Source organism: Dermacentor albipictus, chromosome 2, assembly GCF_038994185.2.
Source record: "Dermacentor albipictus isolate Rhodes 1998 colony chromosome 2, USDA_Dalb.pri_finalv2, whole genome shotgun sequence".
NCBI classification, from domain to species: domain Eukaryota; kingdom Metazoa; phylum Arthropoda; class Arachnida; order Ixodida; family Ixodidae; genus Dermacentor; species Dermacentor albipictus.
The window spans coordinates 78,405,877-78,477,965 of record NC_091822.1 but is presented as its reverse complement, the minus strand read 5'-3'; the positions used below and the strand labels follow the sequence as shown (position 1 = coordinate 78,477,965).

Sequence of the window (72,089 nt, the reverse complement as noted above, 5' to 3'; positions counted from 1 at the left end):
ATGATCGTTTCCAAATTCCATACACAAGTTAGCCCAGGAAAATGCCCCTGCCGACCCCACGAATGTGAGGTCCGGAGTCGAATCCTGGGACATGGAGTTCGCAATCCTGGTGGGGAAGTTGGAATCGGTGATTAACATCAGGCCAAGATCCGCCACCGTCTTTCCACGGTTCTCGCCATTGCGCGTAGTGGGAGGGTAACTCCACGCCTGATGCTGGACGTTAAAATCTCAGGCCACAACAATGGCCGTCTTGCGCTGGAGTTTGAGGTAAGATGTGTTGGAGTTTGATGTGAGTTTTCTGGGTAGTACCAGCTTGGGTAGTGCTGAACTCTGGCTATGGAGAAGCACGTTTCTAGCCCGAGCTTTTCGTCGATTTGCGCTTTTTACTGCCATGTTGCGAGTGCGAAATAGCTTGTCACTTCTCACAGACCATGCTGCGAGCTCGCCGCAGCCTATAGTTAAACGAAAACGGACTCTCCGTGTGCCGTGGGACGTAATGCTGGAAGGAGAAGGAAACGGCGACATATCTCAGCCTCGAAAAAGCGTCACCGTCGTTACTTCAGCGTCGTGGGCTGTCATGAACAAGAAGGCCTGAATCCCAACATCAGATTCTACCGTTTTGTTTCAAGGCCTCAGGCAGCGGGGCGTCGGGCACGTTGGATAGCTGCAGTTCGTCGCACTGGGTAAGCAAACTTCGCACCATGCTGACTGCTTTGTCTGTCTTGAAGCTTGCTTGATTATCTGCGTTTTAAAATTTGGTCTTTTGCACCTACAGTCCCGACAGCAGATCGACATAGCAGCAGGCAAGGCTGGTGATTCACGATTCGAGGCATGGCCACAGCGACATTAACAATGGTGTCTAGGTGTCTGCAAACTAGCACAAATGGTCGGGTTGATTCGGTGACAATTCACTACCCCACTACGAGAAGCACAAGTTAGAGAGCTAAATTTGCTGATCTTTGACCTCAAGCCAGCCCGTTGAGGCAGCGCAGCAATCTAGTATTGATCGCAGCACATCGATGTTCGAGCGCTGTCATTAAAAGCTACATGAAGCGAGCAGCGCACGAGCTCGCGCTGCAGCGCGATTCGCACGTACGCTACTGCGAGCTCATATGCATTGCATCAGTTATTTATCAGTTGCTAAAGGGACAGATGACCGCTACTGCAGTGCAGGCATAACTACTTGTCTAGCGGCATGCAGCCAACAAAGATTGCAGGAGGCCCGCCGTCTCGCGCCATGTCGAAAGACCGTTGCCATCGCGGCGCATACGATCGTGCGCTCGAGCAGTTCGTACATCGCGTCCTGCTGAAAGACTGCTGCCGTCGAGGCGCGTACCTTCGTGCGCTCGAGCAGTTCCGTACATATGATGTTGATTATCTCTGATGTGAATTCATTTATAGCAAGCATTTCCTCGTGTTTGTGCGCCTGAATTTGACAGCGTATAAACCTTACCTGAAGTTGAACTTCGTACGCGACTCGCTTCACTTGCGATTAACACTGCGCTAAAACTTCGCCGTTTATTTCTTGAATGGCGTACACTTATTCGGTGTTGCATAATTTATTGCCTTTACGCAGTGTGCCACCCCTGAAAAAATCTTCGGCGCCCGACATTAGCTGCAAACCGCGGTACAACAAAACCGAAAGTGGCGCGTCCACATTGTAAACGTGCTTTCCGAAGCAGACGACCGAGCTTGGTACTACCCAGTTCAGGATAGAGGGCGCTTTTTAGCACCATTTTCGCAGCGCCTCCTGGGCAATGCAAGAGCCCCATGGGGGTCCTGGCACTACCTGCCATAGAAACCGCGTTAGCCAACAAAGAAGTGAAGCGATGCTGGCCCGCTCTTGGGGAACTGTACACATTGAGTACGAATACGCTGTTCCTGAACTCGCCACTCGGGATAACGTCGACAAAAAATGTACTCAATTTTGCACCTCCCCATGTTTAGCTCGTGTTCGATAAAAGCCTTTTTGTTAGAGACCATGGTGGAGACCCCCCTACCCACCGGCTCTTTCTTTACCAACAATTGGTAGCCCGACGGAGAAACACAATCCACCAATACCTCTTGTAATAGGATCATCTGCGGTCTCGAATCTCTCCATCTGAGGAACGCGATCTGAGAGAAGCCCCAACAGTTCCATTCCGAGATCGTAAAGTTCAATACACTGTTACTCGCAGCCATCATTGGAGATATCAGCCATTTCAGCCTATGAACTACCATGGGGCTCCCTCGAAGAAGCAGCCGTACTCTTAACCAGCGGTTTCACGCCCTTCTTGGCTCAGTCTGCCTACCTCTGCCTCATGTTTGGAAGTCTTTCCATTAAGAGAGGCATCGCCTCTGCCATTTCCCTAAGAGTCTCCTTAGCCAAGGATTCCTTAATGACGGATTCCTGCCAAGGAATCCGTCATTTGCACTCGAAAATGGAGGTCATCGTTCTGATTTGCTCAGTAGTTGCCTTTCTCTTTACCGGCGTAAACTCCGAATGCCCATCCGTTGGAAGCTCAGCTGTTAGCGACTGCCCTAAAATCTCGGCGAGCCTGTTCGGTCGTGATGAAGCGGTAACCATCGACGCCATAGCTCCCATCACTTGTGCTATCATAGTCCTGAACTATTCAACGATGCCTCCAAGAGTAGCGTTCTCCTTTCGGATTCGACTAACTAGCTCAAAGCTATTATCTGAAGCAGCACCCCCTTTACCTGTGGCTGTGCCACTTGCTTCTCCTTGGTGGCCCACCTCCCTTGGTCAACCCCTTTCGTTGCGACGCGAACCGCAGGAATCCTGGAGGAGCATCTTGCTATAAAGGCTGATCTCACCCTGGAGCGGAATCAGCCGTCCATGTATAGGGAGCGCCCACACTGGTTCACGCTGGTACTCCCTGGCTTCTTCTTCCGCGTCATGGCCTTGCTGAAAATCCGGTTTGAATATTGCTTTTGCTTCTCCTTTCTTCTGTGACGCACCGCATATAGGATCTGGAAACACTGCTTGCAATTCCTGTCTGCTGTGACATGTGCGCCACCGCACAGCTTGCACGTAGGCTTCCAGTCATGCTCTTCCGATGGGGACTGTTCTCCGCATCCCCTGAATATACCGTCATCTGGTGTAAGGCACACATTAGCGCGATGTCCTTCCTTGCCGCAAGCGTAGAAAACAGCTGTCTGTTTTCTGAAAAGCGTGCAGTGGAACATCCTCGCGCCGAAATTACGTAATTTGGAACATTGAGGCTGTCAAAAATGATCACAACCGTTTTCGAGTTCTTGATTCACCTTGCTTGAAAGGCTGTTGGGTTCCTGTCATGCACAATAAGCGCATGGTCTCACTGGATCGAAGTCGAGGTTCACCCCTCGAATGGCCCTCTTGCACGTGTCATCCGGGGCGGCGATATATGCGTTGACTTCGTACTTCACACTGCCCATGGCAATACTGGATATCCTGGCATACGCTCTGGCGTACTCCGCCGGGGTGCTCACCACCACAATGCTCTGCATGATGTTAGGACAGACTACGTCCTCGACGATGTCTCACTCGCCCTTCCTCGCCGACCTGGACAGGGCGAAGGCGAATTTGATTTGGCTAACACACCTCATGTCGAGGCTATTGTGTGGACGGACTATCACCCGCAGATGATTTTTTCAAAGTTGTAACAGTCTTGAAGCAGCTATGACTAGCTTTTTCACTTTCCTGAGTGACCGGCGAGGCTGTGACAACGTCCCCTCGCTGGGCATCGCGCTCGGCGCCTTACCCTTGCAGTCTGGTACTGTTTTGACTTTCCGTCGATTAACAGCCGTGGTCCAATCAGTAGGTTCAAGTTCCTCAGCAGAGACATCCTCTCCATCTACCGAAACTGGCATAAACATGTCACGCGCGGTTGGACGAAGGCGAAATACTGGAACGCGCCGTGCCTCTCCGCAGCTGTCGCGAACGCCTGCGCTCAGTAGTTGGTGCGAGCACCCAGGCTTAGCTCGGCGGCTGCTCGACGCTGACAGAAAAGTCTTCCAAAAATGATGAAAAAAGGGCGCCCAGCTCGGAAAAGGGGATCCTCGTGTTCACTGTGACTAGGCGGATACGGCGATGATAAAATTTCAGTGAGTAGTATCCAAAAACTGCTGCAGCCGATAATAGCACGTCTGCATGCCTCGGGAACCAAGCCCTTCCACAAGAGATAAAAAGCCCCGATGTGTCGTGTCGGGAGGAATTATAGGCAAATGTTACGAAGGGTACAGCGGCGCCCCGTGGTCATGGTGGGCGAAAACATACATAGCAAGTATGTCTGATAGTTCTATCAGGAGGCTCTGTGAGGCCATTGGTCTGAGAGTGGTGCGCCTTTGTTAACTTTAGTTCTGTGGCACACACGTACAAAAGCTGTTGGACAACCTTTGATATGAAATAGCGGCACCAATCTGCGAGGAGTCCTGCAGGAGCGCCGTCGTTAATTATGTCTCCGAGGTGAAAGTTGGCGACGTCGGTTGCACAGCTGGTTGTGAGAGGGCAAATAATCGTTAACCGGGTCGTGTAGTCGATAGCGGCTGCTACCCACTCACTTCCGCAGGCAAATACCGGGAAAGGGCTAAGAAGATCAAGGCCAACCCTAAAGTATGGGCTGATGGTATCCAGCTTGAAGTACCGCTGGTTTCTTGTGGCTAAGGCACTGCTCACAAGAAGCGACGTAATGACAGACGGAACGGTAAACACCGGGCCAAAGAAGCGATGCCAAACATGGTCGTACGTCCTAGACACTCCGATGTGTCTCGCGGTAGGAACAATGTCTAGCTAGGCGAGGGCAGTTGGATGCATATGCGTGGGAGTAACCAAGAGCAGTTCAGGACCATGATGGTGCATGTTGTAGCGGTAAAAGGCGCCATCCTTCAGCACAGACATAAGCACAGAGGCGGAAGGTGTCTCACAGGTTAGTCAGAGAATGAGCTATCTCAGGTAGGGGTCACAGCGTCACTCATCTCCGACGTTCTGAAACGCAGTAAGTGACATCAGGCAGGTAAACTCGCTGCTTTCTACTGGACGGTGCTACAAGCAGTTAGCACCTTCATTCAATCGGCCACTCTTGTGCACAACTGTGTATGAGTACACTAGGAGTCTTAGAGTGCACCGACCGAGACGTCGAGGAAGACCCTTTAAAATGATAGCCAGCATAAGGGATGACGGTGGGTGATAATTGTGAATTGCCAGCCGTACAAGCAGAGGCGAAATTTGCCCACTGCCCATACGAAAGCTTGGCACTCGCGTTCAGTAACCGAGTAATTGCTCACCGCTTGGGACAGAAGACGGCTGGCGCGCGCAATAACACGATCGCAGCCTTGCTGGCGCTGAGCCAAAGCAGCCCGGACTCCATAACGACCGACGTCGGTTCGAACTTCCGTTCGAGCGGTAACGTCAAAATGGGCATGAACTGTTGGTAAAGTGAGCCGCACGATAAGCTCAGCAAACGCAGGAGCTTATTCCGGATCTCAGACGTAAACTGCGTCTTTGTTGAGAAGTTCTGTAAAAAGTGCTACTTTAGCGAAATTGCGTAAGAACTAGTGGAAGTATGAGCAGAGGCCCACAAAGCTTCAATTTTCCTTGGCACAAGTAAGCACGGGGAAATTATTGACGGCACGAATTTTGTCAGGATCGGGGCGGACGCTGGAAGGATCGAAGACGTGTCCGACCACAGTAAGTTGCCAGTGGCCGTAGTGACATTTAGATTAAGTGAGCTCAAGCCCAGTCATGCGAAAAACTGAAAGACTCGTCGAAAGATCCTTGACGTGCGTGGCAGAAGTTGGTAAAAAGTCGGTAACGTCATCGAGGAAGCACAGGCAGATTGAATACCTAAGGCCGTGATGGAGAGCGTCCATCGTATGTTCAAATGTAGATGGGGAATTGCATAAACCGGACGGCAACACTTTAAACTGATAGAAGCCATAAGGTGTAAATAAAGCGGTCTTCCCACTCTACACGTCGTCAACTGCACTCTGCCTGCAACCGAAGCGAAGATCTGTATAACAAAAATATCTTTCACGAAGTAAACAATCGAGGGCGTCATCTACCCGCGGCAATGGATAAACGACTCTTTTGTTACTTTATTGTATAGCGATAGTCGACACAAGCACCAGATGTCAGTCTTTTCTCCCAGGCACAACCGGATGAGCCCAAGGGCCGCGAGATGGCTCAATCTTGGGCAAGCATCTTGTCGACTTGCTTCCGTAAGACTTTTGTGCCCAGTAGGGCTGACGCGGTAGGGCCGTCGGTGAATCGGGCTGATGTCGCCATCGTGGATCTGATTTTTCCCATGAAACGTTTGATCCAATGGCCAGTCTTCGCGATCGAAAATGTCCCAGTACGAGGCGAGAAAGCAATGAAGTGCGTCCGCATTGTGGCTCGGAAAGTCAGGACTGAACGTTGTCGTGAAAATTTCAGTTACTCGCGTTATAAGGCCCGAATTTGCAAAGGTAGGCGAAACAGTAAGAGCAGAGAAGTCAGAAATAAGGTGGTCGGAAGCCGGAGCCTTCATTCATCCATATAACTTTATTTAGTGCCCTGTGATTTCATGAGGTGGCCCTGGACCCCGCCTAGCTTTCGGCGAAGAGTTGTTGGCTCTTGGCGGCTTCCTGGGCTCGCTAGACGGCCCAGGGTTGTTGCTGTAGGTCTGAGTTGAGCAACGCATACTTGAGTGCAAGAAATATTCCCTGGGGTAGCACTTGAGGGCACAGCCGATATTCACCACAGGAACAAAAGTGGCATTGTATTTTACTCGGATGACCGTGTTGGGAAATGCGATGTTCTGCGAGAGGAGGACGTAGGCTTTGGGCGACACAACGCAATTGCCATCGGCGACAGGTGGATCGGGTGAAACGGCAATATAGGTGAAGGCCCAGTGAGATAGGCGAACGTAATCGGTGGAACATATTCAACTCAGCGTTGGATCAGGAGGGTCACGGTATACGGCAGGGTGAATTGAAAAACGCCCGTAGTACATTCGATACAGCTGGATGTGCCGACAGAAAATCACAGCCTAAAATTATATTGTGTGGGCACTACTCTGGGACAAAACAAAGCAGACGAGTAGTGCTCAGCTACAGCAACACAAGCGGCAGACATCGCAGTGACGGCTGGACTTTCTCCATCGGCAATGTGGACGACACCGAGCGGGGCAGTAGTTAGCACTTTCCTTAGGTGCGTAGATAGCTTCGAGTTAATAACCGATATGTGTGCTTCTGTGTCAGTCAGTGATGTCATAGGTATACCGTCCACGTCCACGTTGGTGCGGTTCTGATGGCCAGGCGGCGAAGCAGATCAATTTAGGGTCAGCTCGTCATGGCAGGCTCACCTCTCGGATCTGCGCCCATTAGTTTGCGGAAGACCGGCGGGAGTAAAAAGAAGACGAAGAGCGACGAGGTAAAAGCGAGCGCGAAAGAAGCGGGCATGGCGAAAGGGAATGGCTTGGCCGTGCGGGCGGACATTTTGGAGCAGTGTCTTCTTCTAAATGTGTCAACTGGCGTGGGCTACCAGGCAGGTGCCGAATACTTTGAAAGCTCGCCTAAGGCTGCGAGCCACAAGAACCGCCACAATGGCGAGAAATATGTCCAACACCTCCACGGTGAAATCAGGTAGGCCTGTCATCAGATGTGCGGCATTCCTCCGGGTTCCAGTAACGCGTTCGAGCGCACAAATTTCGTGTTTGATCGCGTACACAGGGTGAGTGGTAGTCGGGTCAGTCGACTGAGTGAAGTGACTGGAGTCCAACCCAAATCTTGCCTTACAACGGTCTGTATAAGGTGTCTGGTTGCATTTAAATTATCTGGTACGTGAACCGGGGGAGGAACTCGAGAGGCAGCTTCAATTCAGACGGCACAGGTGGGAGACGGAGATCCTCGCAGGTGGATGTGGCAGCCGGGTTACCAAGGCGAGAAATGTGGTGGTCAGTGCGATGGCTTTTGGCTTTGAAGCAGTGGCATACAAAAATGCCGTCTGGCACTGTCGAAGAGTTTTTGAAGACGAGGAGTGCAAATGCTTCCTCCGCGATTTCTGTCAGGGTATGCGTGACCTTTCCCACTTGTGGCATCTCGTCAACCCGGCGACAAAGCTCAAGCCCGTCCTCATTAAATGTCAAATAGGGCTCAGTGAACGCCGGAACTCGGCACGCAAGGTGTTTCTTGACAGCACGCCAGCGGCCAAGACGCTTGTCAAATTAAACAGTGGGTTTTTCTTTGCATAATTCCCAAGTGGTGAGTTCATCTTCAAGTGTCTGAAAGCAGACGCGTGCCGCTCCCACGAAGTGAAAGATCAGGTTAGCGTCCATGACGGTGTGGTCCCAGTGATTGCTCACGCTCGTGCGTTCGTATAGTTGAAGACAACCTTGAACGACGGTGTCATCCGTTCCGGAAAAGGTGCCATGGTCGCGCGGTTGTGCAAGGATGATGATGGTTGTGGGCGGTGACGCTCCCGAAGCATTCTCGCACTGAGCTGGCATTGCAGATGCAGCCAAGGAGCGCCCACTTCGTGTACGCCTGGTTGGTGTACGCCTGGTTTCCACAGAAGGCTCTTAACAGAAAGCTGGTCGCTAGCGCTAAGTAAGGTTGCGAGACACAGTGACCATCGCCTACCGCAGAAGTAGTTCGGCGCGCTTACTGTGTGAGGAGGAATGCCGAAAAATTAACAAAATCAAAGGGTCAGAAAACTATGCTTCTACAGCGACGCTGCATAGGGCTAGCAAAATTGTGTCCGTTTGTCGCCTGTCCGCCAAAAACTCATGCGGCGCAACCCCATGCGCAAGCGCGAAAGAAAAATAGAAATAGAGGCGCGCGGTTGGCTGCGCCAGTAGTGACAGTGTTGCTCTCCATCACTGCCGAGCTGTCGAGTTCCGAAATGGATAGGCCACACGACATACGTAGTCCTGAGGAGCAAACAGATTTAGATCAGTAGCGCCGGGAGTAGAACCGGGAATGAAATCTTCCACGCCGTGCCGATGTTGCAGCCCGGGCACAAGAACAGGCTTCTGCAGCCGAGCGCAAGCAGCCGCTGTGTACCGAGCATCCGGCAGCCTACCAAGCCGTAGTTTAATGAACCGTCTCTATTAGCCCAGTGTTAAACACTGGGGCCGGACGTTTCAGCTTAGCTGGTTAACAATCTCTACGGTGCTTGGGCTGTGCTTTCCGTTTATTTTTACTTTGTGATACACCTTCTTACTGGGTAGTGCTGAGCGATGGCTTCTACAAATCACAGCAAAAAAGCCCTGAGAGATACATGGCGTTTTACAAAGACAATACATGAACTTTGCAGTGCACGTGACCGTTAAGAGACTGCCACTACATCCGTATAAGGTGGGCTCCCGCAGCGGTGCAGTTACCGTGTACTCCCCGCACACGGGGTTGCGCTTCCCGTTTTGAGGATAACTTTATATTTTTCTGTGTGTGCGCCCGTAGCCGGTTCTACAAAGTTTACGCTGTGGTTGACTGTATCCCAATGCAGATTGAGGCTCGCTTTGTTAGCATTCGCTAAAATTAGGATGAAGTTGTATGCGGCCCATTTGTCTGTGAATAATAGTCCCCGGTTTAAAGTTAGCTGCAATAAAGGGGCCTAGCGTCGCCGTGTCGTCGGTCGATCTTGAAAAATCGTAGCTCTCCTGTGTTCGCGCAGACCATGCTGAAGGCCCATGGTCCACGACCTGCAACAACACCATAATTTTGGCGGCTCGATGGAAATTTCTCGTCCATCAACAGGCAGCCTCCATTGTACTTTTGCGTGCCGCGAAGAAGGCAGTGGTCAGTTTTCACTATCTTGCCGGTGAGCTCGTTCCTCACGATCACACGAGCGTAGTTCCTCCGGTCAGCGATGGTGGGCTCCGAGAGAGGAAACAAGTTGCCGGTCATCTCTTTCACAGCAACATGTCTGCGCTTTCGCTCAAGCAGTGCGTGAACCAAATCACTTGCCGCGTGGAGAAGATAACGTTCAGACGGCTGAGGTGCTCTGTGATGGCGTTGCAGCTTCCTTCTCCTCTCTGCCGTTGCAGTGCAGTGGTACCATGTAACTGCGACAAGCGCTTTCGGCAGCTGCTGCACCGGTAGGCAGCACAGCGTCCATTCCGGGTCCACCTATGTAATGTAACCACTTCGCCTTCGTAGCTTGGTCGGTCCGTGTTGAACCCCAGGTTCATGCAGGTGCTCCATTACAGGTGGACCTGGCCCAGCAGTGGGTAGCGGTAGCCACGCAGCTATTGAAGACGGAGCGAGCACAAGCGATCGCACGAACTCTTAAGTCGCAGCCCTGGTTAGTCCAATCTGTGCTCGGAAAGGATAATTTGCCCTCGCTGTCTACTCAAAAGAAGGTGTTTGTCATACATCCAGCGCACTGGTGTTTTGAGAAGGCGAAAATGAGCTTGTAGCTCAACGTCGGCCACGTGATGAACGGTTCCAGGCAGTCATATTGACGTTTGCTGCCGCTGGATAAGATAGCACAGGCTGCTGCTGTCGCCGACCACGTTACCGAGTTCAACGGCGGTGGTAGGCGAAAACACCGGTGTGCTTATATTTTGGTGCTCGTTAAAGAACCCCAGGTGGTCGAAATTTTTGGAGTCCTCCACTACGGCGTGCCTCATAGTCCGAAAGTGGTTTTGGCACGTAAAACCTCATATTTTAACTTTTTCTATGATTCCGGTGTCATATTTAGGTGGTAAAGCAGTGGCCTTAATTTCATCATTGAAGGGCCTACTGTGAACAGCCATGCAGCCGCGCTGCGTTGTTCCGCTAATGGACAGGGAATGGTCGTATCATTATCTTGGCTGAGTTTATCAAGATAGCACCGCAGCGCCCCTGCCTACTGCTCACCGTATGCTCACTTCGTGCGCGCGATCCGCTAGAACGTTCCCACTTGCAAACGTTCGCCTCATTCGCTATTCGCGGCAAAAAGTGCAAAATTTAATACCTCGCTCTGTATCCGTTTGTCATCAGAAATTTATAACATTCAAAGCTAAAAACAGATATTTCAAGAAATGAAATGCTTATTTCATTTGTTGTATTTCAATGTATTCGTTTGAGGGAAAGTTTAAGTGCAAGAATGCGTCGCGCCTCTGCCGTGTTCGCTATAGACGGAGAATAAAACAATAACGCCCGAAAGAGGAGGCACGCCCTTGACGTGCCCGAGAATCGCGTGGCAAACGGCTCACGGCTAATGTGCAGATAGACAGTGGGACAATCGCGGTATAATTAAACTGAGTTAATACGTCGATAATAATACGCGTTGGTGGTGTGCTTCGTTGTGCAGCCTTCTGTGCTTGAAACGCGAAGGAGGGGGCATGCATGTTATCATACGCGTATTTTTGTCAACGTTTGTTTGTCTGCTGTTATTGCGCGTTCCTTGCTATCTCCGTTCGCTGACTGCCATTAAGCAAACTGTGGTAAAACTCGCGCGAACGAGAAGCTCGGCGCATCCTGCATAGCACTCTATGTAAGCAATATGTGTTAGCTGTTCGGGTGAAACACTTGGTGTTGTCTGTTCTGAGTTTCCTATACTTATGTTCCAGTTTCCTCGCCTGCGAACCGCCAAAGACAAAAGTAAAGTACGTCTAAAACGCTGTCAGTGCTCAAGGCCTGCCACCTGAGGCTGCGCAAGGTACTGTGAACGTGCGCGAAAGCAAAGAAACCCAAAATGACCGAGATAGCTGCATGGAATATAATTCAGTGGCTGGTAACACCGGAGTTTTACCAACTCTTGAGCAGCCAGGTTTAGCAACAGTGCAGGAAAATGAGGGGAAGGAGGTGGCGGGAAGAAATCCGGAAGCGTGTCCTTAGTGTGTATTTTGGCAGCCCCAGAGCTTACCGCCACATGTCTGCCTTGCTTGTTTTGACTATTCTCAGGTCCCTGCAAAACCAATTGTTGAAAGCGCAAATGATGCCCAGGTTTATTATACCTGATGTTATTGATGCTCTGAAGGTCACAGCAAAACATTGGCCTAAAAAAGCTGCGCTTGCTTTATAATGTTCGATGTGGTGTCGCTACGAGCAAACTTGCCGTATAACACTAAAAAAGCATGTGTTCATGTGTGTGAAAAGAACTTAGCAGGTGACAAATATTGCATCTGTGATCCTCCTGTCTCGCATCTGCAAGTCATGGGTGCAGCGCTTGGAGTTTACAGTGCTATGAACCAAGCTGCGTACAGATAACAAAGGTGCTACTGCTTGCTTTGATTAAACGGCTGACGCAAAATGCGCTCTTTCTTAAAGCGGTTGTTGGCGGTCAGGGGACTGGCGATGGTGATTTACGAGTACTTGCCAGAACAACTCAATCTGGCACTAAAAAAGCGGACAGTAAGGAGGTTTCCTTCTCCGTTGACGCGCCCCACGTGATAAAATGCACCAGGAATAAACTTTGGGCCCCTCATAAGCTGCACATTGGCGCAGATACAGGGGGCTGGTTCCCAAAGTGGCACTAAATAACGGAAACCCGTGCCGACAGGAGGCATTTTAGCAGCAAGAACATGTGGTTTGTAACTGAAGCTCCGTGTCAAACTGTTTCGACAGCATTGTCAGTCATGACTGCTGTTGGTGAACTGGATGAGGCTGCCGATTTAATGAAATAATGTTATTTGACTGCTTTAGCAGTAAAACCAAATCTGGTACTAATTCCAAAAATAATCCAATTCTGTATATAAAGTCAATTCAAAAGATGTAAATTTTTTAGGACAAACTAAAATGAATTTAAAGATGAATGTTTGATGCCGTATACCGTATACCCTGTATATCCCCATAGGACCCCGTATACCGTATACACGGGGTCCTATGGGGATATACAGGGTGTTCACTTTTAAGTTTTATGCAATTTTTAAAAATCGCCCATGGCAGATACCATACTCCTTGTCCTTGAGCTGAATTATTTGAAGAGGCGGACATTACTGGCACGAGGAATCGGAAGACATATTCAACTAATTAACACAAACTTACTTCATTATTTATTAATTTACGGTACCTACTGCTCTCTACCAACTGTAGCCAGTGAGTTTGCAAGACGTATCGCTTTTAAAGAATGTCCAGGAAGAACAACAGCTTCGACATATATTTCCAAAAGTGAAGGACGAAATACATGGGCATTCTAGTTACTTTTGTGCTTCAACGTACACAATAGGGTTTTTTTAAATGTGTGTAGAACAACGGTGCATTTTGCGACAACATTGATGGCGCATATCTGCAAAGTGGCTTTATTCTGGAAATTATTACGCAGCGGATACGTATTGCACGCTCACCGGCTACAATTCGTAAATTGCAATATCCGGTGCAGAGTATTTCAAGACATATCTACTGAAATTTAGTTAATTAGTCACGCATTTCTTTCAATTTCTCGAGCAAGTAATGCCCACTCTTCTCAAAAATTGACCCCAAGGACTACAATTATGTTACGTACAACAGGTAATTTTTACATAATACAATGCCTTATGACAGCATATCACTACAGAGGTTTATCGTTATGACCATTCATACCTTGTACTCAAGATATATGAAGACTAATTAAGGTTATGAAAATGCTAATAACATTAATTAGGATCACGTATTGAAGCCTAAATAAGACTCCTTAACCTTAATGAAAGTTAACGAAGCCTAATAAATATTATTTAGGATGAAAGCACCCCTGCAGGCTGACCGTAACACCACTAACACATGCCGCCAACCCTGAATGCTTCCTAACCTCTCACTTCCCCAAGAACCTCCCTTGCCCCTCTTTTTCTTTTCTTGTTCTTTCTTGTTTTTTTTCCTCTTGGTGTCCCCCATTTTCTTCCTTTTCTTTTCTCCACGCCTTTACACTATCCCACTCTTGTCCTCTCGTCTAGGGAGCCACGCTCACAGACGTCAGGCGACCGCGCTCATTCTCTTTGAAGTCTCTCCCTTTGCAACGAGCTGCCACCGACAACAACCACACGTGACGTCATTGCACTAACCCTATAAACCTAACCTGCCGAGGATGACCAGGCCGCCTTTGACGAAGTTAGGTCCTCCTGTCGAAACGTTGGCCAGCCTTTCTGAGGTACCTTATAACGAATTCTAACCTTCATACCCCAGTGTGCTATTCCATCTGTCAGACCGTTTCTTTATTTTTAATCGTAATAATGAATTAGTGAGGGTAATCAATAATCATGAAGCTAAGATTATATTTAGGCTAAAATTATTAGCCTAGTCATGTGTAAGTTAAGGTAAATAATCGGGGCTAACTAAAATACGTGAGTGCGTTTGATATCATTATTAAGCTTATTCTGATTGCTGCACGATAAGGTTATTAAGGATAATGAGGGATATTTCAGAATAATTAGAATGACCTAAGCCTAATAAACAATTATTACGATTCCAAAACTTAAGCCCTATCTAGACTATAGGGTGATGAAGATTAAACCATCTTGAATTACCTAACCCTAAGATATATTATTAAGATTGCATTATTTCGGCTGATAAGTTCAATTCCGTCTGTAGTTTGTTTCGCCAATTAGCTAATCGCAACAGGTCATTGCAGTACTTACAGCACATTGCGTCATCCTCGAGGCAGTGAGCCGCGGTGTGTTCAATTCGGCCACTGAATGAATCGCTCATTGCATGTGCACAATATGGAGGACTAGAAATAAAGCTTACACAATATGTTAGAAGTCCCACTAAGGAGATTGGGCAGTAATCTTTCTCTACTTGTGCAAGTTATGGCTGCAGCTATCCGCAGCACCTGCCGTTTGCAAGCAGATAAATATTTAACCCTAAGACCATAATTTATTAACCATAATTTTTTGGGTTGGTTCATATTCTTAGGATGCTTTCCACAATTTCTCAAGGCTATCTATCTATCTATCTATCTATCTATCTATCTATCTATCTATCTATCTATCTATCTATCTATCTATCTATCTATCTATCTATCTATCTATCTATCTATCTATCTATCTATCTATCTATCTATCTATCTATCTATCTATCTATCTATCTATCTATCTATCTATCTATCTATCTAGGACGCATAAATCGAGCGATTGTCCAGTAATTAAGACAATGTTATGTGTATACGTATTCAGGCCGTGCCCTCGAAACCGTGGGGCGGCTTAGCGGCTATGGTGTTGAGCTGCTAAGAACGGGCTCACGGTCTCAAATTCCAGCCGAGGCGGCCGCATTTTCATGGGGGCCAAATACGCGTACGACGGTGTGCCGTGCACTGCGGGCACGTTAAAGGTACCATGGTGGTCAAAATTAATCCGCACTAATCCACACATAATCAAATCATGGTTTCGGAAAATAAAACCCAAAAATAAAATGTTTGAAAAGCAGTCCCCTCGCATAATGTTCGCGGTGCCTCCGCTAGATGGCGCAGCGCATCTAGGGCGAAGTTGGCTTGAGATTTTGTGGCGAATGGATGTGCTTTTCAGGGATCTGTGGCAGCGACGAAATCATAAGTTTTTGTGCACGCTTTGAGCTTGCTTCTGTTTTTGATTTGCTGATTATTTTAGCCTTTAAAAATTAATTGGGTAGTTTTCCCTTTTTTTTGCCTTTCTCTTTATGCGTATGCGCGGGTGTGTTCTGGGTACATTTGGTTTCGCTGGATAGTCGGAGCGTTTTTTCGCGCCACCTACTTCAGCACGTGACACCGGGAGGTACGTCAAGTCTTTATAGACATTAAAGAGTAGCTTGGACGAGACAAGATTAATAGCTATTAGTGGTTTTACTGAGTGTGTTTTGGTAAGAAAGAGAGTGCGGCCGCGCGTTTGAACACGTGCGAAAACGTGTCATGCCTTAAGTCTCTGCGGCAATGATTGCTTTTCTGATTGCGACATCTTAAGGATTTAAAGCCTATGTGTATCACTTTTAATACGTGCTCTGCATTATTGCGGTATTATTTATAGAATTATAGCTTATGAGAGTTGCACTAGAAAAAGCCGTGCAATACGTGACAAGAAATCCGGGAAAGCGGGCAGTGTGCGGAGGCTCCCTCAAGGCAGATGAGTGGACGGATGAGAATGGAGAGGGAATTGAGTCAATCGCCACCCACTGTCATATCGATGCTAGGCTGTATAAAGTGGAGGCGTGCCAGGAACAGCTTATCAAGCACATCGCGGACCTAAAAAAGCTAAATAGATAGCGTGATGCGCGGAAGGTAGGGGAAAAAACATGAAGCAGCCGCCATTGTGAACGAGAATGGTCGTGACAATGGAATGCAGTCATCCGATGCGGCAGGAGGAGTGGCAGCAAAGTACGTGGAATGCATGTAAGGTGGTGAGGGGTTAGCTGGCAAGAGCGGCACCTGCATTGAGGCCGCCACGCGAGAACAGCAGGAGCGCAGGGGTCAATGCCCCTTGTCGAGTCTGAATCACGCGGAAAAGGACAAAGGGAAGCACGAAGAGGTAGGATGGAGCGAAATGATCGCCGGTGACTCAAACCTGGCTAGGTGCTAGGAAGCAATTGTGGAGAGAGTGAAAAGCACTAAAAGAGGGGCGGTAAGGAAATTTGCATGGCGGACTTTGGGTTCTGTCATAGAGCAAGCAATAGCAAGGCGAGCTGAAAATGCGCACGTGCGCAACCTTGCCATAGTAGCAGGCGGGCTAAATGACGTCCTAAACAGGAAAGGGACAGGACTAGTCCAGTGTTTGGCGAAGGGGACGGACGACTTACGTGAGCTGTCCTTTCAGGTGCAGATCATGGTGTGCACGGTGCCAGAGGTACATGACAGTCGCGCACAAAGCCGTAGTGGCTGCTAATGAGGCAATATGGAAAATTATCCGAGAGAAAGGCTTCGAGGTTGTCGAAAAAAAAGGGAAGTGAGAAGGTCTCGTAGTTTTCAACGAGACGGGATCCACTTCAATTACAGGCTGGCACCAGAAGGGGGCTGCTTTTTTAGGGGGCCCACTGGCGCTCAGGAAAACAGAGTAGATAGTAATGAAGAAGGTCCCCTAGCGGAACCTCAGAATAGCATCGCCGTTAATAACAAAAACAGGAAGAAACCAAGAAAGAGAGCTCGCCATGCAATAAGAAACATTAGCATGCAAGGCGGCATAAGAAAGAAAAACTGGGCAGATATTGAGTAGCAGGTAAATAGTGAACAAATAGGGGTTTATGAGGTTACAGAAACGCACCTTAGAGACTCCTAAGAGCCGCCAGTGATTGAAGATTATGTTTGGGAAGGGTGCAACAGAACTAAGTCAGAAACAAAGGGAGGGGGAGTCGGAATGCTCAACCCATCACGGAGCCAAACGGAAAAGGGCGAATTCGAAGTCAAGAGCATCTTTGGTTATCAGTTATAATGAGTGGGAGAGGAAATTGGCTAGGAGTTAGGTATTTTCGAACTGGAAATAATTGCACAGAGAAGAGTAAATAATTAGTGGAATGCATAAGTTCTGATAATAATGGTTTCGTGAATGATGCTGAAATTATCATATTAGATAACGTTGACGCCCACATACAGGATTTAGATGGCTATACTGACAACAACAGGAAGTCAATGCTATACCTTTGTGAGCAACATAACCTAGTTATTTTGAATACAGGGCCTTAGTGTGAAAGGCAGATCGCATGGGAAGTGGGAAATCCGCAAACAACCATTGATCACTGTCTGATGACAGAAGGAATTCATGATTAGTTGAGAGAAATGGTCATTCATGAGGAAGGCGTAACAGCATAGGCAGTGACCATAAACACATTATTTTGAAAATGGGATACGTAGTTGCGAAAGAGAGCAAGGATTGCAAAATGGCCTGTCCAAATTTGCACGCTGAAGAAAAAACACATATAATTACTAGAGTCAAGCAACAACTTGGCAAATGTCCAAGTAATGAGCGCGAATATAGTGAGCTTTTCAGTGTCATAACGACGGAAATACAACGTGTTCATCGGAAAGGAAAAACGAAACCGAAAATCTGAGGGCGCAGGGAGATACGAGAAGCGATCACCGAACGACAGAAAGCATCCCGAGAGCACAGGCAGACCAAGAAGATTCAGTTGCCGCAAGATAAAGTAGCAAAAATATACCCGGCGTAAATGTCAGTGGTTGAAATATTGGTGCAAGCAAAAGCCAAAATGGAAATTTAACGTTGGTTCTCAGAAATACGTAAGAGAAAGGTCGCACCTAGAACACTTTAGAACCAATAAAATGATTAGGCAGGAAGTCAACAATAATACAACAACATATCCTGAGCGAAGATGGAAGCAAACTGGAAGCGGAAGCGGTAATAAATTACGTCTGAAAAATAACAGCCGAATCTTTCCAAGGTAATGAAGAGGTGAAGAAAAAAGTGCATGAAAGAGGACCAAGGAGAAATGGAGCTGGTGCTGGCAAATTTCAACTGGAAGAATGCTGAAGAAAAAATTCCTAAGCGCATAGCCACAGGGCAAGACGATGTTTCCGTTAGGCAGATTAACAAACTAGGACCAAAAAATAAGGAAGCTCTGATGAAAAAAGTGAAAAAAACATTAAAAGATAGAGGAATACAAGACAGTTGGCGACAAAGTAGAGTGAATTCGTTTTATGAAGACAAGAGGGAGAAAGACAGAATTCACTCGTATAGACCGTTGACTAGTACATCGGTAATATACAGGCTGGCAATGCAGGCAATCAAATTAAATCTGCAAGCATGGGCACAGAATAATGGCACTTTAAGAGAACTTCAGAATGGCTTAAGAATAGGTAAGCGTTTGGATGATAACTTATTTGTTATTAATCAGTGTATTGAATTATCAAGAGTAGAAAAGAGGCTATTATATGTGGCCTTTTTAAACATTACAGGAGCGCAACATTTTGTGGGACATTTTGGAAGGGAAAGGGGCTTAGGCGACAATTGCATACAACTTTCGAAATATATTTGCCTAGAAAATACCAATTGCGTTGAATTGGAAGGTATGAGGAGCGAGGAGAAAGAAACGACTGAGAGAGGGGTGCCCTTTATCCTCAACTGCTGTTTATGATCTACGTGGTGAGGATGGAGAGGATGCGGGAATAAAGTAATTTCGGGTTTAAGCTTGTATGCAAACAGGGGGTACAGTAATCGAGCAGTAGATTCCAGGTTTATTTTATGCGGACGATGCAAAGTGATTTGCAACGTCTGGCTAATAGCTGTGGACCGGAAGGCAAGAATTTAGGATTGAAGTTTAGTGTTAGAAAATCATGCAAATCAGTGGACAGTGACAATACAGGGTCAGGAAATAGCTGGGGTAACAGAATATAAATCCTTTGCTATATAGATAAACAAACACAATATATATGTGGAAACACAGGCAAAAACAATAGCAGTAAAGAGGAAGAGAAATGCAGCCATAATAAAGCACAGAGCGCTATAGGGATGCAATAGGTACGAGGTGCTCCAGGGTATGTGGAAAGGTGCAATGGTTTCAGGACTTACTTTTCGAAATGCGGTTGTTTCCTTGAAAGCAGGGGTACAATCGGGACTCCATGGGAACCAAATGTCAATGGGACGCCTCGCATTGGACGCTCCCTGGAGGACCACAAATGAAGATGTGCAGGGTGATATGAGCGGGACTAGATTTGAAGTGAAAAAAGCTCACAGTGAAATTGATTATGAAGAACGACAGAGTAATACGGAAGGGTGTAATTGGGCTGGGAAAGTGTTGATGTATCTGTACAGGAAAACATTGATTCACAATGGAGGAAAATAACTAGGATGCTTACCAGCAAGTATTCGGCTTGTAGGGTGGACAACAAAGCAACAAAGAACATCAAGCAGAAAGTCAGAAAGGCTGAAATAATTTCATGGATGGCGGCAATGGAAAAGAAGCCTGCCACGAGTAACTACTTAAGAGGAAAAGACGAAATCAGGAAAGAATTTATGACAACTCAAAGGGAGCTCAATACTTTTCGAAGTGAGATCAGGATGCTTTAGAACACGTCCATATAAAGCGAGATATACAAAGAACAGGAAGCATGTCCTTGCTGCGGTAAAGCTAGGGAAACGATGGATCATGTTTTATTAGAATGTGAAGACACCTGTCCAGCGGTCTAGTTAGGCACCACTGGCCTCCTTGAAGCGTTTAAGTTCAGCGAGAGCAGATGAAAAGTAAACATGTCCGCTATAGAGATTAGTAAGATGCGATTGGAAGAATGGTGGAAGAAAAGTAGGGAAATGACAGAAAACGAAGGCGTGCAAAATGAAGGTTCGCAATAGAGGGTCAGAAAATTTGGTTGTGGGAGTTGATAGGGTTTTTTTATTTTTTAACCTAGGTATGACATTAGGCAATATAATAGCAAGAGCTTGGTGGCGTAGCCTTGTTCCAAAAGGGACGCTCATAACATCCATATATCCATCCGAAGCGTGAGAAACGATAGAAGGATACAGTAAACGCCTTATTCATAACGCGTTTCGACGGTGACAATATCGTATGTCGCTGTATTGCCTAAACGCTAATCACATTGCTGTCGGCTGTCACACTGACATATAATCCTGCCAGATTTTAAAAATTTTTATTGAGTGCCTCCTGCATACTTAAATTCCAAGCAGGGATGGCATAACATTACGAAAGCAATATTACAGTAATTAGTAACTTGTTATAAGCACAACGAAAGGCGCTTAGATGCATATTAGGTGAATTCTAAACAGTTGAATTGGTAATGATGCTCAGGAAAGATAGCACTTAATTTAGGCTTGGCAATGACAAGCTATAGGGAAACATCTACAACTGCCATTGATATTCGGCTAGATCAAAACGAACTGCTTTTATCTCACAATAAACTTTCCGTCAACAAATTCCCCTCTGTGTGGAAGGGTACAAGAACTATGTTTTGAGGTTTTTATGAGCGCATTCGGCATGACTTTTGGTGAGAAAGGTACCACTATCACCTGTGGCCAAAACTTTGGTCATTGTATGATTGTTTTTCAGCTCTAAATTGACCCTTGACAGGGCGTATGCATCTGGTACGTTTTCCCCATGCCGGATAATGACACCAAAAGCAAAATATGGTATATTGTGGTTGCAGGGGTTGAAGGCCTCCTTCAAGAAATAACGAAAAATCATAAAATAATGCACTCATAGATAAAAGGTTCTCGCGAAATTACTCACAACCTGAGAAAGAGTGAATGACAGGAACAGACAATCCATGGTCTCCTCGGCATCATGTAAGCTGGCTGGCTAGTGCCCGCGAACTTCAATGCCGCAGAATCAGTCCCCCAGTCTGAAGAAGCATTTTAGCCCGCCACGGTAGCCGAGTGGCTGTGGCATTGCCCTGTTGTGCTGGAGGTCGTGCGATTGATCTTTGCCAAGGTGGCTCCATTTCGGTAAAGGCCAACTGCAGAAACGCACGGCTTGTTAGACATAGGGGCAAAACACAGATTCCCAGATAACCAATACCACTCCGGAGTCCTCCTCTGTTGTGTGCCTCATACTGAGATTCTGGTTCTGGTATACAAAACCCACAGAATATTAAAAAAGCATGCTAAACTTTATGCAGCCCCCCTACACGGATTGCGTAATCTTTTTCTGCGCATTTGTCCTAGGGTACATACTGTCCAAATAAGGGCCCCTGCTTTACTGACAAAGCATGGAAGCACACTCTTTCAATAAACAAAAACATATCTCTGCGCATTTCCCAGTGGGCGGTGGTTCCTGCACCTGTGAACCTCGTCTTTCTGTATCCAGAGTTGCAATGTGGGCTTGTTTGTATGGCATCTTGACCCGAGTTATCTTGCGTGAATTAAACTGGACACAAGGAGACATACAGGACACGCACTCTTTGTGATGAGCGTATTCTACTTGTGTTCTCTGTGTGTTCTATGTATGTTCGTGTGCCCAGTCTTGTTGGCGCTAAAACACTCACTTCTATATTCCGGATAACCGCATAGTCAGCAAAGATGCCTTGGTGAGTGAGTTCATTGAGGCATATTATACAAGTAGGACACGCGATCATTCTATCAGCGATAAGTCCAGGGCCCTCCGCCGCACCGAAAATTTCTTCAAGTGTATGTCCAACATGCTCACTAGTATGAAAGTTTATAGCTATCAGCTCCGTTTTCGGTACGCATATGTATTTGCGCCAGCTGGTGCCTTCCTTGGCATGCGTACTGGTCTTCAGAATAAAGTTAGCTGCGAATGACCTTCGTTTCTGTCTGATCGTTTATTTACAAGGTTTCGTATCTTTAACACCGCAATAAATATTGTATATCTGTACTCAAAGCTGCAACTCGTCCATTTGATCATGCTCAGCTTAAGAGACAACTAAAGAATAACAAATGTCCCACTTCCGCTTAAGAGCAGTAATAATGAATAGACATGATCACCAATAGGCTGTCTATTTTGGTGGTTGTGTAACTCTTCTAGCTTCGATAAGCAAATAGGCAAAATACCCAATTGTCTTGACATTTCGATGAAGTGGTTCTGTCGCGTTTCTCACGTATAGTACTGCTCTGGTGAGATATATGAATACTTACCACAGTGTTTGTCAGAAGTGTAATAGTATAAAATTATGAGCACAACAGGACTGGAAACAGTAAGCCTGAAAATACAGCTCGCGCTTTTTCCGTCACATTGCAATCACAGTACTCAAAGAAGATTTTCTTGGTAGCTTTCTTTGTAATACTTCAAAACAAAATAAATCGATACTTCGACCTCTACAGTTCTTGTGCATCTGCATCCCATGCCGTTCACATGTCGGTTACCAAGTCAGCGTTTCGGTATATTGCCTATGTGAAGTGCACTGGCATTTGCAGAATTTGCTACGATTTCGTGTATAGAAACTTTTTCTGCTGGCTCAAATCTGAACTAGCCTATTGTAGTATAGGAAGACGGATTGTTTACAAGTCTTAGGAGCAAATAGCTTAAATTAGCTTGTCGCATTGGAGGATTTGTTTTAAGAAAACACAACTTCTGATATGCTGACTTACACTTTTCACACGGTCATGTCTATTGAGTTGCACATAGGTTCTTGAATCGAGTCATATAACCTATATTCTCTCCCCAGTGTTATAGTCAACAAAGATTATACTTTGTTTTTGTAAAAGAACAGGAATTATTATTTTTTAATCTTTATTTTACGTGATCTCTCAAACCACTACCCTAATTGTTGAAAACGATAGTTCCATTGAACAATAAATTTAAATTTAACCTGATGATACTCACGTGCAACAACATAGTAACTAAACTACCGTACTCAAGGTGTTTAATTTTGTCAGATGACTCGGCAATTGTACTGACACGAATTTAAGGTATATTAACGTTGAGTCTTCCTGTAGGCACTTCTGAGACAAAATAAGGGTGCTACATTAAAATGTCGCCATTCTCAGCCCAGAGAATAAAGTAGCCACGAATAAATTGTGGTATCCGGATACACTTATTTTATTCCCTCCAAACATTGTAACCTCCACAAGCCAGCATAAGTGGTATTCGAATGTGGTGCAGTATCATACGAAATATTTTTCAAATATTTATCCTGTGACACTGTGTGCGTATTAGTGCACTATCTCCGTCATTTATAATGCATACTGCAGAAGCTGCCATCTTCATAACCCCCTGCACTAACCTACAACCATTATCGCTAGGAGAACCACGTTTAATGTGAGCTTTCAAACCGCGTTGAGTAGCTCGTAGCATTCTTGGAGCCACCTATCGACGTCAAGAGTAGGAGAAAACGAAATAAGCTTTGGATGTATGATAACAGGTGTCACCAGCGACGCTCACTTTTTTTAGTGACCTTCATTCTCGCAGCTGCAGCTGGCTGTACTTTTCCGCCAGTTGTTTCCTGCAAGGTATGAAGGTAGCAGAGCGATGTGAGTGCAAAAGTACTGTATGGCGGGTTTGTCAAGGCAAAGAACAATGGCGGGGAACATATTCGAACACTTCATGATGTGGTGCCGTAGGCCTTAAAAATTTGCGCAACTCTCGTGTACTGCAAGCAGTCCAAACTTTTATAACGAAGACCTCGATCCTTGTAGACCCTTGGTTATACAGGCCACTTTGCGGCAAAGATAAAGCTGTGTACGGCTCTCTTTCGAGCAGGCTAAGCAGGCCAAGCAAAGAAGTTCGTGTAACAAGGATTTAGGATAAATTTTGTTAAAAATGTCAGAAATTTTCCGCACATTCTCTTCAACAAGATGTGCGAGTGCGGCCGATCTGATGGCATCGAGGTTTATGCACGCTGCACGGTGAAGATCGCTAGCGACGCAAGGTACAGTTTCAGAGCGTCAAATTTTTTTTTTAACTTGAGACTCCTCATCAATGTTGCCTTCGTAGGCTTTTGTCTCTTTACCGCAGTTGCTGCCTCCGACAAAAAGTTACAGAGACAATTAGGTATCCTTGCGTGCACCGACTGCGAAAGCAGTGACTCTTCCGCGCGATAATTATCACTTTGTCGTTCGCTCGAATTGGGCCGAGTCAATCTTGAGGGTGGGCCAGCCAAATATTGTGGGTAGGACAGATTAGGTTTGAACGTGGGAGAATCCCAGTTTTCAAATAGGGCAAAGTCAATTTTCGGAGTGGGCTTGTTGGAATTTGTACGTGCGTCAACTAAACTTTCGAATCGGGCATACTCATGTTTCTGAGCATGAGTCATAGCGTCCGTCTGAAGCCGTGTCTGTTCGCCGTGGAATTCCTCAGTGCGAGCCGCAGCAGTTCCAGCGCTGGGAACGTGACGTTATCACTTGGTCACGTGGGTTTTGGTACCATCGGAGGTTAACACCGGATGCTCGTCGGATTTACCACTTCATGGCACATATAATGATTTCGCATTAAAATCAGTGGTGATCAGTTCCGAGCGATTCAAGTAGCTGTCTGTCTCAACGTATCTGTCAGTCATCATAACGGCTGCAACGTTGCAGCAGGGGGCGTTTTAGCCGAATGATTTTTGGAGCTGTGCGGCAAGACTATCTTTTCGCTCGATGACTGGCTAATGTTATGTGAAGTGGCAAACGCTATGTTTAGTTGTTCACGTCGAAATATTTCGACTTGAATGTTGTGAACCTATGCAATGACATATACAATTTCATTTGTCGAAATTTTACACATTGTGGCGACTCTGTGGTTACGCCTTTCAGCTCCTGAACACGAGGTCATGGGCTAGGCTCCCAGCCACAGGGAACGCAGTTTTAAGGGGGCGAAATGAGGAATACTTCGTGGTTTGAATTATATGCGACTGTATGGGGTCAAAGATATTCCGGAGCGCTCCGCTACAGTATCTATAGCTCCAGCATAGCTTTTCGACACAAAACACCAGGAATAACCGAATAGTCCTGACTCGGAATTTGCTGGCATTGTGTACGTAGAACCACTCCTGACTGGATGGAATGGGATGCAGGCACCGCCTCGTTTAACATATCTTTTAGTTAAACCGACAAGGGAATAAAAAATGAAAAACTTGTTAATGCGCTATATGGCTATGTCTGTTTACTGAAATTTAGAATAAAATGAATGAAATTACACCAATTCACCCGCGGTGTATTACAGCTTAATTAGTGGCTCATTCCAACAGCCGTTTCGGTTGGCGATGGTGTCCGTCACCGTCAACGCCAGTGTCCGGTGTCTGTAGCAGCTATCGCAAGGAAGGAGAAAAACAATGCCTTGTTCCCACCGCGATTAAACCCGGGTCTGCTGCGTGGGAGTCAGCTGCTCTACCACTGAGCCACACCAGCGTTTTTGTTCTTTATTACATGGAAAACGAAACTGAAGATATATTAGAGAGCGGACACAGCTACATACTCAAAACTCGGGCAAACACACACGCGCGTCCACCGAATACATCCAGTCAGGCGGCAGTTCCTGCGCTTCTCACCAGTTCCTGCGCTTCTCACACACTTCTCACCTAAGCAGCACTTTCGCGAAAGAAGAACTTTTTAGATCACGAGCTTTTGGCATGGCGATCAGGCACTTGACATCTCTTTAGGCTGTGCAAACCAAGTGCTATGGACTTGTCATAGGGAGGAGTGGCCGTAAGCTTAAACGGTAGAAACTGAATATGGAGTGATGTTAATGTCCTTTCTAAGCGTCCGTTGGAGAGTGTCCCATGCTTTCTGGCATACCGAGGAAGAATGGCCCACGAATGCGTCCTAGCGCGCAAGGAAGCAGGCGATGTCACATGCGCGCCATGTAGCGTCGGTGCGTGCACATCTGGCATTGCAGGTGCATATTATTACACCAGACAGAACTCCATATAGCAGTTGCACAGGTAGCGGAGAATGCTGTAAGAAAGTTTAGGGAACAAAAAGAAATTTCAGGAGATGTATACAAGAATGCCAGAAAATATATTATGTACCTAATTAAATCAAACTGTTGAGGTGGCTGTGTGACTGTACGTTTCAAAGGGGATGCAAATAAATCATCATACCGTGCGCTCTCCTTGCCATGTGAAATAAGCGCCGCGTAGTGTCTATACGTCTGCCCGCATTGGAGTTGCATACTATACCATAAAGGGGCACCTCATCTTGCAGTTGCATAGGTAGCGGTAGAGGATAGATAGGGCAGTCTTCAGGAAGAAAACGAATATTATAGTGATTTATAAATATTTATATAATTGAAAACATATATTGTATACCTGAGGTGATGGTTTTACTCCGTCCCGTATTAAATGGAATGCCATTAAATCGTCCCCATAATTAGCGTCGCATCGTGGCACTTGACACGCGATGGGACATTCGCTCAGTGTAACGTGAATACGTAAAAATTTTGCATTGCAGTTTCGTTATATTCCACCAGGTGTCTCGACATGTAGCAGTTGCACATAGCAGTTGCATGCTGCAGTAGCTAGACCTGAATAAACCAAGCAGCCTAGGTTGCTAAACCATCATTATCATCGTAATCAGCAGCAATCTACCATGTAACTGGTGAAGGGATGTGATATGTGCGTCAGATATTCTGCATACTGTTGTTTACTATTCGTTAGATGTTACGGTGCCTCCTCACAACATACGAACCGCTGCTGAAGAAGCGAATCGCATAGCTACGCTCGCGGCTACAACCAGGCAATGTCGGGCTCTGTGCAGACCCTAGAATAAACCGCAACGCAAGCCGCAGCTTGCCGCGAAAGCCGGGAGGACAGTTCATTTCCATCTCGTGAAAACGACAGGCAGAGACTTCGCCACGAGGACGCTGTAGTGCTTGGTGCCAAAAATGGAGCTCCTATGGAGCCAGTCCTACACCTTACGCTGTGACTGGGCTGCATGTACCGCGCAGGCCTGTGCCATTTTGGCTCAAAGATCGCAAAAAACAGTATGTGTAATCGTCAGAAAGCACCAGCTTAAGACGGATGAATTAGTTTGTCATTTAGTGGCATTTAGAGGGATTCATCGGAAAGACAAACACATTTACAAGCATCATTTGATTGAGTAACACAGTCAAATTGTTTATGAAACACTTAGAGGTCCACTGAAATAGAATTCCAAATCCTGCTCAGATCGTATGCTTTCAAGAACTGATATCCTCTCAGTTCATGGTTGTCCGGCAGTTGTCGGGCCAGTTCCGTGTCTAACTTTTCATTCATTCTTCGTCATGGCCCACCTCGGGAGCTGCTGAGGGATATACACCGTGTGTTTCTGTGACAGGTGGTTGAAGCTCTGCTTGCTCAAAGCCGCATAGTTCACCGGATCACCACGGCGTACCATCATCAAACTAACGGGCTTACATAGCGTTTCAATCGCACTCTTGGTGATATGCTCGCCATGTACTTTTCATCGGATAATACAAACCAGGACACGGCTACACAAAGTACCACCGGATTTTCTCCATACTTCCTTCTCTACGGTCGCGATCCTTCCCATACCATCGATACGGTTTGCCTTATACACCAGACACGTCAGAATGTGCTCCCGTTTCAGCCGTCGCCCGATACGCCAAGGAATCCCGTGAATTAGCCCGAAAGTTCACCTCCGCTGAGCAACAACGACAAAAAGCCAATCTTCATGGCGACGCTACTAATCCGAACTTTGCTCCCGACACCCTTGTCTTGTTGTCGGTGCCTTCTACCGCGCCTGGACTTTCAACAAAACTTCTGTCGCAGTATGATGGACCATACAGCATCGTCGAACGCACTTCTCCGGTCAACTATGTCATAGAGCCGCTTGCATAGACATCCGACAAGCACCACCGTGGACGGGATGTTGTTCGCGTTCGCCGCCTGAAACAATTCTATGACCCGCTCGTCTCCACGTCTTAAGTCACCAGGATGGCTCCGCGTTTGCACTGGAGGTAATTGTATTGAAGAAGAAGAGCACAAGAACAAGGCCAGCCAGATCGTCTCTTCCATGCCTGGTGTGCAACCAGTGGGCCAGCCGGATCGCCAGTGCTTAGCACGAGTGTGGGCCGTTCGGGCAACCAGCTGTTCCTGCTCTGCGTCACCTGCCTCCTCGGTTACGAATAGACGTTACCCTCGGAACTTTTCAGGGCACCCATTACAATATATATATATATATATATATATATATATATATATATATATATATATATATATATATATATATATATATATATATATATATAAGTAAACCCTCTTGACAAGCTCAACAGCCATGTTTATGTACTTGTGTTTGTCGTCCTGTTGACTGTAGGGTGACATCTTGTAATCGAAATTTCTCTAGTTCTTGATCAATATTTAATTAAAAATAGACAGAGACATCTTTAGAGCTATGTAAACTTGTTAGTACAAAAAAATATAAAAAAAAACTTCTCCGCCGGGGATTCGAACTTCTGACTTGACGATCCCGAGCCCAGCACCTTACTACAGCACCACGCCGATTTTCTTCTTTCTTTCGTGATATTTATTACAGTAGCATTCAATCCGACATTCACCAGTCTTGCATTGTTAGAGAATGGAGGGCACAATGAAAGTCGCACAGAGAAAAGGTAGCGTTCATATAGCGAGTTCAAAAGTTGGCTTCACTTTAAAAGGGTGGTAAGGATAAGCACCTCACCAAGATAGGGTACCAGTCCGGTTTTATATCGAGTACATCATAAAGACGTTTTAGGTGTAGTGTCATTTGGATAAAATCTAACCTTGTATGTGGCGCCGTTTCGGCGTTTCGGTCCATCATTGGCGTTTTCCACAAACTGAGCATTCCCATGAGAAAAAACATATCAAAAGCTGTACTATTATCAGAGGTTGGCAGCAGGTATCGCACAATATGAGCGTTAGTCTCCAAGTCATTTTTTAATGTCCGTTGGAGGACATATCAAAATAAGATGGCATCGGTGCTTCTAACAAAACAATGTTCAGTTGTCTCTGGTACATCACAAAGGCTAAAGTTGACAGGAGAGACAAAGAAACCCTTTTTTGCAGCTATTTTTTTAACGGTATGATTTATCTATGAAGTTTACAAAAGAATGTTTTGCAGCAAGGGGATAAGTACATATTGCAAACTCGCTTTAGTACATCGTGGCCTGGCCATTTAATGTATAGTGATCTGTAAAACGGAGGCGGAGATAGCTTGGACAGTAAATCTTCGAATAACATTTTACGAGACACAAAGTACAAGTATTCAGTGAAAAACCGCACTTTCAGGAAACGAACCGCTCAGTAAACATATTGCACGAGCCCCCCCCCCCCCACCAAGCGTAAACGCGAAGAAAAATTTGGAGAAACTACTAAATCAGATAACCCATTGACAAGTGCTACTTGCATGTATGACGGAATTATAAGATGCGACGTGTGTCGAAAAAAGAGAAAAAGAAAAAAGAAATGAGAGAATATTTGCCGCACATAAAGATGTACTAAGCCCTGCCCACATACAGTAACAGGCCTAAAAATATTCTGTCGGAGCATGGGACCAATAGTTGAACACAAAACGGAGGTTGCAAAGATTCAGTAAAAGCGTTGGATGTATAGCCTAGCACAATAAATAACTTGCAATACATATAAATGTCTGTAGCCAAGAACATATTACAGGCTTCGACTTCCCCAAAATAGAAAGCTGTTGTGGAACGAATGTCTGAGCGTAACTTTCCAGGGCCGGAACCCGTTCTTTCCAGTAGTGTGGGCTTAATTTATATGCGTTTCGTGGCACGCCAAGATACTTTGGCGGGACATCAGTCCACTTAACGCCTGCAAACTGTTCTGGTGTATAGCACGATGAGCAAATCATAAGCCTAAACTTTTCGAGCAGTTCATTCGTGCTTCTGATATGCTCGCAAATTCTTCTATTGTGAATGCTAACTTTTCAACTCCGGACTTATCCGTGCCGAATAACTCTAGATCATCTGCATAAGCTAAGACTTTTACTTCATTACCCAGTATATTGAAGCCATGGATGCAACTTGGCTGAATTACTCTTAAGCAAAGCGGTATCAGTAAAGGGCGAATAGTAGTGGGAACATCGGGATCCTTGTTTGACTGATGAGCAAAGAGAAATGGGTTCGGAGAGTCTGTCATTAATAATTAAACGAGTAGTACAACTGGTGTAGAAAAGCCTAACGCCTTTAAGCACAATGGAGCCAACACTTGCAAGCTCCAGAAGAGAAAATAAATAGGAGTTACTGACACGACCAAAGGCTTTATTAGCAAGGTGTACCTGGAGCATTGCAAGTTGCTCAGTGGAACCATAACAGTATTGAAGAAGTGTACGGGTGATATGAATGTTGGTTTGAATGGATCGGCCCCTAATTCCACAGGTCTGACGGGAACCTATTAGAATTGACATCGCAAATTGTAATCTATTAGATAATGCTTTCGCAAAAATTTTCACCCACGTTTCACAGCGTGATTGGTTGGTAGCTTTCAACAGAACGCAGTTTCTCTTTATCTCATTTTTTGGGAATTAAAATTGTGTGGGTTATGCAAAAATATTTCGGAAGGGGGTCCACCTCTAAACATCTAATAAAAATGTCAAGTAATATGGGACTGATAATTGATTTTGAAGCTTTGTAAAATTCACTTGAAAGTGCATCGGGGCTAGCTGTTTTCAACAAAGGTAGCTGGTCAATAGCTAGTTGAATTTCTTGGATCGTAAGGCTACCACTGATGAATGCACAGTCACCATCCTGTAACGGTTCTACAAGAGATACAAAACTCTCTAAAACTTTTGCATCGTGATCGTCCGGAGGGGCAGTGAACAACACAATGTAGTAAGTGTCGAACTGAGAGCTTATGTCATTCGTATTCGTTAGAAGACTGCCTTTTAAGTGTATTTCCGGAATTACTTTGGAAATAGCGTGACGTCGCTTGCCAAATGAAGCTTGACGTTTTCGCTGCTCAGACTGCAGAGCCTGCCAATTCCGAGATCGAATTCGCGCACCTCTGTAACGTAGTGCATCATACTTTTGTAACTCACATTTAAGATTTTCTATGGCAACAATGTAAGTGCCTGGCATTTCGCATTCCATCTCATTAAGGCTACATAGGCTCTTAAAAAGCATTTTCATTCATTCTTTCTACAGAATGGTTTCACCGATCCGATTTCTATAGCTGCTGTACGAACATCTTATTTAAAGAGTTCCCAAGCAGCTAATAAGGGCAAGTCAGTAGAAAGAGAATTTGTTGGCGTCATGCGCACGCGATTAATAAATTGCTGGTCATTTAGGAGAAACATTAAAAGTTTAGTCCTCCCCCTCCTCATTTAGGAGGTCAGAGCTAAGCTTCCAGAGTTCCCACTCTGGTTGGAAATTAGGTAAAGATTTTCACCAATCTTTGCGATAACCATAAAATTATGAGAGAACGAAACTGGGATAGTAATCAAGGACAGTCCTCGGGAGAGCAGTGATGAAGAAACATAAATTCGACCAAGGTGGGCATAGGAGCGACCTTGAATTCGTGTATGAGAGCGAGTGCCCTGTCCCGACATTCCTATATTAATAAGCCCTCCATTTTCTATTATGTTAGACAGAACTTTACCACTCCTCTCCCGCTGAGTGTTAATGCCGCTTTGATCGCTCGGATCACATACACAATTGAAATATCCCCTTAAAACAATGCAACGATCACAGTCCAATAGACTAGGCACCATATCCAATAAAGGAATTTGTTTTTCAGCGTCATTAAATGCATAGACGTTGAATATTCGCCATGGCACACGCTGCATCACAAAATGACAACATATATATCCACCGTCAGTATCGTTATGGTAACTAACTGCTGAACAAAGTAGGCTCTTTTTCAGAAACCGGAACAGCCCGCTGATGAAACAAGAGCGTGTGAAACGCAAACGTTATAATCAGGCATAAAAGGGTGCAAAGTCCTTCCTGTCTCGTCATCACTCTCAATCTTCGTCTCCTGCACGGCGACGAAGTCTAGACGCTTCCTAGACAAAAGTCGGCGAAGTTGCGCTTGTTTCTGCAAAGATATAAGGCGGCGTACGTTCAAAGTTGCGAATAGAAATTGCTGGGACAGGGCCATGGCGACTACCAAATATTTGGACCTAATTATCTATGTGATCGTTTTATTCATATGGGATTTTTCTAGTCCGGTGCAAAACTGCGCGGCACCGGGATTCGAACCACGGTCCTCTTGCACGCGAGGCGAATGTTCTACCTCTACGCCACCGCTGCATCTGGCCACATGGGCACACTTAGTACATGACCAGGGTAGTTGGAGAAGCATGGGAGGGCCTTTGCCTTGTAGTGGGCGTAACCAGGCTGAAGACGACGACGACGACGATGATGATGATGATGATGATGATGATGACATATGTGATTGGTCCTGGAGGGCAACGGTGAGGCTCCCTCTGAATCACCCCCCCCCCCCCCCCCCGAGGCCTTCTGGACCGTGATCATCCACATTCTCCTTAGTGTTTCGATGTTTTGCGGCGACGTCCTTTTCTTGTGGTCGTCTCGCTGTCCGTGCTTCATTCGGATCTGCTAGTAGCACGGCGCTTCGGAATCGAAGTGTCCGCGCTAGTTCGTCTGTCCTCCGCCAACATAGCGCACGTGTTGCGATGCTTGAGTGTATCAAATGAGTCATCTGCGGCTCCCTCTTTCGCTTGGTGGATAGCAACTGGCAGCGTGGTAGCGGATGCTTCATTGGGTTGTTGCTTGGATCGGCCATCTTTCACCTCCCTACTTTCCTTTTTTACGGACAGTTCTGCGAGCCATTGTCTTTAACATTGTCCATTGTAACATTGTCCATAACATTGGCCATTGTCTTCCGCGGAGACCAGCTGTGCTTTACTGACACATCTTGTCTCCGCGTAAGAGAGAACGTCTCCAGCCGCGTCGAGAACATCCGTAATATTCATTATGTGATCATGCAAGATATCATCCACATGCCTTGTTCTTTGTCATAACTAATCGGCGCATGTTACGACACATTCTTCAGCTGTGTGATCAAAGCGCCGGCAGGCTTCACAATGTTGGCTTCTGCAGTTTCGGAGAATGTGCCCTACCTTGTTGCAGCGCAGACAAATCAGGGCCGGGCTGAAATTAGGACAAGCCTCTGCACTCCACGAAGAGGTAGTAGATATGGAAAGTCTTCGGCGCTGACTTCATCGGCAAGAGTCAACACCAGGTCACGATTTAGCGTACGCATTTGTTCCATCTCCGTTACTCTCCAGCTTTGTGCTGATATAGACTTCAATTTCCCGTAAGCCTGGAGCACATCTCGAAAGTAGTCGTCTTCCAAACGCTCAGGAAGCAAAAAAAAACGCTTCATTTTAAATTCCGTGGGCTCAGGATCAATCACGACGCAGCGTCTACTTTTCACTGTTAACTCCACGCATGTGACTGGCTTTGATTTTGTCATCCCTGATGTGCACGTCACCATCCACACGTGCAAGATCTAAAATTGACCGATGGAACCTATTTCCTTCAGGTCTAACGTTCCGAAGGGCGTCTCTGGCTCTTGGGTTCAGTATGGTCGACCACTTAAATCAGCGTGCAGGAAAACGGAGTCTATAACTAGCTTACTGGTAGGAAGACGCGGTAGCACGACACGGAAGTCATTGCTTCTGGCTAAAGCCAGAGCAGCACCTCGGCCAGGGGCCGATAAATCCTTTAAAGCGGAGAACATGAAAAACGCGATGGTTCGGAACGCCGTCTTCTTCTTGTGTCTATGTGTACATTTTGGCTATGTCAACAGTAAGAATCTCTGTCTGCGTTGATGTTTTCATTTGCATTTTCAGAGCGATAATGCGCTTTCACTCCACCGCGCCAACTGCCCCATCTCTAGAAGAGCAAAACTGTTGTTATCATAGACAGGTTTATCGTGGAGTGCTGGAACATCGATTTTGCTGTACGATATTCATATTAAGTAAGAGATTCAGAAATATACAATGGCGACCGGAGACGCTGTTAGGGTTGTTACTGCATTTTCGAAGAGTTGTTTCTCGCTCTTTACGCTTTTGAGTGGGCATATAATTTGTGTGTTCAATGCAAATTAGCTGCATAAACATTGGTGGATGAGTGTTCACTCTAACAGCATACTGCAGCTTCTCATGGCAGCGCTGTACCAGAATAATGAGACCCGAGCGAGACAGCTTTTGACGCAACTTTGTATAACAACTCAAAACTTCTCTTTCGCTTCGCAACAGGTTGTGCAATATTTCTGGCAAATTAACTAATGCGTCAGTGTAACGGCACATGTAAGTCCACAGGCATGTGTGCCACATCTTACCAAATAAAACAAAACTGATACGCAGCTATTCCCGCAGATAATATGATTTTGTTCAGCTGTCGATATTGAGGAGGTCGGTCAGTTGCTGCTGGTGCTTCGTCGTCACGGCACAATTATAACAATTGGCCATATCGACTTTAATATGGGTATCGGTGGTGTCAGCATTGCGGCTTCAGAGAGGCACGATTGAATTCCGCGCAACAGAAAAGTACAGTGTACACCACCGATGCGAAACTGACATGCAATTTCAAAGCATCACGACGGAAAGCACTTCTGTCGCGGCGTCAGAAATTATGTCGCTTCGACAGAAAGCGGCACATTTCTAACGCCACGACAGAAAATGTGCAGTCCCTACAGAGAGTTCCTGTTGCGGCGTCAGAATTACTGTTGCGATAGAAAGTTGTTTTTGCGACTTCATAAACACTTGTTGTCGCGACAGAATGTTTTGTTGCGACTTCAGAGCTCTTGGCCGTCGCGACCAAATGTTTTTGTTGGGACGTCAGAATTGCTGTCGCAACGTGAGAATCGCTGTCACGACAGAAAGCTGATGCCACTACTTCAGAACTCTTGTTGTCGCGACAGAACGTTTCTGTTGCGACTTCAGAACCCTTGGTCTTCGCGACGGAATGATTCTGTTGCGGCATTAGAATTTCTGTCAGAACGTCAGAAATGTCTGTCGCAATTAGAGAAACATCAGGAACTTCTCTCGTACAACAGAAACTTCTGTATTTGCGACAGGAATTCATGTTGTCTTTTTCTACTGGGTATATACTATAAAGCAGAAACATCGAAAACACCCGTGTACCGGGCTGGCTGTTCTATTCTGCCTCGTCTTCCTTTGCTTCTTTGCGCTCGCCGTGCACACCAGTTCGCGGTCCGCTCGGTCATCTTTATACTCGTCCACGCTGCGAATGGTGTGCCACTAAAAGAAAAACACATCGCAACACTTTTGTTTCACAGACGGACACAGTCGTTCATGCACGTCAGATGCACGGAAAGTTCTTTCACTTTCTCCTTTCTGTGTATTAGTTAGACGCCGAGCACCACACAAGTCCGCACAAGCCAAGCGTTCGCACCCAAGCGTGCGGTAATAATGATGAGTCCTGTGGACCTTGCGCCTAATATTTTTTAAATGACAGAGCACCTCGTGGCAGTCGCAGCTCGTCGGCGATAGTGTATTCCGGCTTTAGACGGTGGCGGCGGTGGTCGTAGTACCGTTTCTACGCCTGTTGGGCATGCACCCTCCTCTAGCGCGCATCTGTTCAGATGTTGTGACATAGCGACAGACGTGCAATTGAACCTTTTACAGGCATGGCCAAGCTCAGCGTTGCGCCCATTGTTGGAAGCTGGCAGTACACAATCTTGCTATGGGAGGTGCCTGCGAAGCTCTGTAATGCCGCGTGAACTGTGTATACAACCACTTGAAGGTGCTCTTCCAAATCGTCTTCACTTGACTTGTTTTTACAATACTTCACTTTCACTTCACTTTATTTCCTTAAAGATCCTCATGTGAGGGTATTACATAAGGGGTGGGACACATATAGGTTAACAACAGTAAACAGAAAAATGTTGAACGAGTTATACAAACAAAAATGATTATTGGGATGCAAGCGCACGCGTAATTTGGTTAAGGAACATAGATGGGCATGTGATGGCAGCAAGTTCTTGGGTAAGGTCGTTCCAGTCGCAAGCAGTCCGGGGGAAGAATGACGAAGCAAAAGTTTTTGTGTGTGCTCGTGGTCGAGACACCTGCTGCTGATGTCCGGTGCGAAGAGAGAAACTTGGGGGAGGGGCAGATGTAGGGTTCCTGTGATACCTCGGAATAAAAGAATTTATGAAATAAGCCCAAACTAGAAATGTGGCGACGAAGTGCAAGAGTAGGTAGGTTGGACTGCGATTTCAAAGATGATATGCTGATATCAAAAGAGTGCGTGGAATGAATGAATCTAGTTGCCCTGTTTTGAACTGATTCAAGTGAATTAGCAAGGTATACTTGTTTCGGGGACCAGATGGGCGATGCGTATTCTAATTTTAGTCGAACTAGTGATTTGTATGCGAGTAGCTTAACATGTAGGGGGGCAGAGTGGAGATGACGCTTTAAGAAGCGAAGCGTTTTGTTAGCATATGAAATAATAATCGGATATGGCTATTCCACGTAAGATCATGACTAAGATGAACACCGAGATATTTATATAATTGGGTAAGGTCGATAGCAACGTTAGAGATAGTGTAGGGAAACAAGAGAGGATTACTGTGGTGGTGGAAAGATATATATTTGCATTTGTTTATATTAAGTGCCATTAGCCAGTCGTTGCACCAGTTTTATACCAGATTTAGGTTATTTTGTAGGGATTGTTGGTTAAAGGTGTCAGTAACTTTTTTGTAAATAGCGCAATCGTCGGCAAACATGCGAATATGGCAATCTAATTTCTGACGTAGGTCGCTAATATAAATTAAAAACAAAAGAGGCCCGAGGACGGATCTTTGGGGCACCCCTGAGGGAACTGGTAGTAAGTTAGACATTTGTTTATTAATGACGACTGATTGGGAGCGGTGAGTCCAGAATTCTTTTATCCATGCTAGTATGTCACAATGCATGTTTAGGCTGGAAAGTTTCAGAAATAGGCGGTTATGTGGTACCTTGTCAAATGCCTTAGCAAAGTCGAGGAAGATTGCGTCAGTTTGGAGATTAGCGTCAAGATTGGCATGCAGGTCGTGAACGAAAATGGCTAGTTGAGTCTCACAGGAGTAACCTTTACGAAATCCATGCTGTGATGAATGAAAGAAATTATTTGAGTCCAGAAACTGCATTGTTAAAGAGTAAATGACGTGTTCCATGAGCTTGCAGGGTATGCTGGTAAGTGATATGGGGTGGTAGTTAAGTGATGAATCTTTTTTACCCGACTTGTGGACTGGGGCGACCTTCCCCACTTTCCAGTCGTGGGGTATAATACCTGCAGAAATTGACTGCGAAAATAGCAAGCACATAAACTTGGCAGACGTGTGGAGAGTTTTTCAGGACCTTTGTGTTGATTTCGTCAATGCCGGTAGATGAAGAAAGTTTTAATTTATCTATAAGAAGGGATATGCCGGTTTCTGAGAACGTAATGGCTGGCATTACAATTGTGGGGTCACTGGCTGTCATGAGGGGTGGCGGTTTTTGTTCTTTAGTGAATACAGATGCGAAGGCAGAATTAAATATGTTAGCGCACTCAACGTCTGAAATAACACGTCCAGAATCGTCAGTCAGGGTAAGAACGCGCGAAGATTGGGGGTTTAAAAGCTGCCAGAATTTAGTCGGGTTATCAGTAAGTATGTTTGGCGAATCGATGTGGTAAAAGGAACGTTTAGCGTTTTTTACTGCGACCAAATACGCCTCTTCAGCAGCGTAATATTTTTCCTATGCGCAGTCTGTTCTGCTCAGTTTAGCACTACGGAAAAGGCGTTCCTTTTTATTTTCTAATCTTCCCAGAGTCTTGGTGAACCATGGCTTGTGGTGGTTAGCGCGGAAGCTGCAATTGGGAATATATTTATTAGTCAATTCATTCATTTTATGTTTAAACATTGACCAATTTGTGTGGATGTCTTGTTCGTCAAATGACCCCTGATATGATGGAAAAAAGGCCTCCAATTCCGCGTTGAAGGCCTCATAGTTTCCTTTGTTGTAGAGAGAAATTGTTTTTTGGCAAGTTGCTTTTGTTATTGGAGTGAAGTTAAAGCATGCATCAATGACTTTATGATCGCTCATTTCACGGAAATAAGTAATAGCGTTCAGGCTGTTCAGGCAATACGGTGTGAGTTGAGATCGGATAGTCTGCTTCGACCTCTCTGTCAGGCCATTCACTTGTGGGTGGTACGCTGATGAAAAGGGGTGCTCAAGTCAAGCTAGTTGTAGATAAGTGCGAAGTTCGCGACTACGGAACGTGGTTGACCTGACGGAGATCAGCTTCTTAAGGAGGCCGTGTCTCCATTCGAAGCGGTATCGTAAGAATTTTAATGACACAGCTGGCGGCGAGCGAAGGCATGGCAGCAACCTCTGTGAACTTTGACATACGGTCCACAGCAAGTAAAATAAATCGGTTACCCACGTTCTTGGACAAGTCCCGATATGATGGATTACCAGTGTGAAAAATTGTTTCAGGTGTCATGATAAGGGGTAAGATATCAAGGTGGACGCGCGGGACACCGTTTGCGGCGTTGGCACACATCACAGCCTGTAAGATATCAAACGCGCATTTCTGTGCATTCTTGGCCACGAAAACCGCTGCTGTGCCTGACGTAAGATGGTTGGATATCCCACGTGGTCTCCTACGGGTGTATCATGAATGACAAAAAAATTTCGAATGCCCACAAGGAAGCGTTCGTGTTCCTTATTGAACCAATTAGGACGATACAACGAACCTTCGCGCAAAATAAACTTGGAAGTGCGCCCCATATCTGTTAGGGTATTTATAATCGGCACCAAGTCTCTCTCAACACGTTGGACCTCAATACGAAACCACACCAAGGGGGCCTTCATAGCAAGGGGTCAAGGTGGCTTGATGCGTTGCATCGCAGAAAGACTTGCGTGGTTGTGTCCACTATCCGGAAACTGAACACAGGCTGCCCGCGGGCGATACGTGAGGGTGTGGGGTTTTATTAGACTAATGTGGGTTTATTGACCAGTTGCCTTCACACTAAATGATCACGCTCTCGTGAAGCCTGCGGCAAAAAAGACGTTGCACCTCCGCTGCCAAGGCCTGTGAGTGGTGGAACTGGCTAACACTCCAGGGTTCTACTACGGCGCATAAATACCCATGAAAGTGGATGGCAAAACGGCGCCGCGATAGCTCAATTGGTAGAGCATCGCACGCAAAATTTGAAGGTTGTGGGTTTGGTTCCCACCTGCGGCAAGTTGTTTTTTCATCCACTTTAATTTCCATTTTTTTATCGTTTCTTCGTTTTCATTTATTAAGCACAAGTAATTTCCCCTATGTTGTGGTACGGTTGTAATCTGAAAAGAAGAAGTGAACGGAGTTATATTGTATAAGTTCGAGAGAAGGTAAAGATTTTCATACTCAAGGTCCCAAATAGATGACGCGTATTCAAGTTTAGGCCGTATTAGTAATTTATAAAGTACGAGTTTTAAAGGCTATGGAGCAGAAGAGAAGTTGCGACGTAAGTACCCTAACATGCGATTAGCGTTATTGGTAACGTATTCTGTGTGGGCATTCCATTTGATGTTTCGTGATATATGTGCGCCTTTATGTTTATATAATTTATTGTGTGGGCAGCATAGTTTTTTTCCCTGATTAGCCCATTACTGACATCATATTGAACTTGAAATAACTCACCCAATAATGCTACTAAAATCGCGAAACTTTGAGGTTCGTAACGGACTTATTGCACGCTCAATATATGCCTACTAGCAGTTTCACTACACCTGCTGATTGCGTTTTTAGCTGTGATATTTGACAGCTTGTTATAACGCTCATATGCTGGCCGAACGGAATTGGCGCACGTTCAAGTTCAAGTTTCAAGTTTATTGCTTCATTCATTAGTGGTACATATATGCAGTAGAAGTTATACAGAAAGAGGTCCCACAGTTATAAACTGCAGCGGGACCTCTTGTTCTTAGTTACATAATAATATATAAATAAAAAGGCGTCAGTTGCGGTTATAAACAAAGAATGAATTACACAATTTCTACAGTGTTAAAGTAATATAACATATGGCAACACATCACAACATAAAATAAATTACATCAATAAGCAACATAAACATGCTTCAAAGAATAGATACAGTTTACAGGGTATTAATATAAGCTCTCAGTGAACGTTGGTAGGATGATAATGTAGGTGAGGATTTCACGTGCGTAGGTAAATTATTCCACATTTTCACACTAGCAAAACCAACAGTTAGTTTGCCATAGTTGCTGCGCGATTTTGGAAGTAAAAGGTTATTTTGTAAAGAGAACCTGGTAGTGTTAGGATTAGCAAGACTATTCCTGCCAATGACATAATGTAATTGTGGGTTATGAAGAAGAATAACGATGCTGTGGTTGTACCAGATAATTTTATTTATTGTCAGGATACGTAACTCAGTGAAGATGGGGGTAACATGAGCGTTATAAGGAGCTGAAGCGATGATACGGACAGCGTTATTTTGGATGTGCTGCAAGGGAGCTATATGACAGCGATATGTAAGACCCCAAGAACTAATGCAGTAATTTAAATGGCTATAAATGAAGGCATAATACAGTGTCAGGAGAGTGTGCTTTTGAAAGTACTGTCTGGCCTTTAAAAGCACCCTGATTCCATAGGCAGCTTTCTTTTTTATGAAGTTGACATGCAAATTAAATTTTAGGAAGTAGTCTAATTGAATACCTAAAAATGAGCACTCATTAGATGGAAATATTGGGTGAGAAGCTATGTACAGTGGTAGAAGGTTATGTCGAGGTTTACTGTGTGAACTAAAAACCACAAACTTTGTTTTCTGGGGGTTAATTAGCAATTTATTTTTTTTACACCAACTACTGACATTATTTAGTTCATCATTTAAAAGCTCAGTTAGCGTAAAGATGTCGTTATGTGAGGCGTAAATAGTGGTGTCGTCCGCGTACAAAAGACATTCTGTAGAAGTTAGGCAGTTTGGGAAATCATTAATGAAGATTAGAAATAAGAGGGGACCGAGTATGGACCCCTGTGGAACGCCAGTGTTAATTATTTTTGTGTCAGACAGCACTCCTGAAATGCAAACCTGTTGCTGTCTGTCGTATAAATAGCTGCGCAGTAGTTCCAAAGATGGACCTGTTATGCCATATGCGCCGAGTTTAGTAAAAAGAATGTTGTGATTAATGGAATCGAATGATTTCGAGTAGTCGATAAATACAGATCCTACGAATCTGCCCCCATCAATTTCCGCTTTGATCTTGTCAGTGAGGGTGATTAAAGCTAGGTTAGTAGAATATCCAGCACGAAAACCAAACTGTCTTGGTGTTAATAATTGGAACTTATCCAAGTAATTAGATAGGCGCTGTACTAATAGTTTTTCTATTACTTTACTGAAACACGGCAAGATGGATATGGGCCTGTAGTTTGCTAGTAAGGTGACGTCTCCTTTTTTGTGCACAGGAATTATTTTTGACTTTTTGAAGTCACTAGGAAAAATGGCAGTTTTAAAGATTAAATTGACAACGTGACTGCAAGCTTCACATATGCTGTCAACAATTTCTTTGATATGATACGAGCATATGGAATCTAAACCAGGACTGCAATTTTTAAGATTCATAATTGTTGCTCGAACTTCACTGGGTGTAGTTGGGAAGAGATAAAATGATTGTTGTGTCAAGCGTGGCATGTGAGTGTCATTACCCCCAGGGATATCAGGCACATTCCCAAAAAAAGTTGCTGAATGCGCATGCAATATCTTCAGGGTTTGTAAGTGTACAGTCTTTTTCTTGAATTTTCGTTATTCTATTCCTAGTAGTATTCTTATTCAGAAACGCATTAAGTATCTGCCATTGTTTCCGGGAATCGTTCCCGGTTTCATTTATTACATTTTCATAGTAAGTTTTCTTTGCTTGTTTTAGTAGATATGTCAGTAAGGTGCAAAACTTCTTGTACCGAAACTTAAGAGATTGGTTAAATGGTCTATTTTTGCATTTACGATACAGATTTTCTTTCCTGCGCATGCTCTTCAACAATCCTGGTGAAAGCCAAGGGTTTGATGGGGAGGCAAAATGTTTACGGCACTTAACTATTGTTGTTGCTGAGGATATACAAGTTTTAATTGTGCCAGATAACTCAGTATAAGAGGCTTCAGCGTCATTTAATGATGTTACGCGCGACCAATCTGAACTGTTAACTAGCTCTATGAAATGTTCTTTGTCAAACCTGGGTTTAGTGTACAGAGTTTCGATGGCGTGATTAAGACGTGGAAAACAGAGCACAATCGGAAAGTGGTCGGTTATGTTGCTTCGTACGATAAAAGCTTTAGGGGGATAAATCAGGTTTGTTAGTGCATGATCGATGAGAGTAGTCGAGTTAGAGACGCACCTAGTGGGTAGTTGTAACAATGACTCGATACCGTATCCATGACAGATGCTAATGTATTCTCTGCTGTAAGCGCAGTTCTCATCCAGAAGATTGATGTTTATGTCTCCCATGATAACCATGTTCTTGTTTTCATTCGAAACAGTGTGAAAAATTTTATCTAGAGCGCAGCAAAACGTGTTTATACTAGAGCTGGGTGATCGGTAGATGCAGCCAAATACAGTGCTTTTTTCACCGGTACTGAAACATGAATTATTGATTTCGATCCATACTGCTTCGCAATCGGGCATACTAAGATTTAAATCTAGCCGGCTTTTATACTCTATATCTTGTGAAATAAAGATTGCGGAACCACCGTGATTGGATGACACGCGATGACAATATTCCGGAGTGTATGATGGAAATGAAAACAAATTCTTATCGCTATCGCTTAACCATGTCTCTGTTACACAAACCAGTGAAAACGAAATATTGATCGATGATAACAGCAGGTGAAACTCGTCATAGTGTTTTTTTAGACTTCTTGCATTGAAATGGATAGCTGAGCAGCTGGGATTTGACAACAACGATGCCAGTTCGTTTGATTCAACGTAAGCCATGTTAGAAAAAGTGAAGTGCTATTACGCATGGTTAGTGAAAATCGCGAGATCTGCCTCGTTTCGAATTCGAAAAACCCTGCTGTCTGTGTTCTTCCGCGCCTTGATTAGGCAGTCATCAGTCCATAGGAACTGCCAGTGATTTTCTTTTTTCAAAGATAGAGCTTTCGAAAATATCTTTTTGTTTTCCTGTGTCAGATGGTCGTTGACGTAAATCAGCTTAGACTCAGTTCCATGAAAGCCTATGTCGCGAGTCTGTAGACGCGCCTTCCGCGCCTTGCTTACGAATTCTGCTTTCTTTGCCCTCGAGGTGAACCTTGCAATTAAATTTTTCGTGCTTGAGACAGATGGCACTCGATGGGCAATTTCGATGTCGTCTCTCGATACCGGGCAGTCAATTTTACTTCCGACAGCCTGAAGAATCGCCACACAGTCTTCGCCTTGAGTGCAGGGTACACCCTTTAGTTCAACATTATTTTTGCGTGAGTATTGCTCTAGCTCACTTACTTTCTGTTCCAAGGCTGCGTTTCTAATTGTAAGTGCCAAGTTCGTAATCTTCAGTTTCTCGTTCTCAGACTTCAGTTCCTCAACAGTTTCATTTAAGTAAGCCAGGCTCCCCTGCAATTCCTCCAAGTCTTTCTTGAAGTTACCAACAAACGTTTCTGGTTCAGTGGCCATCTTCAATTTAACGCTCGCCAGAACTTGTTGAGCCACCGTAGCCAGTTTTCCATGCAGAACGCTTTCTAGCGCATCAAGACGCTTCGCGAGTTCAGCATTTGAGGGCATGACGGATACAAAGCACCGAGACAAAAACACCGAGTTGACATGGTAAATGGAATGCACCGAGTTGACATGGTAAATGGAATGTATTTGTTTGCTTGAGGGCAGCGTTTCGCCCACAGCTGCTTCTCGCTACGGTACTCAGCCCTTGGAAACCGCACTCATAGGGATTTAGCGGAAAGCAACTGCGCTTTCGTTGCAGTGATATTTCCCTACATGTTGTACCTTACATATGCTGGCCGCCGACAATGCACCTGTGGTAGACGTGCTTTATGAAATGTACTTGTTTGCTTGAGTGCAGCGCTTTGGCCGCAGCTGCTTTTCGTTAGGCAGAAGTTGTCTGGCTGTTTTTGTTCTCAGCCCTTGGAAACGCCAGCCATAGAGATTTAGCGCAAAAAAACTCCGCAGCGAATTCCGCTTTCAGTAAAGCAAGCCCAGAGCAGCCACACCTGTCCGCGCCTGCTCTTCAAAACGACAGAAATAAGTGCAGCGCTCCAGCCATTCCAATAACTAGTTCTTCTTTAAATTCAACCAAATAAAGTTCAATTAGAGCCGCCAAGAGAAATATTCGCATAATGTAGTTATTGCTGCACCAAAAAGTTACATGTTGTTTCTCAACGATCTTATAGGAACTGACATCCCGATAATTTCATGGAAAATGGACCAGCATACCTCCAAATCATTGCGCAGCACATGAAGGGAGCACAGTCAAGCAGCGTCGTGCTGAGTCACACAAGCCAGAGCGAAGGAAAAGGCTCGTCACGCCCCTTTTTCTTCCTGCCCGATCAAATGCCTATATAACCCACGCAATGTTACTAATGCAGTATTTCCTGTAAGCGTATATCTACACTGCGCAAGAAAAACTGATTGCTACCTAAAATGCGAAAATATATTGCCTCTTCATAGGTATCGCTAAAGCACACAAAGCTTTTAGCCGAACAACGCACTATAATCAACCGTGTGCATGAGTAACATTTTTTATTTGACTTAGACATTTGTTACGTTCCAGTGGGTGTGTGCAGGGTCTTGGTAAATTATTCATAATGTCTGTGCGAATCTGTGACACAGCAAGTACCAATCGCTTAAGTGCAGTTAGATATGACTCTCGCACCATGCCTACAGCTGTTACAGTCATTATTCTTTTGACAAGCTTCATACATAGCCTTCACGCTTATGATATCACTGCATAGAAGTCGCACACTGTGTATCCACCCGATTTTACAATTTATAAATTGGCACCACATGGAAAAGGAGTAAAGTGTATGCTTTAATGCTGTATGCCATTAAACGTTAGTCAGGGTGAAAGTAAACAGAATTGTATGCATCGACCCCTCCCCCCTCCTTGTTTGTGTGTCACTTCTCTCGGATGGAGCAGATCGCTTCTAACAAATTCTTGCATGCGCACAATGACTGAGTGAAAAAATCAATTTCGAATCGGAACGATTCTCGTCCGGCGAGTTAGTGAGCTGCGGCACATGCCGAGGTTCCGGCCAAGAGTTCTTGCCTCTCGGTGGCTTCCTTGGCCCGCCGGCGATCTGCCTAGAGTTGGTTTTCCAGGCCCATGCTGAGCAGCGTGGCCTTCCATCCCGCGCGGAGGCTGTCGACGGAGGCCTCGCACTCAATGTCTTGTATTAGTTCCTGGAATTCTCATAGCATGTGTTCTAGCTTGGTTCTAGTGCCACACACTTTACATCTACCTGTTGTGTATATGACTGAATAAATAGAGCACCGTATCTGGACATGGGCACCGTATCTGCATATTTTTTGTTCAACGTTGGTCTCCTATTTTTTCGATACTTCCCATCCAATACTAAGGTGGTGACGTGACTTGTGCTGCGTAGTAAGACTTTGCATGTAGGTTTATCTCGAAATCAGGTTTGAGGGAAACGAAGGACAGCCATGTTGTGTCAGCCCGATAAAGAATTCAGTGCCTTAAACGGCAATAGGACCGGAGGTAGGGAAGCAGAATGAAGTAAATAGACGATGATTAATGGATTGTTTTCGCAAAGGCCAAGTATGGTAAAAGAGTGTCATGTAAAAAGAAATAAAATATACCTCATTATTCTAAAATTTGTTGGTTACTTCGAAACTCCTTAACGCAGAGGTGGTCTAGTTTGGTCCGCCAGGCAAGTTTGGTTGTAAAGGAATTACACCACCGCTTCGATGTCTACTTGGACTGTTATGCTGCTTGCGTCAGTGAAGCCCAGGCAGGAAGAGAAAGCCATGGTTGCCAGGAGTGGAGCTTGCAAACTTGAGGGAAAGGGCGTGTGAATGTATAGTGATTCAGTAGAACAATTTCAATAGACATGCGTCTGATTTGGCTAGGCTTCATAGTGGAGGCATGTGGACCCATAGGTGTAGGGGTGCTAGGGGTAGCATTGTCGGATCAATGCGAGTAGTGTCCACTTGTATGCTGGCCATGCGACGGTGTATTCGTGTCAGGTAATATTCCACACAAATTTAGGCATTTTCTGCGGAATTCTTAGCAGGCATATACGGTGGCATCTAAGGAACCGTACTTGGGGCTCGGAAATGTGGTTGCCCGCTGCAGAGCGTCCCAGCAAGCTGGTTGACACGATAGTTTCGTGAACAGAGATCCGGGGGCAATCTGCCTCGCAATCGCATGGCCACACTGCTTATCCACCACTCCAGCTTATGATGCAGGCACGGTCACATCGGGAAACGAAAACAAATTCATTGCACTAGACATTTAAAATAGACATTCAAGTGACCAACTACGCAAGATTTCGTCGACAACATTGTGGAGCTGCGACGTAAGCCAGTGCAAACCTTTATTATACGTTCGCTGCAACAACATATCTCACCGACATTATTGTTCCGACTTCCGCTGCACCCTCTTCATGCCGCCCCTCCCATATGCCAAACTTCTGAAGGCAGCCTTGACAAAGCTAATCTGAAATTGCATAACTAGTCACTACCTCACAAAATTCAGTGTTCCAGTACAGATGAAGTGGATAGGAATCCCATATGGGACCATGCATTATTGCTATGCAAACAACCATGATGTCAACACGTTCTACTCAGCACTAAAATTTAGGCAATGATTGATTATCATACTGTGTTCTGACTGCAGCCCATTATTATGACTATAATGCAATCAATAACTTAAATAGTTGGCTTTACTACTATATTTCTCAGACTGCAGCAAAACGTTTGCCCTCAGAAGGAAAGCTCTTAGCAGAAGGCTTGAAATCCGGGCCAGTTGGTACATAGTTGAAGGAAAGAACCAGTCACAAAACGCACAGGACAAGAAGAGAAGTTCACACAACAACGACAGGACTATCCACTGAGCTTTATTAGAAGCGACGTAGTCCCAGCAAGGCCAGCAGAGCATGCACAACCACAGCAACACTAATCACAGAGCATAAAAAGGCAAGAATCACATCTATCGGGACCGACCTGGAAATGCAAATTCTTTTTCAAGTAGGTGCACCGAGGTTGAACTAATGGAGTCTTCCCCTACTAAACTGATGTAGCACGCTTCAAGGATTTCTAGCTCTTCTTTGCCCTTACCCCTACCGAGAACCGTTACATTGCTCAACAAAGGGTAAGAGCCACATTCTCTGAAAAAGCGAGGCAAGCCGGGAGTAAGTGTAGTGTTTTTTGCCCCTTGCAAGCTTTCGGGTCTGGGCTCGCGCATTTCTCGAGGCAGGATTTTACATTCGCCAAACCGGTAGATGTATTAACGACCGCCTGCGCGAGCATCACTCCTCCCTGGGGTCCGATAACCGTGAAAACTTTCCTCGCCATAGCAATGAATGTGGCTATTACCCTTTCTTTCGGCAATGTAACGATTCTTGTTAGGGGTAAGGACAAAGAAGAGCGAGAAATCCTGGAAGCGCACTATATCAGTTTATTAGGTGATGACTGCATTAGTACAACCTCGGTGCGCCTACTTGAAAAAGAATTTGTATTTCTAGGCCAGTCACGATAGATGCCATATCTTGTCTTTTCATGCTCTGTGATTAGTGATGCGCATGCTCTTCTGGCCTTGCTGGTACTACGCCGTTTCTAATAAAGCTCAGTTGATAGTCCAGTCTTTGTTGTGCGAACCTCTCTTCTTGTCCTTTGCGTTTTGTGACTGGAAAGCTCTTAGCAGTAGTATTCTTTTTATTTTTACTTTCGAGACATAGAGACAGCATGCTGGGGTTGTAAAATGCCAACCTGAAGCTTATTTGCGCATACTTCAGAACTTATATTCATACACCTTGGCAGGGAATAATTAACGTACTGTGACGTCTATATCTGAGCATTTTTTTTTACCTGTGCATCATAATCAGTCTCTGCAAGTTTAAAACAGTATGCCTCATGTATTCATTTCACGGACGAATGTTCCTACTCTACTTGAAACATTACTGGTGCGCTTAAATCCCCAGCAGATTTGGGTAACTCATTTCAGCTCCAATTACCCTCCCCGTGTGCTTAGATTTAGGTGCAAGTTAAAGAACCCCAGGTGGTCAAAATTTACGGAGTCCTCCACTACGGCGTGCCTCATAATCAGAAAGTGGTTTTGGCACCTAAAACCCCAAATATTATTATTATCCAATTACCCTATACCATTAAGAGTTAGACAGCTTGCCCTTCAAGGTGTATACTTCAGTTACATGATGTCAATCCGATCTTGCGACTCGTTCGTGAAACCCATCGACAGCTCTGAAAGCAACCAATAAAGCTTTGATAACTCACTGTTAACCTAGATATTTGCAACTTCGCCTGCAGATTACATTACCTGGAATAATTGAACGATCCTGTTAGACTTTTTCTTGCGCGCTTCTTCAACGGTCCCAACCGGTCGCGAGTGGTAAATCATAGAAGTATAATACTTATCAAAGGACCATAAAGATAGTAAGGAACAGAAGCGCTGCCATCCCTGGGCCGCAATTTCGTAGTGATGGTTCCGCTGTTATCATCCACCGTTTAGGGTCGGCTGATACCGTTCATAACGCAGGCGGGGCGTCACGCTTACGTCACTCACTCTGGGCCTTGGGGAAAAGTTACCTTGGGTAACTTTTCTCCGCAAATGAGGGGGAGGGTACATTTACTAGTATAAATGTGAATAATGCCGATCATTCCTCATAAAGACGCGTAAACCCACAAAACGGAATTGAAATAACGCGCATGTCACAGGTACGCCTGTGATATACACCTCTTCTTTACTTGGTAAACAAAAACCACATCAAATGGAATTGCGCATGAAATATGCGCAGGAAGAACCCTGCCAAGAACAAGTTAATTAGCTAAAGTGTAAAATAAAGATTTCTAGTAGCGTTTGTTGAATTAGCTCTGGGAGATTTATAGAGACAATCACAGTTTTCGGAATAACCACAGTTCTATTGAATTCCTCCTTTACTGCTCTACCAAGTGCCCTAACCGACTCGTGTTCTTATTTGGGAAGTTGCGTAACGATGCGTGGTCACCATTCAAGTACAACAACGTATAGCGCAGGCCGCTGCGGTTCTAGACGTACTGCGCCCACCACGGAAGGTTAGGAAAACACCCCCATTAGCACAGCAGGGATGTTACGTCAGGCGGCTCGATTGATAACTGTCGAAGAGTCATTCAACACACACGGAATTATTCTCCACTTGCGGCGGCGTTCTTTCTACTGCCTTTTCAAATGAAAAGATGTTCATCCATAAATAATTTCACTATAAATTTTTGCTTTTCCTCCCTGTTTGCCTGTTGCCTTGGATTTGTCTCTTAGTAGATCGCTTAATTTCTCATCGTCTTGCAACTTTTGTTTCCAGTTGCCAATTTTGCGCGAAAAGTGCTGTAGAATAAAGAAAAAACCTGACGACGTAACGGACGGCAGTCATATTGCTCATGTGTCGAACGGTAATTGCAGGTCCTGATGATGGACGCTGTTGCGCAATATTTTATTCGCCACCTTATCTGAACCATATCGCGGATATATGGTTCCGAGGATCTGCAAGCGTCATGGCGAGCCGTCACTCGAGGAAATAATGAAGCAAAAGGAAAAGTGAAATGGAACTGGTGTTTTCTTCGCCCCAACTCGTTCCACTACCATACAGGCAAGCTGACTAAGAACCGAGTTCCTTTCCTGGCCCTGGATCAGTGTAAAAAAAGAAGATGCTGAACTAACGTAGCAACAGCAATGCGCGTGATCGTAGAATAGATGGTTAAATAAAAATTGTGTTGTGCATTATAAACAAACTAACATTTTATATGACCCAATAATCTACGCCCTGCCTGCTGCAATAGATGTTGACAACTGAATTCATCTTGAGTTAATCGTGCGGGCACCGAGTCGATGAGAAAACTCGCCTCCACACCCCAGGAGATGCCGATAACTACTGCCATCCAAAAGAAGTGAAAAACTCGACAACCATTCCACTTTGTGAATATGGAAAGGCAGCGAAAGCTGAGGACAGTCAACACTCTCAGCCGAAAAGCAAAGTGTTTCACCTCAGCCGTGGGCCCGCCGGAAGATACTGCAACACCGGGCCGACCCTCGGCGGAGGTGAAGCAGGCGTGAAACACCCTGCATACTTTGGCCAATCCCGAAAGCAGTGCAACATCGCGCCGACACGCGGCAAAGATGGAGCAGGTGTTAAGTACTCCCAATACAAAGGCCTATCCCGAAGATCATGGTACAACGGGCCGATCCCCCGCGGAGGTGGAAGCAGGCATAAAAACTCCCCACACCTAGGCCGATCCCGAAGATATTGCAATACTGGGCCCACCCACGGCGGAGGCGAAGCAGGCGTAAAGCGCTCCCCATACATGAGTCCATCACGAAGGTAGTGCAATGCAGGGCCGACCCCCGGCCGAGGCGGAAGCAGGCATTAAGAACTCCGCCTACGTGAGCCGATCCCGAATAAATTGCAATACCGGGCCCACTCACGGCGGAGGTGAAGCAGGCATTAAGCGCTCCCCATACCTGGATCCATCTCGAAGGTAGTTCAATGCCGGGTCGAACCGAGGTGAAGGTAAAGCAGGCATGAAGGACTCCCCATACGTAAGCCGATCCTGAAAACATTGCAATGCCGGGCCCACCCGGAGCAGAGGTGAAGCAGGCGTGAAGCGCTCCCCATACGTGGGTCCATCCCGAAGATAGTGCAATGCCGGGTTGAACCACGGTGAATGGGAAGCAGGCATTAAGAACTCCCCATACGTAAGCCGATCCCGACGAGAGTGCAATACCGGGCCCGCCCGTGGCGGTGGAGAAGCAGGCGTTAAGCGCTCCCTATACGTGGGTCCATCCCGAAGGTAAGTAGTGCGATGCCGGGTCGAACCGCGGTGGAGATGAAGCAGGCATTAATAACTCCCCATACGTAGGCTGATCCCGAAGATATTGCAATACCGGGCCCACTCTCGGCAGAGGTGAAGCAGGCGTTAAGCACTCCTCATGCATGGGTTCATCCAGAAGGTAGTGTAATGACGGGCCGACCCGCGGTGGGGGTGAAGCAGGCGTTAAGCGCTCCCCATACGTAGATCCATCCCGAAGGTCGTGCAATGCCGGCCCGACACGCGGTGAAGGTGCAGCTCACGTTAAGCACTCCCCATACGTGAGCCCACCCCGAAGATTCTGAAGGGCGATTTATAGGTTGCCGAGTGTACAGGAGTATGTGCAATTGATCTTGGACCCTTTTTGCACTGCCGCCGGGATCGGCCCACAAGAAGATTTTATTATTTAACGGACGCCGAAAAAACTATCACTGGTTTCGCTGTAAAGGGCTGCAAAATGTTGACCACCGAGTAGATTGATTTGTCGGCGCTTTCGGAGTGTGTGGGAGGAGTGGTGGCGTGGGCTGGTAGTGGGGGAGGTATGCCGCTTAATTTCATGGGGGGTGGGTCGCTCGGCTCCCTCTGGGTAAGTGCCTAATGGTACCTGTGCATAAATTTAGCTGCATCACACACCATTCATACTCGGCGTAACACCTTTGCAAGAACAATTTTTCCGCAATCTGGACATGCCCTCCGAGACCGGTGCGCAGCACGTGCGAATCTCAAAGCCTTGCAATGGCGTGACCAGTAACTTCAATCCCCTGGGTAGATGGCGATAACTACTGCTTGCTTATAAAGTCCCTTAGTAATTTGAAAGTACCGCCACTCTTTGAACTTTGCCGCCACCACCCGACCTCCTCGCCCCTTCCTCGTTCCCTCCGCGGAAAGCAGTTTTGCCCTCGTTTTTCTGCATGACGATTGGTCTCCGGGTCGTTGCCGTTGGAAACGCGTGGATCTTGCGTTTTGCTTGTGTTCTTTCTCTTTTTTTTCGCGCCATTTTTCTCCTCAGCTGGACTGGCTCGGTGCTTTAGCTTGGCGTAGAGAACGTTGTACGCTGTGTTTCCTTTTTTCTATGCTAGCGCTATGCCGTGCTTTTCCGCATGTATCTGCAGCAAGAAGCCTACAGATGTTTATGCAATATTTGTGATACCACAAGGAAAGAGTGACGGCTTGCGCAAAAAGCAGTGGCTGCATAACGTTGGCCGAAAGAACTTTGTTCCGACAAAGAACAATGTTGTTTGCGAGGTGAGGCGTCTTTCTTTTTGCTCGTATCAAAGCTTCCCCCAATGTTGCTTTTTTTTATTCTTGTGGCCTGCTCACCAGCGTTTTTGCTGCGGCATAAAATTGGGGTTGTCCTCAGTATGCTTAATATTCTGGTGGAACTCCATCACCTCGCACGTCGTCAACTGTTCTTATTCAGTCGTATATGCAGCACTAGAGGTTGTTTTCCACTGTGAAGAATTCTGAGCGACGACACAGCCTCTCGATCACACTTCTCGCTATTGTTAGGATACGTTGCCTGTTTAACTCGAAATCGAAAGAGCGGCTTGTGGAGGAGCTATTATTTCCAGCTTACGTCGATGTGTGCGTCAGTAATTTCATTTCATTTCATTTATTTACCTTAAAGGTACACCTAGACGGCGGGTGTCCTTAAACTTTTAATAATACACTCAAATTTGCGACAATAGGTACTCAGTCTCATTGGCAGAAAAAGATGATGGACCGGTGAAAGCGACGATATTGCGAGGAAGGCCGAGGATAGCCTTTGGCTGCACGATGAAAAAAAAAGATGCTGAAAAATTAACAGTTCTCACACGTCTACGGGAAACCTGCAGTTTGTGATCGGTGCGAGGAGATATGTAAGCGGGCTCTGTTATGTGAGGAGCACTGTTGAGTGATGAATAGTAAAGCTAATGGAATAGGCAAATTGTTGCAATGGGTTGGCGGAGGGTTAAAGCTTCCAGCCCAGATTCCGCTTTGAGGGCGGTAACACTGACTTCGCGAGAATAATATGAGTGAACGGATCTGGCTGGAGGATTTTGTACTGCTTCAAGGTCATATACGAGTCATACTTCAGGCGGTGACCATATGGCTGACGGATACTCAAGTTTTTAACGGATAAGGGACTTATAGGCTAGTAATTTAACCTGTTGGGGAGCGTTACGAAGGTGACGTTTCAGAAAACCGAGAGTTCTATTTGGCGATACGATGTTTGTAGTATGTGCATGCCATGACAGATCATTGGACAGAGTAACGGCTAAGTATTTCAACGATGCTACTGTTTGTATAGGTTCGTTAGCAATTGTGTACAGGAATGTAACGGGGCACTTTTCGCTGGTGAAAGAAAGAAGTTTACAGTTAGTTGGGTTAAGGGTCATACAATGAATGCAGGCCCCGAACCCGTTAGCGCACAGTATACCTGTGATGCTGGTTGCTAGTTAATACGCATTGCGTTTTTTTTTAAGTTGTGGCGACACACTCCGCGCATAGTCCTGCGCACCCTCTGTCTTCTTATCATCTAACATCATCTTATCATCTTCTTATCATCTAATAACACAGCTGCACGCTGGACTGCATGGTCAATAAAACATAGCGCCACCGCCACGTCACCGGAGGTATGCGTCACCAACGGTGGCTATAAAAACAGGCTGGCTGGCTGAGAAAGGGGGCCTTCTACCTTCCGCTGCTGTGACGAACGTAGCGTTGGTATGCCCGTCCGCTGCCATCGTTCGTCGAATAAAGAAGCGTTACGTTTTTATTTTGGGATTCGTCCTTCGCTAGACACGACATCCCGCAACGTTTTAAAGCGAAAGCCTTTAGATCGCTGTTTGAAGGTCGCGTTGTGAACATAACATATCACGCCACCCTCGCAGGCCAGAACTGACCCTAAGCATTTCCAGCCGTGTATAAGGGATTACTAATTAGCAAAGTTAATGAATGTGCCATTAGTGATTGAATTAAGGTGGATAAGGGGAGGATTAAGGTTGATTAGAGTGTATTGAGACGAATTAGTGTGTATCAGGGTGAATTAAGGTGCATGAACAAGGATTAAGCTGTATTAGGAAGGATTTAGGTGGCTAAAGTAAGATTAGGGTGTATTACGGTGGATTAAGAGGATTAAGATGGATTACGATGCATAAAGTAGGACTAAGGTAAACATTAGCAATGATTGGTGCTTACTAAAGAGAATTAGGGTGGATTGAGGTGGATGAAAGAGGATTAAAGCCGATTAAGTTGGATTGAGATGAGTTAGGGTTGATGAAGCAGGAATAAGACCGATAAGAGTGGGTAGGAGGATTAAGGTGGAATAAAAGGATGAAGGTTGATGGCGGTGTATTACAATGAATTACAGTAGGCTTTACAAGGGTTGCGCATTTTCATCTTTTAGGCGGTGGCTAAAGACACCTTGAATTTTTGGAATTTGCTCTTAAGTGCACTTCGACGCACGCATTAGTGGGCCACGGTTATTATTTGGTTTTCTCACGGATAGAGAAAGAGAGAGAGAGACAAAAGGGCAGGAAAGACAGGGAGGTTAGCCAGTGTAAATACCGGTTGGCTACCATGTGCTGAGGAAAGGGGTAAAGGGAATAAAGGAGAAGGAAGAGAGAAGAAAAAAAACAAGAAAAATGCACACAGTAACCCAATGTCACGCGCAACATAGTCAATGGCGTTCGCACAATTCACATGTCCTTAAGAACTAGAGCAAAGCCCTTAAGGCCTTGAGTGCCGAAACCCGGCTGGACCAGTGTCCTAGAAGTTTATCTTCTGTGAAGGGCGATTGTCCAGTTTTTCGAGCACCTAACGGATACAGGCAATGTGCAATGGGTGTTCACATGATCGCGCACGGTTGCTGTTAATATTGACGTCTACGTGGAAGCCGCGAGCCTTCGCTTTAATAGCAATTTTTTTAAAACCACCTATTTGCGGTTTTGTTCTGTGGGGAAACTTTTGTCATTGGTTTAACACGAGCCGAAATCAATGCATCGATGCCCTTTGATTACAAACGTTGAGCAGTCAGTCATGATTGTGGTGATGATGTTCTAATGCAAGAAATGTTCTGCAGGGAATAATGTTTAGCACTGCGACGTATTTCATCCTACTCTACCTTCAGTGACCTTATACCTCCTTAATGCACCATAATCTTCCTTCTTCCACCCTAATTCTCCTTAATGCACCTTAATCCACCCTAATCGACCTGTTGCGAGTCGGAAATCGAAAACGTGAGATCCCCTTTTTTCGTGGAGGGGTGAGTAAACGTGAGGTTGAGTCAATATTCAGGACCTTTGCCGAAGCACGTATATATTTACACAAGTACAAGAAAATGCAAATATATACGGAAAAATTGGTGAAGTGGTAGTCGCCCATCACACCCAAAGTCCGTAGCTCCTTTTATGCCTTGCGTGATCATTGTTTAGTCACATCCCCCAATCCGGTGCCAGGAGACTAATGACATCAGGCCACACCAATCCGGTGGTAGGTAGCCATTTTCCCTGACTGCGATCGTACTCCGACAGGTGATGGCCAGATCATCAAACTGACCGCGTCTCCGGCTTGGACACGCCAGTTTGTGCTGCTGACATTGACAGTCGTATCATTGCTAATTGCTCAAATCTCTCCTGAACAAGGTATTCCCAAGCTGGTCATAATTCATTTGTGTCGAGACCATATTGACGAGGCCGTCGGCCCATTCGCAGGATGAATGGCAGATCACAGCGGACCTTAATCCACCTTAATTCTCCTTAACACACCCTATTCCTCCTTGATACACCTTAATCCAACGTAATACAATCACTAATCAATAAATAACTAACTTTGCTAATCAATAGTAATCTCTTATACACGACTGGACATGGTTTGGTTCGCCTCCGGCCTCCCTTCGGTCACGTGATATTTTCTATACCTCACATCGCGACCTTCAAACAGAGATCTAAGGCTTTCGCTTAAGGCACACGCAGAGGGATCCAAGGAAAATACGGGAAGGCGCGATAGGCAAATTCAAGACGATTAGCAAAACGAGAACAAGTTGAAAGCAGGATCCAACGTTTCCACAAATGGACTTGTCTTCTTCAAGGCGACATATGCTTTCCTCACCACAGTACATATAGGGGGGGTTCTAAAGGAGTGAGGGCGTAAGGCGGGTGGGTGCAGCAACAAGCGAAAGTGTGTTAGCGTGTCCAATTGAAAATAAATTAGTGGTGTACGTTTAAGGCCAAGGACCCGGCCATGCGTCAATCACGTGTCAACGCCCGTGTGTCAGGCGGCGTGTCAACGACGAGCACAACAGGCCTCTATTATGGTCGTGGGCTATCGTTTCTCTCAAAGAGATAACACAAGAGCGGCAGAAAACAGTGCTCGTAAAAAATAGAAATAAAATAAAAAACTAAAATAAAACACTGAAACGGCTAAAATAAATAACTAAAACGTAAAAAGGAAGACGAACAAAATAAACGAAACGAAAAACCGCTACGAAACCAAACTGAGTGTTGTTGCCTAGAGCTTGAAATTTACCAAAGCAAATATGTTCTAAAGCTCCCTTTAAAACGTTTATGCCTATTGGTTGCAATGTCTTGATCTTATGGATATGGTATGATTCTCTGTATTTTCTTTCTCGTTCAGAACGGAAATTTGACTGGAAGATGTAGACTTTAAGCTTATCAAAGTTATGACCTGGTTGATTGACGTGCTCGGCAATGGGTTTGGGAAGCTTTTATAGCTGTGTCCGCGCGATGTTCGTTTAATCTGACGTTCATTGATTGTCCTGCTTCCTGCAGAGGGATGTGCCACAAGCAATAATTTAGACGCACAAAGTAAATCATCTCATCATGTGGCAGAAAAATTGTCTTTAGTATCGAAATCGCCTCAAAGCTCCTTTTTACGTCAGAATAATGTGTTCATACAGCTTTATGAAAAAGCCAACGTCCTCATAAACGTTGCCTTCAGCATTATCGATGCGGTTATCAGCATTTCTCAAAATTTATAACAGCACTGGGCCGTGTAACTGTCCCAAAATAATGCGCCTCCATAGAATGCTGCGCCCCGTCCGCGGCAGCCTAGGAAAAAAGGCGAGGAGAATCGATTAGGAAGGCGCCGCGGGGAGGAGAGTGTCGCTACTTACAAATTATCATGGGGCTTTGTGTTATCACAATTGTGTTAGCGTGATCGTGAATCCATACAGTCAGGTATAGTGCAATGTGACTGCCACTACAGTTTTTCTGTGCAGTGTTGTTTGTACTAGTATCTGTGCTCTTATTGGAGAGTTGATTGCCTGAAAAGACTACAGTATGCTGTGCGACTGGGTAGCTATGAAGACAACTTTACTCTAGGATACTCAGTCATACGAAGGTGAGCTGGATCGCTCTGCTCAAAGCGCGTTGTTTATATCGAATCACCGCCTGTTATCGTCAGGGGCGATTGCTCTGTGACTGTGTACGTGACGGACGCCGCTACAGGTGGCTGTCAACTGGGATGCTTCGAGAAACATATACAGCGAACCTTGCGGTCGTTGAGTGACAATTATCTTTCTGTACCCTGGTCTGCAACAAAAATGACAGGTTTTCTTGCTAGCCGAGCAGAACGTACGAATACCGTTACACGAGGTTGTCACCCGCAGAAGTTTGTCTGGCTTACACTTAGTGCGTTGCATTGTCATATAACTGGTAGTGAGCTGAGCGAGACTACTTTTTTTCTTACAAGCGCGTGAAATGCGCTTGCACGTGAAATTCGCTTACGAAGCGCACACTTTCTATCAGCTGAGAACAGGCGAACTTGGTAAGCCTATAATCGCACCACAGGCATGGCTTGCCTGAGGTCAGCCATCTTGGTTTTGAAGGGGGAGCAACTGTTTCTCCCATGCATGAGGGAGGACAGGTACCCCGTTAAAAGACAAACATACGGGAAAGCGCCGTTCCTCCTTTGAAGGAGCAATGGTCACTCCTTCTTTTCTTAGAGTGTAGTGTGGCCCGCTCCGCGTAACTATATTTCGAAAACATTGCGCAGCGTGGTACAGCATGATTTAGAAGGGTTGAACAGTGCTATTTGTTGTCAATTCCCGCCTACGCCCACTTCAGGAAAAAAAAGAATAAAACTACTACTAGCAATCCCCTCCCACCCGCTTTGATCTTTACGGTATGAATTTACGCCGAGGCGTCTCGTTCCCGCAATATTACTACACTATACAGCGATGTCATACAAAGCACAGAGCAATGCAACGTCGCACTTATTGCTCAACTTTAATTATTCTCATACTCAAGCTGAGAGAAATGTGCTGATAAAATTGAGTCGGTAAATAGCACACCACAAGGCAACGTTATCAATATTTGAAGATCCTGCAGGGATAGTATTCTTAATATATGGCTTCAACGTGTAGCGCTCGTTATCGACGCGTTATAAATCCACAATGAGTAAAGGAGTGCGTCAAAAAAGGAACGGTGGTAACACACTAATCTTCATTTCCCTTTGAATGAAGCCCTGGTTTAGAACCACCACCATCTGCACTGTTTAGTGTAAGGTATTATGAATTTTTGATTGCCTCATCTGAGTTTTCAAACTGAGAGCTATAACCAACCTTAATGCAAGGTATCAACCTGTCATTCCAGGTCAGGTGTTAATGGGCTTAGGGTGTATGTGTTGTGATGCCAAATTTTTTCCTAGGAAGGATATGGCAAATAAACAGTGGATTCGTCGTTCGGTCTCTTTCCCACAGATGTCATATATGGTGCAATAAATGGGATAGCTTTTCAGCGGAAAAGACCGTATGGTTCTAGCAGGCTTTCGCTTATCTAGGTCGGTAGGTTATGGCGCACGCATATGAGGATCAAATGGGTGCGTCACACCCAGTGCGCAAACATGTTTGCGGCATAGCTGCGCAGCTCAGGCATTTGGAGGAAGTACGTTGTTTTTTGGAAGCCACGTGAATTCGCTCCTTGCACACAAAAGTGGAAACGTACATTTTACTGTGACATGGATAAGCACGTGGAATAGTACGTGATACGGTCACGTGATTTACGCGGAAGCGCGCCAAAAATGCTACTCTGAGAGCATATATAAGTAGGTGTAGTTACTCTTTAAGCTTGGAATCCTGTAGAAGAAGCCGATTCAGGATGAAGACACTTGGCATCTTCTTGGTTGTAGCGCTCACAGCTGTCGTCGTAGGCATGTATCTAAGCGATTCTTGTTCTGCAATTCTAGAGATTGAATTCGGGCCTTATCGCTTTGAGTATACCGAACTGAATTTTCTATTGAGAGCAGTTACAATATTATTATTCGTCCACTAATTCGTATTTTTCGTTCTGCTTCTTCTTTTGAAATTAGGTGCTATTACACGCTCCTTTCTGTACTTTCTTTTGTGAGTAGGCATCATTAATTAGAACACCACGTGTACAGAATTAAGACACCTATTTGCTGCTACTTCCCGTTACTTTTCAACAGATTAAGCAGTTAAGGTGCCAAGTCTATTACTAAGAAAACATAAACCTCTATCCTTGCGTTTCTAACTGCTAATAGGTTTTTATTTGTTCGTGAACGTTAGAAAAACAATGCTATTATTGCTGTAAATTGCGTTTCCGAAGTTCCACAATTATACAATGTTGTAGCTCAACAAAAGTGAAATAAAAATTTAAATGGATATAATGCCAGTATGGATTGTTAAACATACTTGTAGTGGTGAGTTTATTGCGCTGAAAGAAAACCCAAACTTTCGGAAATGCTTATTCGAATCTTTTGATTTCTTGGAACATGAAACAAATGAGCAAATTTGCATTTCTGTGCACTTTTCGTACAGAGTAAATTTATAGTTAGTACAACAGCCATTGCTAGACAATTTTTTCAGAGGTCTTTAAGTTCGTACATGTTTCAAGTCCGTTCAGTATTCTTGCCTACCTTTCACACCATGGGATATATCGGTGGTACAGGAATCCGTGTTCTAAACTTCAACAAAATTACTCAGAAAGAAAATAGAAGTTTGGGATAGACGTGGGTTAATCATAAATGTTGCTGAAAGAGGAAAGTTAAACGCACACTGAGGCAACTATAAGTGCAGCGTAATTGTTTACAAGAGTGGCGCAAAAACCACAAGGGAATGAATTTATACTGCCGAGATGGCACAATGTGGTAATATGTGCGTAATGTGCCATTGATTTACCTCGCTCATACAGAGCTCTATTGTTAGAAAATAGCGAATACTTTATTTCTCTCGTGGCAATATCATCCGAACTAGACGCTCCCCTTTGACATGACGTCTAATTGACCGTGCTTGCATGTGGTGTGATGAACTCACAACGAAGTTTTTTTTTTTACTTTCACTGATTTTTGTATTTTGATGACTTCATTGTGGCGGCTCTATATAAGTGTTTTTTTTTTCAGCAAAAAAACATGGCGCACACATTGTTTTCTCAGCGCACGTAGCCTCGCGCTATAAGCATGATTAGGAGAACAATATTACAATGTGTGACGTTTTAAGCAAAAGTGTCATGATCAGTTTCTGGCATCTGAAGTTACGCATTTCATCAATGTGTTTTTTTTTTCCACAGGTAATAATTTAGAATCCATCGAACCACCGTTATTAAGCAAGTGCTAATGTTTTAGAAACTGACGGCAGTTACTTCTTTTTCACTTCGTGCAAGCGTGTGCCGAAGGCAGTCCGAGAATATATCAATCTCGTACAAAAACAGTAAAGCGAAACTTGCTTTCACAAAAATGCAGATACACGTTAGGCAGTGATGTGCTTTTTTTTTGAAAAACCACGCTAATAAAAATCAAAGCTACTCCGCACTGATATTTGCTTCTTCTGCTATTCATAACGCTATCAGAAGTTGGGTGCCAAATATCACTAGGGATTAGATCGGGCACAATATACGCAAAGAAGCAGGTATGTCCCTTGATTATTTATTCACAGAGAATTGCAGAAAGCTAGAATTTGTATGATCCGAGATTTAGAAGAAATGTTGCCGCATTATAGCACGTTGAGCCTGTATACATGACAGCATATGATACATTCATCTGTTTCTGAAATGCAATAACCTACATTTGACTTCAGGAAATAAGGAAGTGAAACTGGTGGCGCAATAGGTATGCCTACAATCTCAAATACAAACCTTCGCCGAAGTAAGCAAATGTAATACACAGGAACAAACCATGGACCCCGACTTAACAACTCACTGTATTGACCGTCTTAGCGCCCCGATAAAAATTTAAGAATGATTCCACTTGGTCAACGTACACTTCCGCACGTCATGCAGTCCTACCCGCTGCTTCAGTAGACGCCAAATAAAGACTGCGCTGCAGGTGCTCTGTAAATTACTTTCGTCCACCAAACTGCAGTTGCAGCACACAAGCATTGACAAGACATTTTGAGGTTCTGGCGTGATTGACGCGCTAAGTACGACATTTGAGTAAGCTGGGTTGTTTGACTTCCTAGTGCATACCACAAAGCCAGTTTCTCTTAAATAAAAAAAAACAATTGAATCGCTGTTCTTGTCGTCCAGTCTGTGCTGCCCTGCTGAAATTTTTATCCCCAAAAGTCTGCCCTTTAGAAACCTATCCTAAAGATAACTGGCCAGGCGGTGATTACGGCTCATCACATTTGCTAAATATGACGTGCGCGTAACGGCAGGTGCACCAAAAAGGAGTTGGTACTGCAGGCGTTTTTCTACGACAAGAAAAAGATTACTGCGAAACACCGCTTCACAATAAGGGCGAAGTTGTGTCGGTGCGAGTTACCCTGTCTTTAGCAGCCTGTATTGTGAAGTTCAGCTGCCGAACATTTTGCTTTAAAGTCCGGAATCACTTTATTGACCCTACTCGACGGCCGTGGTAGAACACTCGATTGGCACAGCAAAAAGTAGTACTAACGAACTCCTCGTTTTCTTTTGTATTGTACTAAGTAAATAATTCATTCATAGCTTTTTATTTTGTACACTAGATGAACAAGCTTTGCGAGCTTTGGCGGGGCTGCTAAGGCTGCTGCGCTGCTGAAAAAATATCGTGGATTCGCCAAAGCTCCGATCGCTCGCCAACGTGTCAGATATTCGCTATGTCATTTATTTATTTTTTACAAAGGAACTGGTACCTAGTATCGCGATGATAAATGAAAGAGGAGGTGCACCATTCGAAATTTCGTAGTTTGTTACTTCTACTTTTGTTTATAGTGAAGCTTGGCTAGATTTTATGTTTTGCGCTGTGTCTACGCCACCTGCGAGCAAAGCCTTTAAAAGGCCCGTTACGAAGTTTGGGTGTAGCAAACAGACAATCGGGGTGTGTCGATCACACGGTGAAGATCGTGTCCAAAAAAAAAAAACCAATGCAGGACGCTAAAACAGCTGAAATTTGTGACCAAAGTCCTGCGTGCTCTTCCTCCACAGGGATATCCCTAAATTTCGCATTGACACCTCGTTAGGAAATCTCCACGAGCTCAAACCGGTTCACGTACTGTAATCTTTCTAGACGCAGGGGCTTTCTAGGAATGTAATGTCATTCTTTGTTTGCGGATATACCGTTTCTGCTTCACCTATGGCTCTGGCAAAATCAACAAAACTTCAAGGGAAGTTCGAGGTGGCCTAGCCACCCATCTTTGACATTCGTGTTTACTTTTTTAACCCTGCAAAAAGATACAAAATCACTTCGAAACGCCAGAAGTCAACTCAATTTAGCTAGTGTGCTTATGGAAGCGAATCGTGTTTTATATACTGCACTAGCACTGCTTGGCGATATTTTGGTGTGTTTCGAACACAGCCCACCCAGCGCACACCAAATATGTAAAAAAAAACTCGAACATTAACTCATCAATAATTCTACGCGACGCACTCGCATGCAAATCCAGCGTGTCGAGAACCGCGCACACGACGCATACGTGGCAAAAGTACCTCAAGTCAAACACCACAGACTCAATCATCAATGAAATTAGGCCATGCAAGCTCACGTGGAAGGGGTGACGGGTAATATTCTGGTATAAATGAGTGAGGTGGGAGACCACAATACTAGGGATGCCTAGGCGGACTTCTGAAGTAACGAAGCAAAAACCCGAATGCGAAAGTCAGAGCTATGCACCAAACAACGCCGCGCAGCAACGTAACGCAGGAACAACCACGCAATTAGACAGTTTTAGTTACACGTACGTAGAGGCTTTGCGTGCCTAGAGCTTCTACGTGTGAGCAGTGCGCATGCGTAGAACGTAGCGGGCGCGCGCGCGTCTCACGGACGTACGTGAGATTCCATTCTTTGCGTGCGTTTCTTGCGCACGTAGACAGCTTCGCGCGGGAGTTCCGCGAGATCACGAACAAGCGATAGCGGGCCGCGCGCGCGCAGATGGCTTGCATCGAAAGACGGCGACAGGATTGAATTGGCTACGGCCGTGTTCACATTTCCCGATAGATGGAGCTACGGGGTCCCTCTTGGCGTGCGTCGCGCACGTGTAGCTAAAAGTGTTTCAGATGGCGTGCACGTAAGGTACGTAGGCTTTCCACGTTTGCGTACGTGAAGCCTCTACGTACGTGTAACTAAAACTGTCTATTGTCTCGATAGCTTCGCGTTCCCGTGGATCTGACTACGCACATTTTTGCTCTTTAGTCAGCCATTAACTTGTATATGTAAAAAAAAAACTCTGAAACCTGTATGGCAAATGTTGGATGAACTTCTACACATACATTTATTTGCAGCATTCGCCCATCACCATGGTGGAGGTCCCGGCTGCGAACATCCTCCTCCTCCCATGCCTCCGGTGAGTGTGAAGACTGACAAATTTTCTAAGCCAAAAAATTGCAGGATCCTTCCAGTGGCCTCTGATGGCATCCATCTTTAACGACAGTCCCCTAGTGTGGTGTGAATGGGCAGAGCGAAGCGCCAATATATTGTGCTTTATTTATGTACAAGTAAAAGTTATAAAAAGGCATGTGGCAATAGTAATGAGCACTAAAATCTTCCAGCTCGAAAACGACTCAGGGTAATATTTTCGCTATGAAGAAGTCGCTATCCGCCAACCGTGCCTTCGTAGTAAGAAAAACAGGAAAGAAAATTGGGCCAAATAACCTACCGTTTCTGCTTAAAACTAAATGAACGCCACAGTCGTAGTTGCAGTCCTGCAAGTACGTACTCTTCTATGTTTTAGTTTGACACAATTAGTCATTTAGAGAATGTTGGGCCAAGCGTCGCTAATGGCGGGCCTTGTGATTTCCACTGTGCACATCCTCGCATGCTAAATCTTCATCGAGATTTGTACTCAAAGGGAACAGCAAACTCAGCAACAAATTGTGAAGTCGTAACTTGAGATAGCAGCTGTACACAGCTTTCAAATTGTTTCACATTTAAGATATAATAAGAGAAAAAGCTTCTGTGCATTTTATTGAAGAAGGTTCATTCATATTTACAGTAGCTTTCAAAAAGCACCGTAAGAATTGCCGGAGAAAATGCGAACCTATGCATGGCTATAAGCCACGAAATGCACCGACGTCACCCAACACAGCTACATCATTGACAATAAAGTGTTAATACGGGACTGGTAATATGGTAACGGGCGAATATAGTAAGCAGTGGCTTGTTCATCGTATGACGTACGCCAGAGGCAGACTAAAACTGAGAATCTACTCCTTCTATTCCGTCCAACAACCGCAATGCAAAAAAATACTTATATTCTAGGGTTTTATGGGCCAAAACCGCGTTATGATTATCAGGGCATTGTAATAAAAGTTTCCAAAATAAGTTTTACCACTTAAGTTTCCTTTAAATACACCTAAGTTTAGGCACAGGAGCATGAACAGATATCAACCGTAGTAAAATGCAGTCACCACACCACCGCAGCCAACGCCGAACTCACGACCTCGGGATCAGCCGGGCAACGCCATTGCCCGTTTGCTACCGCAGCAGGCCACAACGGCAATTTTGAACCTTGCTTTGTGACATACTTGATAACATAAAAGCAGCCTGTTCTCGCGGCGACATTCCTATCGAAAAACATGCCGCGGAGAAAACGTGGCCGCTCCAAGGGCAGCCTGTGTCTCCGCCCGAGGAAATAGGGAGTTTTAGCGCTCCCGCTACTACAGGCAACAAGGGTGGTTTGGAAGTTTTGACGGATGGGGGGAGGCGTGAACGTGAGTGGCCGGAATGGTGCAGCCATCTGGTGGCGAAGAGCTCAACGGGGCAAACACAGAGCTAATATTGTGGTTTCTAAGTATACCCTACTTATCTGCTGGTGCGAATTTTCAGCAGGGGCAGTGGGTACGGCACTTCGAATATTTACGCCGGCAGTCAAGTCAGCGGCGCAAGCTATTAAAGGAGTGAGCAGCGCATCATCTCTGCCGCACCATCTGGCTACGCCACTCAGGTTGCTTCTGTTTACACCTCCGCCTATCAGACAAAACGACCGCTACATCCCCCTTTACCGCAATATCGGACAGGCTACAGCTTTCAAAATGAGGCCCCAGCCAATGCGCGTGAATTTAGAGCTTAATCGGCAGACTTATCAGGTCAAGGAGCTGCTGGTCTGAAGACAAGCCTCCTTTTTTTTTTGGTTTTGAGACCGTGCCAGTACAATAATAACAGGAAACAGGCAAACTGTTGTATAGATATACAGGGTATCCCAGGCATGATGCATGGAGTTCTTAAATATAGTACGGGCCATTTCATACAAAGTTAACCACGTCCATGTTGTTTATAGTCGAGTAGTGCAGGCGCCGGTAATTTCTTTCTTGATTCCCTCTAATGTATTATTTATTTCACTTAGACAGGATTGTAATTATTGCAGTGAGTGGCAGGCTGTAAATTAAGAAATTATAGGTATTTGATAGAAAAGTAAAACTGGCATAGGGGTGTTCAGTAAAGGACATGTTGCCCGTTTATTTTTTGCCGGCTGGTAAAGAAAGCCTGCGACAGCTAATAATGGCACGTGAGTGCTGCTGTCACGTGACTGAGTGCAGCGCCATCAAACATGCTGCAGTCATGTGACTGAATTCGGCGCTCTCAAACACGCTGCACAAGAGTTAGTCAAGGCATTTTTCCACTACGCTTTCACCACTAGTCATCGGCATTTTTCCCTTATCAACACCAAGGCGCCGTGCTATCGCGGGCGGGCCATGCCAGATAAAGCGTCAGCTCTGGCTCTGAGTGCTATGGAGATTGCTTGAGGGCGCTGCCCCTTCACGCGAGTGGGAAAAGAAGCAGGGAACTGATTGATAGAAGCGGATTCGTTGCAAGCATTGGTACCAGCTCAAGGTGGATGGAGAAGTTTTGGAGAACAGAAAGAAGATTGAGGACCCGCTTGCAAAATTGCTAGAATGCAAAGCATGTATAGCATACTGGATTAGCTCAAGCAGGCCAGGTGACTATTTGTCACTTACGTGTTCCAAAGGGGATGTTAATAAATCATCGTCACCTTTATAGGCGGCGGCTGCTTAGTCACGTGATATTTTTCATGTTTCACGGGCTTTCTTTATCAGTGCGAAATATTAAATGGGCCCCTATTACCTGGCTGAATACAGGTCGGCTTTAAGTTGCTTTCAATTTCATGCAAATTCCTAATTGACAACCATGCATTCAAAGCAGTAACTATAAAGCAGATAACTTATAAATGCTGTAATTAAGTAGAAACGTTCTGGAAGGATATTTCGGCTGGTTTTTACATTTCATCCGCATCGAAATACGGCCTCTGCGGTCGAGATTTGATGCCGCGACTTGGGGATAAGCAGCGCAACACCATAGGCACTACGCCACCACGTTGGCTGTACGCGGATATATATTTAAATCCTTTAATACATGCTCTAACTTATATGTACAACATCACAGAAGCTGTTTGAGGTTATATGAACAAAAAGGACAATCTACAGATTCAGCAAGGTTGTTGGACGAACAGCTGGAAATTTGTATTGCTAGAGGCTTATAATCCCTACGAAACGAACATGATTTGTATTATGCTCAACTTTGATTTCGAAATCTATACATGTGTCCTAGTCGAAAAAGATAAATTGTATTGCTTAAGATTCGTAAGTAAAGTGTGGGCTATGTTACACGCCGTAGCGGGAAGCTCCGGATAAGTTTCGACCACTGATGTGTTTTTTAGCGCGCACCTATATCACAGTACCCACCAGCCTTTTCGCATTTCTCCCCGATTACAATGCTATCGTTGCAGCAAGGTGTTCAGCAGCAGAACGTCTGAGCCACTGCACCATTGCTGCTGGCTTGTGTCCTAATTAACTGATTAAAATGTCAATTATGGAAACTCTATTATTGGGCACTTGGACGCTATGATTTATCTGCCTGGTAATGTTGTGCTGTTTAAGCGATTCTCGCCCACAGCTGGAACTGTGCGAAATGCTCCGCGGAACCTTATATATATATATATATATATATATATATATATATATATATATATATATATATATATATATATATATATATATATATATATATATATATATATATATATATTGTGTGTGTGTGTGTGTGTGTGTGTGTGTCTGTGTGTTCTATAACGGGGAAAACATGTCCACATAAGCAGTGTGTTTAGTGCTAGGTGTGTCGCAGTGCCCGAACTGTCTTGCCTAAAATGTGTTTTATTTGTGAACCAACCAGCCGTCGAACGACACCAGTACGGCGTGGACTTGACGTGGAGATGCGCTCTGAAATAAAAATTCCCTCACAAGCACTCTCTTGCACACAAATGCGCACATTGTTCTCAGAACTCTGCGCCTTTTGTCGAAGTTCTTGCACTGCCGCGTGTTCAAATAAAGCATCCTTGCGCTTAGTACTACGTGTATGCAGACATAATTTCGTCTTGGTTTTGTAAAGTGCCTGTTCGCGAAACAAGATTGTGATGAATGTACATATCTACTTACTTTGAACCTTTCTTTTAGGCTTTTCATGGAGACATAGTAAATGCCAAGTACAAGCAAATATGTTCCATAATCGCAGAGAACGCTCCAAAGAGGGCAGAAAAGGACTAACTACTCCTTAGCAATGGGTTGCTATGTTACTCAGCTCATACTGTTATCCTAGCCAGGATTATTGCATGAGCTCAGAAAGCCGCCAGCATCTGTAAACTCACGGCCACCTAACTAATATCAACGCTGCCTCCGGCAGTCTAAAGTGTCTCCTTTGCCAAATGAATTAAATACTGACTCACTCATGGAGCTATATATGGTAGTTGTTCATAAACAAGAACGGGGTAGCGTTCGCGTCAGGATAGACAAATCGTAATACACATAATCGCCGTTTAGTTTTGGACAGCGCGACATACCATGCAGCAAGATAGACAATGTAGCAGGAACTGATCCATCTCGCAGTGTAATTAACGCGGAGAGCTACGATCAGGAATGCGAAGACATATTCAGTTCTCTGTTGCTCTGCTTTTATATGTGCTTTTGGAACCTCATCGCTCGCTTTTTCTCCTTTATTAAAGCTGTTCGCGCTAAACATATATTCCTGTATTGGTGAAGGTAGCAGCAGAAAATGCAGTTACTCACGAGAACGAACGGTACCCGCCGATGTCAAAGCCGGAAAATCTGACGGCAATAACGTTTCATAGGTGTGCGTCAGCTCATTTTCTCCAGTCTCACAATAGCACGGCAGATATCTAATGTGCTGAGATATACATTTATCGATCTCCTTTCCATAGTGCAGAGGCATCATGCAGTGTGGCATTTCCTTCAATTACTAATGACTTTCAGTGCCACCATTGTTTTTCCCGAAGCAGCTGCAGCTGCTTGTACAGGTGAGTCGGCACTTCTTATCCTGTGCGACAAATTCCAATTGCGTGGGTGTTTTCCACGCGTTCTCTTACAAACTTCCAATGGGACCTTCTTATTAAGACACGTGCACTCTTACCCTTTTTTGTGGTAAGCGTTTTTAACTTCCTAACCCGTGAAAACTTTTTACTCGCTCACGTGCTACCATCAAAATCACTGTTCTCTCATCAAAACGCCATGTTTTCCCATCGACCGCTATTCCTATCTGGCCCTTCGGGGGTTTCTACAAAGTGCTGACCGCACTCAGGGCTCTGATTTAAGCGACCCGTCCTCAAAATAAATTCGCAGGCAAACAAGATGGAGCGGGTGGGCAAGTGAGTGACTCGACGAGATTCGCACATGCAGCTCCCAAACTCGGACAGCCAACTCTTAGAATTGAATCAGTTTAGCGCTTCCCAAGCTTCATTATAGGCTCAATACCTGCAACGATGGACTACGAGTGCTCAACGAACAAAGGGAGGGATACATCACAGAAGACCATGCATCCGAAGGCTACATCTTGGTCACAGTTTATTAAGTCAACGCCGCAGCGATATTGTCCTTTCTATTTCATCACATCGAACAACTTCAACGTCCAACGACCGCCTCCATCATTCAGCGGCGCTTGAACTTCAGGCACGACCTCGGGACACTGTGCCCTTGGTGATACCTCAAGGCGAGCTGTCGGTGCTTCTAGACTTCCGAAGCTCGAGTTGGTTGACTTGAACGGAAAATTGCAACAGTGGCAGCCTCTCCGGTTCTTGTTCAAGCGTGACGTCCACTAAAATGCCAATTTAACGAACATCGACGCTTACACCACCTCAAGATCATTTTGGCTGGACCACCGGCCAAAGCGATCGAGAGAATTCAACTCACAGACGCTTCATATGGAAATGTCATCAAATTTTACCCAACCGCTTCAGTAACATGGCGATCGTTGAGCAGAAGTACTTGTGGGAATCTTCGAATGCTCAACCCGGTGAGGTTTTCTATTGATGTGGCTACTACAAGGAATCTCCTGGATACCGTACACATTAACGTGAGAGGTGTCAAGGCAAGATCACAGATTTCATACGCGCTGCGATTCCCATCGAGATTCGAAAGAAAGTTAGCCTTAGTGACATTGTGGTGGAACACTACAAGCGACAGTGCTTAGTGCGAAAACCCGACGAGACACAGTCGGCAGTGACGGAGTTGCGGTAGCTATTTGATTATCCACGACTGGAGGTCGAGGTCCGCGACAAAAGTGGGCAGTAGGATTCCTGCGTCCACCACACGCAAGATTGAAGGCGACACACGAGGCCCATTGCAGCTCCTACTCCCTCCGTTTTGCACAACATGTCTAGCCAAACGAAAGTTGCTTGTATTTTCTGCCTTTCACCCATACCTGCTTTATAAACGGACACTTCTACGCTAACCTGCCCACGAAAATATTCTACACTGTGCACGAACCAACCAGAGCGCAAAAAATGTTGCTTTAGATATTCGTTATTTCGTAAAACAATAGAAAAATGGAATTCCCTGCCCTCACAGTCCTTCAATCAGCCTCAGTAATACAATTTAGAGAGTCACTTTCACGTTCTTTCCGTTGCGGCAATTAAAGATCTAGAGACAACTTGTGCTACAAATTTACAAGTTCCAGCACTGTTTCTCTGGTTTTCTATGATTTCCCGCGTTCTATGCATCTGGGCGCTTGGACAATCTTTTTGATTTTTTCTTTCCACATCTTTTATGTCATATGGAATTTCTTTTGCGTTTGCTATACGGCTATAGTACCGTGTTTAGCGCCACATTGCTATTTCCACTTTGAAATATCTTTATCATTTTGTTTATTTATTGTTTCGCTAAAGCCTTAATCGTGCATTGTACGAGGTCTGTTAGAAAAGTATCCGACCTTCGGCCTAAGAAAAAAACTGGCATAATTCGACCGATGGAAACCTTATCCTCCTCTAAGTAGTCTCCTTCGGACTCCACACACTTCTCCCAGCGGTGCTGCCATTGTTGGAACCAGTCCAAGAAGGCCTCTTTCGGAATAGGGTTTAGCTCAGCTGTCGCTGCAGCCATAATGTCCTCTCTTGTCTGAAATCGCGCTCCTTTCGATGGCCTCTTGGTTTTGGGAAACAGCCAGAAGTCGCAGGGGGCCATATAAGGAGAGTAAGGAGCTTGCTGAACTACAGGAGTCTGGTTTTTCGCCAAAAAAGACTGACTCAAGTGCGAGGAATGTGCAGGGACATTGTCGCGATGGATGCGCCAATTTCCTCTTGACCACAACTCCGGGCTCTTGCGTCGCACAGCATCATATAGGCGACGGAGGACGTTCCTGTCGTACTCATTGGTGATTGTTTGATACTGTGGTACGTGCTCGTGGTGTACCACACCGTGGGAGTCAAAGGAAGCATTCAGCATAACTTGACGTTGCTGTGCACTTTGCAGACTTTCTTTGGTCTTGTTGACGTGGAATGCTTCCACTGAGACGACAGGGATTTTGTTTCCGAGTCATACCCATACACCCAAGACTCGTCACCAGTGATTATGGTGACGATTAGCACGTAGCAGGCACGTACCCAGGGGGGAGCACGGCCGCACCGCCCCCCCCCCCTCCCCAATTAGGCGGCATAGCCCTCCTTGCTATCCTCCCACGCCACCACTCCTCACACACATTCCGGAAGTGCCGACAAATCAACCTACTCGGCGGTCAACATTTTGCTGCCTTCTACAGCGAAAGCAGTGTATGACAAACCTCCGTAGTTTTTTCAGCGTCCGTTAACAGTAAATAGCATCATGAGGGCCGATCCTGGGGATAGTGCAAAAAGAGTCCAAGATCAATGGCGCATAGCCCTGTGGACCCGGGAACCTATACTGTACCCTTCAATATCTTCGGGATGGGTCCACGTATGGGGAGCGCGTAACGCTTGCTTCACCTCCGCCGCGGGTGGTCCCGGTATTGCAATATCTTCTGGATCGGTCTACGTATGGATAGTTCTTAATGCCTTCTTCATTTCCGCCAGGGGTCGGCCCGGTGTTGCACTATCTTCGGGATAGGCCTACGTATGGGGAGTGCATAGCGCCTGCTTCACCTCCATCGCGGGTGCTCCATGTATTGCATTATCTTCGGTATAGGCCAAGGCCAAGGTGCTTAACGCCTGCTTCACCTCCGCCGCGGGTCGGCCCCGTGTTGCAATATCTTCGGTATAGACCAACGTATGGGGAGTTTTTAATGCCTGCTTCACCTCCACCGGGGGTCGGCCCG

The 72,089-nt window shown here is 45.3% G+C and overlaps 1 long non-coding RNA gene across 2 annotated transcripts; it reads left to right on the top strand.

Moving 5' to 3' along the window:
- The first annotated feature begins 39,490 nt into the window (after positions 1-39,490).
- On the top strand, positions 39,491-67,708 carry LOC135918797 (uncharacterized). 2 transcript variants are annotated; one of them, XR_010569772.2, is made up of 3 exons: positions 39,491-39,613; positions 63,785-63,846; positions 67,689-67,708. It is a non-coding gene; the product is annotated as an uncharacterized lncRNA (long non-coding RNA). The 2 variants fall into 2 exon arrangements; XR_010569773.1 differs by lacking the exon at positions 39,491-39,613 and adding an exon at positions 59,214-59,285.
- The last annotated feature ends 4,381 nt before the right edge of the window (positions 67,709-72,089 follow it).